General features: G+C 35.6%; 2 protein-coding genes across 2 annotated transcripts; one reads left to right on the forward strand and one right to left on the reverse strand.

Annotated features, from left to right (window-relative positions):
* Nucleotides 1-38,062: 38,062 nt before the first annotated feature.
* On the reverse strand, nt 38,063-49,089 carry LOC114390995 (condensin complex subunit 1). Its single transcript, XM_028351976.1, has 17 exons — nt 48,872-49,089; nt 48,499-48,791; nt 48,256-48,419; nt 46,989-48,168; nt 46,536-46,727; nt 45,362-46,021; nt 45,055-45,231; nt 44,610-44,677; nt 44,290-44,512; nt 44,114-44,213; nt 43,885-44,000; nt 43,745-43,802; nt 43,013-43,164; nt 42,733-42,931; nt 42,341-42,526; nt 42,198-42,267; nt 38,063-38,436 (listed from the first exon to the last, which is right to left on the reverse strand). The coding sequence occupies exons 1-17, from the start codon at nt 49,008-49,010 to the stop codon at nt 38,433-38,435; spliced, it is 3,981 nt and encodes a 1,326-aa protein (XP_028207777.1). The 5' UTR covers nt 49,011-49,089; the 3' UTR covers nt 38,063-38,432.
* Nucleotides 49,090-58,148: 9,059 nt separating this feature from the next.
* LOC114391016 lies at nt 58,149-61,387 on the forward strand. Its single transcript, XM_028352006.1, has 5 exons — nt 58,149-58,343; nt 58,416-58,968; nt 59,328-59,542; nt 60,514-60,606; nt 60,848-61,387. The coding sequence occupies exons 2-4, from the start codon at nt 58,608-58,610 to the stop codon at nt 60,514-60,516; spliced, it is 579 nt and encodes a 192-aa protein (XP_028207807.1). The 5' UTR covers nt 58,149-58,343; nt 58,416-58,607; the 3' UTR covers nt 60,517-60,606; nt 60,848-61,387.
* The last annotated feature ends 10,702 nt before the right edge of the window (nt 61,388-72,089 follow it).

A 72,089-nucleotide genomic window follows, 5' to 3' on the forward strand; every position in this document is an offset into this window, starting at 1 on the left:
TATTTGTGTAAGCTTATGATATTTGTTAATGTTTTCTTACTAATTATTGTTATTTGATTTTAGTATTAATTCTTTTTATAATGAACTCACCCTTGCAATTTTTGTATCGTGTGGTTGGTACCTGTGATGATCGCGAACCCTTGTTCGTGGAAGCAGAATGACAACAGTAGAGTACAGGAAGTGAGATTTTTTTGTGGAGCCACTGAGCCGATGTGATGATGTTGGGATTATTTTGGGAGAGAGTTGTGTTTTGTTAATCAACTCTTCCATAGCTGGTTCCATAATTCTTTTTGTTCAATTGAGGATGTAAATCACAAACTTAAGTATATGTATGAACAAATTTACTTTCCATTATGTGAATGATGTGTACTAAGTTACTATATATATATATATATATATATATATATATATATATATATGTACGGGATCAAACGGACAGATAAGAAGGAAGAATGATATAGAAGTGCATGCAATTTTAAACTGTTATCAATAAAGCTGTAATAAAAATCAAAATGCAAGAAGCATAAAAGAAACAAAAATGACGGCAGAGCCAAACAAAATCTATGAGGGGAGAAGAGAAGAAAACAGTGAATGAAATTAAAATGCAGGAAGCATAAAAGAAACAAAAACGACAGTAAAGCCAAACAGAATCTGTGAGGGGAGAGAAGAGAAGAAACCGAAGTGGCGATGGAGCCGCACAAGATCGGTCAGGAGGGAGAAGAGATGTGATGAAAAACTATTAGTTTATTAAAATCAAAAGAAAAACTTACAAAGATTTTTTTTCTCCGTAGAGCTTCTCTCTCTAACACTTTTGTTAGAGATCGCTAAACCATTTTGTTTGATGATATGGATGAAAGTCTGAAGATGTTTAAAATATTGGTCAATATTTTGAGAAAAGATTAAAACATCATCTATGTAGACAATGACAAATTTTTAATAAGGATTGAAAATATCATTCATGATTTTTTGAAATTCTGAAGGCGCATTCTTCAAACCAAATGGCATTACATTCCATTCATATAGCCTGAAAGGTACAGTTAAGGTTGTTTTGTACCTATCTGATTCTTAGATCTGGATTTGCCAAAATCCAGATTTCATATCAAATTTGGAAAATATCTTTGCAGAATTTAATCTGTTAAGCTAATCTTTTTTGTTTGGAATAGGATACTTAATCCACTGTAAGGCTTGATTTAGAGGTTTATAGTTTATGACTAAGCGAGGTGTTCCCCGCTCAAGTTCAGCCTGTTTATTGACATTAAAAGCCGAACAAGACCATGGGCTTTTGCTTTTTCAGATTAAGCCTTTATCAAGCAGATCCTTGATTTCCTTTTGACAGTATTGAAGGAGTTCTTCATTCATCTGAATTGGTCTAGCTTTTGTGGAAATTTGTTTTTCCCTGAAGTCTTTCTCATAAGGGAGATCGACAATATGTTTCTTTCTATCCCAAAATGCATGTGGCAAATTGGAACAGACAGTTTATTCAATATGACTTAACAAAGATTGGATTTTTTCTTTTATTTGGGGTTGTTCTAGTTGTAGTTGGATGTTGTTAAATGATACTTCCTCTTTTAAGAAGTTAATTTGGTTAATCTTATTTTTATAAGATTTATGTTTCTAGAAATTGGTTTAGTAGAAAAATTAAATATAATTTTTCTTCCTAAATGATTTGTAGTTATTCCTTCTTTAGATATCTGGATGGGAAACAGGGCTCTAATGAAGGGAGTTCCTAGGATTACTTCATTCTTAAGGTTTTTTACCAGAAGGAAGTTTGTATTAATCCTAAGACTTTGATTTTCAATGATTGCATTAGATAATTTGTAATTGATCTTTAATATAGATCCACTCACTATACTTAGTTTCTCTGAATTTTTTTCAAAGAATTTTATAGGAATTAATCCTTCTAAACTGTAGTTTGAATCAGCCCCTGTATCAAATAGGGCCATTGTGTCTAAGACAAAATCATTAATAATGATTCTAATGTTTATGTAAAAATTTTGGATTTTAATCTTGTTGATTAATCCCATAAACATTTCATCTTCCCGATTTTCAGTTTCATTTTCTTCCTCCTTTTCAGTATTCTCATAATCACTGCTTCTTTCAAGCTGAGAAATGATGATTTGGTGAATTTCTTGTTGCTGATGAAGTTCTTTAACTTTGTTTTTAAATTATTAATCTCTGTTTGGAAATCTTGGATTGTGGTTGGTTTTGCCGGAGCATTTTCTAACCTTTTGAATATGTTACTAACATCAAATTTATTATTTGTGAAAATCTTTTTGTCTAGGTTTGGTTTCTAAAGTTTTCTTTAATTTTTCCAGGAAAACCTTCTTTTCCTGGGGGTCAAGTATGGAATTGATGGCCTCAAACAAGAGATCTTGTTCTCTTGTTAGAGTGTTGATTTGTCTTTCATTGTCATCATCTGTAGATGATAGCTGGTCATCTTGTTGTATTATGTTGAGATTTTCATCAGAGAGTATGGAGGATGAAGTGTTTGTTTCTTCCTCTGAGGTTTCTATGAGCAAATTATTAATTTTCTCTTCAATGGCTGGTTCTAGGTTACGGTTTCTTAATTTTTTCTTTAACCTACAGTATTTGCTAATGTGACCTTGTTTTCCACAGTTGTAACATGTTATTTTGGATTTTAATTTTGGTTTAGGAGTTTCCATCTCCTTGTTGGTTGAGCATTTGTGTGAGTATCTCCTTCTTGGAAATCTCTTTTGTGGATATTTTTATTTTCATGGGATTCTTTTCTAAGATTTTGTTTTTTCTTTTGTTTTGGACAAGCTGGTAGTCCATTGTTCGCAAAAAGATCCTAGATCTCTCTTTGTTTGGGCTTTCTGTTTGGCTAATTGCCTTTGAATTTTGTCATTCTGACATATTTTTAAGGCTACTTTCTGGACATAAGAAATTAATTGACCGTAACTTAAGCTTTCATATGGAATGTCTCCATTAGCAAACTGGCTATAGATTTTGTCTCTAACCTTATCTCCTAATGATCTTGGAAGACCGGCTAGAAATTTTTCTTTCCAGAAAGGTTGTTGACTATCTTCTCTGGTGTAGACTCTAGTTAGGAAGGTATCTCTGTACCACCTAAAATCTGCTAATATTCTACACTTAAGATTGGATAGTAATTCTGCAGACCTATCTTTCCAAAGAGATGGGTCTCCAATAAAATGTTGGGTTATTGTAAATATAAATGTATTAACAGCGTCAAGAATCTCCTTATCATCGTCATTAGTGATGACTTTTCCATTGAAATTCGTCTTAACTATGTTGTAAATTTTTTATTTTTCCTCATTAGTGAGATGATTATCCCACCAACCTTTCAACTGTCCGAAAAATCCTGCTACTAGGATATCAATAATTGTTTCTTCCTGACATTCATGGGATGTTTGGTAAGCTGTGGCTACCATGGTCATATGTTGGAGTGTATTCATGATATTATACTCCGTTTGGGCATCTATATTCCACTCATAGATGTTATTTGTACTAAAAAAAATTACTTTCACCTCTTTCTTCTAGTAGAAGGTCGGGGGCAGTTGGTCTTTGATAATATAATTTGGAGGGTGTTTTCCAGTGTTTGGAATTTATTGGATTTATGTCTATTCCGGATACTGAACCTATCTCGGATGCGTTTTCTGAGTTTTGATCACTATCTTCATTAAGAACATTAATTAATTTGGAGGTATTTCTTGTTACCATTTTTTATGATGTTCCTTCGGAAGTTTGGGGAGTTTCAGGGATGACTCTAAGTAAACTATCAAGCTTGTTTAATAATTCACTATTGTTGTCACCTACTCCTTCCACAAGAGACTTGTTCTTTCTAAGTTCCCTAATTTTTTGTTTAGCTTTGTCGCTAATTTTAAAAGGTTTGAACAAAGGTTTTTCTATGGGAATTCTAGATGGAGCTTCCTCAGGAGTTTTATGTTTTGTAAATATTTTAGTTTTAATTGATTCACCTAAAACTTGTAAATATTTATTTGTGTAATTTGTCTGTTCCAATAGGCACTTGATATCTTTGGAGTTTTCTTCCTCATTGACATCTTTTGTTTTAAACGGACTGGCCATGGCAGGTTTATCATTGTCGTCTTTGACCTTTGGTAGTTGATATTGGGTTGTGGGAGGTAATTTCGATTGGATTAACTCACCATCCTTAATTTGCCAATTTGTAATCACATTTGTTGTTGGATCACCTATGATGTCTTGCTTCCATAGGTAATCTATATCCTTTTTTATGGTATAAGCATGGAATCAATCAAAGAAAAGGACATTAATTTTGACACTTTCGACAAATTCATAGAACTTGTTTTGGATTTTTTTTTCTGTTTGAACCCTTAAAATGTTGAAAAAACCATCTCCTTTGAGGTTCATTATCCGGAGAATAAAAGTCTTTCCTAAGGTTTTCCTTATCAATGCTAAAGTTGTCAGATAACATTATAAAGTTCATGCATAGAGGAATAAGTTGGAGATTGGATCAACTTTTGGTTGTCCTCTTGTTCTTAGTTGTATGTTGTTCTAGGTATGCTAGAAGTTGTATCTAAACCTTGGAGATTTATTGTAGGGAACTGGTTATGTGACTCAGATCTAGTTAAACCTACTGGAATTGAACGTGTTCTCACCGAGAAAGACCTTTTTGCTGACTCATATTCAGACCTAGAGGCTTCTATCCTAGATTGGAAAGAATTTCTCCTATTGAAGGTTATTTCTACCTTGCTGGAGTTGTCTTGTCTAATTTGTTCTATGGTTAGAGCGGGTTGGGGGACAGACGGTGTGGCCTTATCCATGACCCATTTTTTGGGAAGAGTTACCTCATCCCATTTTAAGATTCTTGGGAGAGAAATATTGGCCTTTGTCATATCAGTGATAAACAAAGTTGTCTCTCCTTTTTGAGGTTTTAATAGGACTCTCGACACACAAGTATTAATGACTTTGTACTAGATCCTATAGATTAAAGCTGCTGGGATCGATCCTTCTTTCATGTCAAGGCCATGAAAGTGGATGTTTCGGAACAGAGAGTAAGGAATGTTTCTGTCCATCAGACTCACTGTTTTGTTTGGATAACAATTGAAGTATACTGGACATTGTCCTAGGCTTGTTTCTACGGTTCCTATTAAGGAGTCTTCATATTTGTTGTGCCTAATGTCTCTAAGGCACATTAAAACTGCTGCATCTATGCCCATATCAATTTAGGGCTAGATGGCTACTTGTACACAACCTATGTGGAGATATTTGTATTTATGACTGTGTTCATAAATTGTATTTTTTGAAAGTAAATGAAATTCTTTCTCTATATCTTGTCCTAGAGGAATATTATTTTCAACTGTTTTGATTATGTAATCAAAATTATGTTTGTCTTTAATTGTCTCAGGAACATACAGAGTATCATGAAGGATTTCTGGAATGTTCCAGTCATCCATGTTTTGGTTTATCTCTTCGAATCGGACTTCCTCATCAAAGACATTGTGTTTTGGGGTGACCTCGTGGGTCTAGTTTTCTTGTTCATTGAAATAATTGGTGTTTTTGGGAGAGTTCATTGTGGATGAAGGACTATATGAGTTAGATCTGAAAGTGATACGAGAGAAAGATCAAAAAAGGCGAGACATATGTAAAACATCCTCTAGTATCTTTGCCATCATATGGTTTCATAGAAATTTCTCCGTAGGCACATATGTAACTAAATTTCTTGGATCCGAAAAATAAAAAAAATTTAACTCTTTTTTTTAATAAAAAATTTCAATATAGTTTATACATTTCTTCCATAGCCACCGGTATATTATGTCTAAATATTTTATTTGAACAATACACCTTAGTCTTACTACCCTTTCTCAACCACGGGACTTACTGCTACAGTATCATTCAACTAAAATATCAAACTGTTGTACTTCCAGAAAATATTGTTTAAACATATACTGTTCAAATTAAGAGTACTGTACATTCATGAAAATAGTTATTGTACATAAGTTCAGATCCACGAAATCAGATAACATATGTCCTTATGGACAGTATTCCTACTTCCCCATCAAGCTCTGATAAACCTGTCATGGCCAATCTGTTTAAAACAAAAGATGTCAATGAGGAAGTAAACTCCAAAGATATCAAGTGCCTAATGGAACAGGCAAATTCCCACTAAAGCTAGACCAATTCAGATGAATGAAGAACTTTTTTAATACTGTCAAAAGGAAATCAAGGATCTGCTTGATAAAGGCTTAATCCGAAAAAGCAAAAAGCCCATGGTCTTGTTCGGCTTTTTATGTCAATAAACAAGCTGAACTTGAGTGGGGAACACCTCGCTTAGTCATAAACTATAAACCTCTAAATCAAGCCTTACAGTGGATTAGGTATCCTATTCCAAACAAAAAAGATTTGTTTAACAGATTAAATTCTGCAAAGATATTTTCCAAATTTGATATGAAATCTGGATTTTGGCAAATCCAGATCCAAGAATCAGATAGGTACAAAACAGCCTTCACTGTACCTTTCGGGCAATATGAATGGAATGATATTCAGTCTGAAGAACGCCCCTTCAGAATTTCAAAAAATCATGAATGATATTTTCAATCCTTATTCAAAATTTGTCATTGTCTACAAAGATGATGTTTTAATCTTTTCTCAAAATATTGACCAACATTTTAAACATCTTCAGACTTTCATCCATATCATCAAACAAAATGGTTTAGCGGTCTCTAAACCAAAAATCAATCTCTTACAAACTCGAATTAGGTTCCTTGGTCATAACATATATCAAGGAATAATCATTCCAATAGACAGATCAATCAAATTTGCCAGCAAATTCCCCAACCAAATCTTAGACAAAACCCAGTTACAAAGATTTCTCGGTTGTCTGAATTATATAGGAGAATTTGTTCCATATTTTAACAACATTGTCAAACCACTGCATGATAGACTGAAGAAAAACCCATCTTCTTGGTCTGACCTCCATACTCAAACTGTCAAAGACATCAAACTTAAAGTTCAATCCATAAAATGTTTGTATCTCCCTATCCCACAAGCATTCAAAATTGTTGACACTGATGCATCCGACATAGGTTATGGTGGTATCCTTAAACAAAGAATCCATGACCAAGAACATGTCATTGCATATACATCAAAACATTGGAATTCTGCACAACTAAAATATTCAACTGTTAAAAAAGAAGTTTTAGCAATTGTTTTGTGCATTTCCAAATTTTAATCGAATTTCTTAAATCAAAAATTTTTAATCAGGGTTGATTGTAAATCAGCCTAAGATATTTTAGAAAAGGATGTAAAAAATCTTGCCTCAAAACAAATTTTTGCAAGATGGCAAGCAATTTTAAGTGTCTTTGATTTTCAAATAGAATATATCAAGGGCACCTCAAACTCTCTGCCTGACTACCTTACCCGTGAATTCTTACAGAAAACAGGTGATGCCTCCTAAGGTAGTAGGGACCTCCCTGAGAGGAGGTCGAAGCTTAGGAAAAGGTTTCAATCTGGCTCTACCAGAGCCAACTACCAAAAAAGCATCTTCAGTATCTTCTGGGTCACCAACCCAGGCTGGGTCATCCACCCAAAAAACCAAAATTGAAGGGTCATCGACCCAAATCATCTCAGTCAAACCTGAGTCATCCACTCAGAAATCTCCTAAATCGGCAACCGCCAAACAAACATTGTCCGACTATGCTTGCTCAATTCAAACAATTCAGGCCCTTCAAGAAATAGGTCTGACTAAATTCCCAAAAATAATTAAAAAATCTTGGGCAGAGATTACCTTAGAATCTGACGACGATTCTGAAACAAATTTACAAAACATGATCCAAGATGTTCCAATGACCAAAATATCAATTCTAAAGGGAAACAAACCCTAGCCAAAACTCAGACACCACCCACCAAACAAACTAACAATTATATTTACAAAAACAAATTTTCAACTTTTATGTAGATGGAACCTGAATTTTGGGATAAGAACCCATTTAAGGCAACAGCCAAGGCGTTCCCGACAGGATTTCACTTCAAACCAACTGCCATCAACAAGTCAAGAACCTTCTATGAACTGATACTGGTTGACTCGAATTCAGTGTCTATCAAGCATTTCAAAGACCCAAAGGATCAGACGTTGAACACTTACTCAACAATACTGATCCTAAAAGTTCTTCAACCAAGACATTTTGGTTCAGACTTAAACAAGGGGAAAAAAATTTCAGTACCATTTGATCCTGTAGGTTATACCTATTGGGATTATGTTGATGCTTGGACAAAGGTTTTTTGGCACCAAAACACCCGCTTCAAGCACTCATGGTTAATATCTTTCAAAACCAACACAATCTATAATTTCCCAAATTGGTTCTTACAATGGTGGAATTTCTTTGGCCCTATTCCGGAGATTTTCCCAGAGCAGGTTCAACAAGGATTTGCTCAATTTAGAAAACAATTTAATTCTCAGGAATCACAAATTCCGGTAGACTTATTTCTCCACTTTTGCTTTGTCATGGATTTTTTCATGGCAATATCATTACAGTAAGACTAAAAAAACTAATCAATATCCATCACTACAAAGGAATGCATTTGTAAAATGGTCGGCACAATTTGATACATCCAAAGCTGATCCAAAACATGTGAAGCTTTGGTTCCAATCACATCCAGAATTTCTCAAGGGACCTGACCCAGAAACTTCTGTATTCCTGAACCAGAAGTCTCATCTTGCTGCATTTTTAGCAGGCTCAAAATCAAAAGAAAGCCTGACTAAAAATCTTTAAAGAAGTTCTACAAATGTTGCAACAAGAAGAAGAAGGCTCTTCCACAAAGAAGGAGGAAACAAGTTCAACTGAAGAGGAAGAAGACCCTTTCTACCAAAACGAAGATGATTGTTATGGTATTTGTTTAGATAATGATTAAAATTTCAATTGTCGTTCAATATTCGGTCACATAACCGGTTGTAATTATTATAATAGTTCCGGTCAAAGAAACTAGTACTGTAGCAAACATTTCTTTTATTAGCTATAAAAGGAGACCTCAGGCATAATGTGGGGAACCCTTTAGGCTAGTCAGATAGAAGTGTTAGAGAGAGAAGCTCTGTGGAGAAAAAATCTTTGTAAGCGTTTCTTTTGAGTTTAATAAACTGAAAGTTTTTCTTCACATCTCTTCTCCCTCCTAACCATTCTGGTGCGGCTCCGCTGCCGCTTCGGTTTCTTCTCTTCTCTCCCCTCACAAATTGTGTTCGGCTTTACCGTCGTTTTTGTCTCTTTTATGCTTCCTGCATTTTAATTTCATTTACTGTTTTCTTCTCTTCTCCCCTCACAGATTCTTTCTGGCTCTGCCGTCATTTTTGTTTCTTTTATGCTTCTTGCATTTTGAATTTTATTACAACTTTATTGATAATAGTTTAACGCTGCATGCACTTCTGTATCATTCTTACTTCCTATCTATCCGTTTGATCCCGTACTTCCTGCATTTTAATTTCATTTTGTGTGTGTGTGTGTGTATGTATTCATTTAAGTAATGGTGTGTTGTTCGCGAATGTATATCGTGGTGCTGAATTAATGTCATGTTAAATTTCCTTTTGGTTTAGCTTTGATTTCATCTTTTATTTTCTTGCTTGTATTCTTTTTTTTTTTTTTTGTGTTTAAGTGTTGCCTACAATAAGGATCGGAAAAGGAAATTGGTGCATTGCTTGAAGGAAGATTTTTTAGTCTTGGAGGTTAACCATCCTAGGAGCACCATTGGGTTGGAAGCAAACAAAGCCTCACCAAATTTTGAGTGAAACACTTGAGAAAACAAACTAGCATTGAAGACAAATTTGAAGACCTTAATTGCTTTGTTAAATTTGTTGAAGACCTTAATTGCTTCGACGGGAGGGCGATGTGGGGCTCACGGGTGCGTCTTCCAAGGGAGGAAAGTGTGTGGAGTCACCACCAACGTTTATTCAAGGAACACTTCAGAAAAACCGGAACGTGTGGTCTACGAACTTTAAGTTTGAAAGGTTCGGGAGTTGTTTTTACGCACGGGGAAGGTATTAGCACCTCACACATCCGTCACAATGGACGGCAGCCTTCAATCAAGTGTGCAAATATGACTTCAAAACTACGTATTTTCCCTTTTTATGTTTTTATGTATTTTCCCTTTTTTATGTTTTTTAGATTTTTAGGGGTCTTTTGTATTTTTAATCTTTTTGTGGTCGACAAGGGTATTTCCCTCGCTCCTACGTATCCTCAATTGCGATGAGGAAATCAGACCTACGTAGTTCTTTTAGAACTAAACGTTGTTTAAGTTGTTTTTATCTTTTTTCGAAAGATATATTTTAACCGAACAAAATTCGTTTAAGGCATTAGACCTTTATACGATCTTTTGATTTTTGAAAAGGAGAGAAACATTAAGGTGTTGGACCATTAACGATTTCTTGGTTTTGAAAGGAGAGAAACGTTAAGGCATTGGACCATTAACGATCTCTTGGTTTTTTAAAGATGAGAAACGTTAAGGCATTGGACCATTAACGATCTCTTGGGATGGTCAACAAAATCAGGGCTTTTGCTCCTACTTATCCTCAATTGCGATGAGGAAATCAGACCTACGTAGTTCTTGCGAAAAGCGGTAAAGTTATGTGTTGATTTTATGCTTTTGAACGATCCATGTTAACCGATAAAAGCAAAGAGGACCGTTTAAGGCGTTGGACCTTTAAAACGGTTTTGAGTGACTTTTGCGGACAAAGCTTGATTGGTGGGTTGATTTTAGCCTTAGTTTCACTTTGCTTATTAGTCAACTCATCCAAGGAAACTTTCAAAGAAAAATCGTCCGATTGATTTTTTATTATTATTTTATTCAAAGATATTTTGATTATTTTATTATTTATTTCAAGATATTTTGATTATTTTATTATTATTTGCCTTTTTTATTTAACCGAGGTTACAACGTGGACAATTGGTTAGATTTTGCTTAAACAGTGATTAAACGACAATACAACACAAATGATCGGTTGAAATTCATTTTATCATTTATTAGGCGAGATAACTTAAACGATCGGTTAAAGCTCGTTAAAAACGGAAGAAAAGAAAATCGAAAGTGAATGAAATGAAGATGAAAGCCAACAAAACAAAATGAATTGAAAGTCTCGGATTCGAAAACTTACCAGTTGAAGAACGCACGAAGAACAGACGAACAAAGGAGAAGAACGGCGGAAAATCATCACGAAATTGCTCACAGAAACGTCTCGGAAGCATTACGGAAGCACCTCGGCTTGGATTTTCTTCACGGAAACACATTTTTTCACCCAAAACAGCTGAAATGCATAGCATAGGGGTCAGGGACCCTCTGGAACAGCCCCCCTCAACCTATTTATAGGGAAAAGGGGGTGGTGCTTGCCGCCCAGCTCGCCCCGGCGAGCATGTGGCTTCCTCAGGAAGCTTCCCGAGGCACCCCCCCCTTTTACTAAGTTTACCCCCTTTTTTTCGTAATTTATGGAAAAGTTATGGAAACCTTACAGAAGCATATCGGACTTGATTTTCATTTTTTTTTCTTCCTTCTCACTTATCTTAAGTTTAATATGCTTATTTAGGGTTTTGGGAATTTTACGGAAGCTCGTCCAGGTGAGCTAGGTTGCTTCCTCCTTAAGCAACCCATTCGAAAATTTCTATTTATACCCCTATCTTGATAAGTTCACCCCCCATTTTTGTGTTTTTTGGCTATTTCCCTTCTGAAACCTCATGGAACTTTACAAATTCCACATCGATGGGTGTTAAGCCTTCTGAAGCGATCAACAACGGTAGTCATGAGTATTGTAAAAGTTTGAGTGAAGAGTTAAGTGACTACTACGGAGGGAGGCATAGGTCTCATACTAGACCTCACACCCAAAGAAGAGAAAAGGGTAGAAGATCTTAAGAGGTTACCATTAGCCTCCCATATTTTCATGAAAAAGATAATGTTGAGGCCTACCTAGATTGGGAAATTAAGGTTGAATAACTCTTTGCTTGCCATCATATTAGTGAAGAGAGAAAAGTTCCATTGGCTACCCTTAGCTTCCAAGGGTATGCCCTCTATTGGTGGAATTCCCTTGTTAGGGAAAGAGGATTCATGGGGATCCTCCAATAGAGTATTGTAATGATCTTAAGAGTGCCCTTAGGAAAATGCATATTCCCTCCTACTATGAAAGGGTGCTTATGGACAAGCTCCAAAGGCTTAGACAAAGGAGTATGAGTGTCGAAGAATATAGACAACAAATGGAACTACTCCTTTTAAGAGCTAGACTTAGGGAGGAGGAAAGAACAAGCATAGCTAGGTTCCATGGTGGGCTTACTATGGATGTGAGGGACAAGGCTAAACTCCTTCCATATAGAGACCTAGATGAGCCTGTCCAACTTTGTATAAGAATGGAGCAACTTAAAAGAAATTCTTCTTCAAAATCTTATATGGCTTTCACTCTTATCCAAGAAAGGACCAAGCCCAAGGAATTTTGGGGGCTGCACCTTTAAAACCCAAGGAAGATAAGGGGGTAAGACCATAGAGAAACCCACCCCTAAGACTAGTTCCCAAGCAAGGTCTAGCAACACTAAATGCTTCAAATGTCTTGGGAGAGGTCACATTGCCTCTCAATGCCCCACGAAGAAAACTATGATTATGAGGGGTCTATACATTTATAGTAGTCAAGAAGAGACCACTTCATCCCCTTCCTCTAGTGGAAGTGAAGATGAAGCAAGAAGTGAAGAGTCTAGTGAGGAAGTCTACCCCCATGAAGATGGTGACCTTCTAATGGTTAAAAGGCTCCTTGGAGGCCAATCTTGTGATCTATCCTAATCCCAAAGACAAAACATCTTTCATACAAGATGCAAAATTTTAGATGAAACTTGTTCTCTCATTGTGGATAGTGGATCTTATTGCAATTGTTGTAGCACAAGATTTGTAACACCCTCAAATATTACTATTTATAAATCGATGTTTAATTATATTTATTGTGTTATTTGACTATATGGTTGACTTGAATGAGTGGAGGTATGGCTTGAATTAGTCATGTGTGAATTTCTTGATGTGGATGTTGAGTTATGTGGAGTTTTGTTGAGCTAAGTTGAAATTATGAGATTTTAAATTTTACCTAAACCTATTCCCTTAGAATCACGATCCCGGATTCTTTAACTGTTAGATCGTCTTACAATTTCTTTCTAGAGCTTCCTAAGACATTTCCCCAAAGTTTGACCGTTGGGATTTTGAAAATAACAACTTTTTATGTCTCGCTAAGCGCAATTCCGACCAAAGAGGGAATTATGCTAAGCAAGAATTGGCCCGCTGAGCGATCCATAGCGCAGAGGAAGTTGCACTGAGCGAGAATTTGCACACTAAGCGAGAAAAGTGGACTCCCGCTTAGCGAGACAAGCTCGCTAAGCAAGATTTCCAAATTATAAATACATTCCTCAGCTTGAAAAACACGATTTTTCACTCTCATATTCTCCAAAACGCCACCCAAACCCTAACACCTCCTTCTCCACCACCCCTCAGCCCTTTATGTTTTGACAGGGGTATTGGACTCCGAATATGGTTATTAACCTTGTTTTTGAAACCTATACTAAATTCCCTTCAATTTGGCATATAGAACCTTGCATTAGGACTGACAAGCGTGAACGAGAGAGACCTTTGAGCAACGCAAACAGGAACTGAAGGAGAGCTCACAATAGGTTAGGGGAGTTTATTATAGTTTGTAGATTTTAATGCCATAGTTGGGGTCAGGAAACCTAACTATGGGGATGTATGCTTATCCCTATTGCATGCTGGTTTTCAAGAAAACAATGTTTTTGACTAATGGGATGCGATATATCTATTATTGATTAATAACATTACTATTAGACTTGTGCGGTCTAAAGACCTGGGAAGTATGAATCTTAGGCATGAACTATAGATGTATGTATATGCGAAATGTGACTTACTGTTGATGTTTCTATTGATGACATTAATTGTTATGAGGTGAAGTTGATGTTTATGATGATATTGATATAAAATGATGTTGTTATTGATGATTATGTCAATATGAGTTGATGTTGTTATTGATGATTATGTTAATATGAGATGATGTTGTTGTTGTTGATAATGTCATTGAGATGAGATAATGTTGATGTTGAGAGTGATATTGAGATGAAATGTTGAAAATACATTGTGATGATGTATATTATGTATGTACATAGGGGGTGCATTGACCTTGTTGGATGTCCCTGGTGGGGGAAATAGTGGTTAAAGAGTTTTAAGCATCTCTGGAGGGGGATGGCTTAGAATCTTTAATTACCCACAGTAGTGCATTGATGGTGCCCATGTCTCATGCGATGTGTGATGTGTATGTTCATGGGGGGTGTAGTGACCTTGTTGGATGTCCCTGGTGGGGGAAATAGAGTGGGTAAAGAGTTTTAAGCATCTCTAGAGGGGGGTGGCTTAGAATCTTTAATTATCCATGGTCAGTGCATTTGATGGTGCCCATGTTTCATATGATGTGTGATGTGTATGTTCATGGGGGGTGCATTGACCTTGTTGGATGTCCCTGGTGGGGGAAATAGTGGTTAAAGAGTTTTAAGCATCTCTGGAGGGGGATGGCTTAGAATCTTTAATTATCCACGGTCAGTGCATTAATGGTGCCCATGTTTCATACATTGTGTGATGTGTATGTTCATGGGGGGTGCAATGACCTTGTTGGATGCCCCTAGTGGGGGAAATAGTGGTTAAAGAGTTTTAAGCATCTCTGGAGAGGGATGGCTTAGAATCTTTAATTACCCACAGTAGTGCATTGATGGTGCCCATGTTTCATATGATGTGTGATGTGTATGTTCATGGGGGTGTAGTGACCTTGTTGGATGTCCCTGGTGGGGCAAATAGAGTGGGTAAAGAGTTTTAAGCATCTCTGGAGGGGGATGGCTTAGAATCTTAAATTATCCACGGTCAGTGCATTTGATGGTGCCCATGTTTCATACTTCATATAACATGGAAATAGTATAAACTTTGTCAGTAAGTACTTGTAGTTTCTCGTGAGGATGAATACTTGTACTAGGAGGCATGTCACTCGGTTTGGAACTCCCTTGAGACTCAGGCTTATCACCGTGGGGGGGGGGAGTTGTCTGTGCATGACAGGATGACCTCGACACTTACTGCCTAGTTTTCCTAAATGAGAGTGTCGTGTGGACACGCTTAGGCTATTTCCTTGGGATGGTACCACATTGCATTTGAGAGTTGAGGTCAGGTGCATGCATCATACTGAGCATGATTGATTGGAACTATGGACTGATGATGACTATTTGTTGAGTGTGTGTTGGACTAGTGAATGTTTGTGTAAGCTTATGATATTTGTTAATGTTTTCTTACTAATTGTAGTTATTTTTGTATTAATTTCTTTTATAATAAACTCACCCTCAAAAATTTTATACTGGGTGGTTGGTACTTGTGATGATCGCAAACTTTTGTTCGTGGGAGTAGAATGACAGCAGTAGTGGACGAGAAGTGAGATTCTTTTGTGGAGCCGCCGAGTCGACGTGATGACGTTGGGATTATTTTTGGAGAGAGTTGTGTTTTTTTAATCAACTCCTCCATAGCTGGTTCCATAATTCTTTTTGTTGATTTGAAGATGTAAATCACAAATTTAATTATATGTATGAACAAATTTATTTTCCATTATGTGAATGATGTGTACTAGGTTACTATACCTATATATATATATATTCACTTAAGTAATGGTGCGTTGTTTGGTGAATGTATATCGAAAAAAAAATTTACTTTCATTTTTCATAAGCAAATTAACAGAGTTTTCATTTAAAAATTGATATTTCTCGCGGTTTAGAGTGGTGATATCGTAGCGACGAGGCAGGTCATTGCAAGATTAGTTTCCAAGTTGAACCTCACTATCATTCCCCACCCAAAACCTTATAAATTTCAATGTCTCAATGAGCTAGGGGAAATGATAGTTAACCAATAAGTGAAGGTACCTTTCTCCATTGGGACATATAAGGATGAAGTTATTTATGATATAGTTCCCATGGAGGCAGGGCATATTCTCTTAAGACGACCATAGCATTTTGATAGGAAGATCATTTACAAAGGCTTAACTAATGGGATTACCCTCACCCATCTTGGCACTAAATTTGTGTTGCATCTTCAAACACCTTCGCAAGTAGCTAAGGACCAACTTATAATGAAGGACAAGAGGGATGAGGAAAAGTTAGAAAAACAAAAGAAAAAAAAAAGAATAGTAAGACCTTAGCTCCAAAGGTCAATGAGAAGGAAAAAGAGGGAGGGTGTTCCTCTAAGAAACTTATAAAGAAGGAGAGTCATTTTGCAACAAAAGGAGATATTAAGAGAGCTCTTCTTCTCAAGCAATCTTTCTACCTTCTCCTCTCAAAGGAGACTTCCCTTAGCACTGCCACAATTCCCGCACTTGAGACCATTCCCCCAAAGGCCCAAGATGGATTCTACATTGCTACGGGGTATTTGTTCAAGGAGGGAAGGCTTTGTATACCCCAAGGATCCATTAGAAAGTTGTTGGTCAGGGAGAGTCATGAGGATGGGCTAATGGGGCATTTTGGAATTGATAAGACTCTTGTCTTCCTCAAGGAAAAATTCTTATGGCCCCATATGAAAAAATATGTTCATAGGTATTGCACTAGGTGTGTGGCTTGTTTACAAGCCAGGTCTAGGGTGATGCCTCATGGGCTATATACACCCTTACCCATTCCATCTACACCATGGGTAGATATTAGTATGGACTTTGTCCGTATGCTTATTAGGACCCAGAGGGGTGTAGGCTCTATCTTTGTGGTGGTGGATAGGTTTAGCAAGATGGCACATTTCATACCATGCCACAAGGTAGATGATGCTTGTCACATCTCAAGACTCTTCTTTAGAGAAGTTTTGAGGCTTCATGGTTTTCCTAAGACTATTGTGTCTAATAGAGATGCTAAGTTCCTTATCCATTTTCGGAAAACTTTATAGGCTAAGCTAGGAATTAAGCTCCTTTTCTCCACCACTTGTCACCCACAGACTAATGGGAAGACATAGGTAGTGAATAAATCTCTATCCACATTGCTAAGGGCTCTCCTAAAAGGCAATCACAAGTCTTATGATGAGTACCTTCCTCATGTATAGTTTTCCTATAACAAGGGGGTTCATTGAACTACTAGACGATCACCTTTTGAGGTTGTCTGTGGGTTCAATTCTCTCACACCTTTGGACCTAATTCCCCTTCCACTTGACACTTCTTTTATGCATAAAGAAGGGGTATCTTGGTTAAAGTTTGTGAAGAAATTACATGAGAGGGTTAAGGACCAAATAGAGAACCAAATAAAAGTGTATGCAACTAAAGGAAATAGAAAAAGGAAGGAGTTGGTGCTTAACGAAGGGGATTGGGTTTGGCTCCATCTTAGGAAGGATAGATTTCCTACTAAGAGAAAGTCCAAACTTAGCCCCAGAGGTGATACCCCTTTTCAAGTCTTGGAGAGGATCAATAACAATGCTTATAGGCTAGACCTCCAGAGGAGTATGGAGTTAGTGACACCTTTAACCTTACTAATTTGGTTCCTTTTGCAGGTGTAGCTGATTCAGGTGATGAGGGGTATGCAGATTTGAGGAAAAATATTCTTTAAGAGTGAGGGGATGACACAATCCTCCTTGGACCCATCATCAAGCCATGCCTAGCAGACTCCAGGAAGATTGGACCAAGGATGCAGGAGAAGGCTCTAGGGTTCTCATGAGCCTTAGATTAGATTTTGGGCCCATGGGCTAAGTATGAGTCCACTTATCTTTGTACATATTAGATTAGGGTTTCATTATTTTTTGGGCCTTGTATTTAGGGCTCCATAGTGTAGGGAGGGTACCCCACAAGTTTAGGGTACCCTAGTAATCTAGGATTTTTCAGCCCTTGTATTTTAGGGCACCTAGACTAATTTTTGTATTAGGGGAAGTTTTGTAATTCCATATGCATTGAGTGCATTATTTGATGTGTGTGTTGGAAAAGAAATTTAATTGAATTGGAAGAAGCCCAATCCAATTAAATTTCAAACCAACCTAAGGGGGAGGAGAGCGTTTGCTTGCTACACTTATTGTCACATCATATAGTCACACTTTGTGCATGTCCTTCATGCCTTACATGCCTCATGACACCTAAGCACACTTAGTGGAGAATCTTGGATTTGATCTTGGATTAGTGGGTTGAACCATAACTGAAATTCACTAATCATAATTAGTGAAATTTTGGCTTCACAAATTCAAATTTAAATTCAAGTTAAATTTGAAAAGAAATTCAAATCTCCTTCCAACTTTGTGTGACACATAGACTATAAATAGAGGCCTTGTTAAGACTTTTGGCAAGCGTACCAATTGTCGTTGTAGGTTTCACATTTATAAAAGAGTTTGTCTGGACAGGGACTTGAGTTACTTAATTCATTTGGATAAAGGTTATCTCAGTTTAATAGTTATGTACAAATTCAATCGAATATCATTTGGTTTTGGTTTAACTAATTGAAAGTAAAAGAATAGTAAAAATAACGTATTTATGAAAATAACGGAATTAACGAAAATACATAATTCGGTGTGCCGGAAATACGAAAATTGCGGAAACGATCTAAATTAATTCAAGAAAACATAGGATTGGATTTTATTGCTCATACCCTTAGTATCCTAACAAGATTAACATGTATAAATCATTTTTTATCATTACTGATGCACACATAATTATCCCAAGTTGATTCCTCACACTTGAAACCTAAGAATATTTACTAAATATCGATCTTTCACATATACAGTAAATATCCCAGCATTACGATTATATTCTCGTGCTTTTTGCAATCAAAAAGTTATGCTCTATTCCTAGCAACGTAACGTAAAGAGTAAAATCATTCAGTTCAAATTCTAAGATTACTTTCTAGTCTCACTTAGAATCCAATTTCATGACACTAGTGATCAAATAGAATCAAGCATTACAAGTAGAATGAAATTACCAACAATGAGTAGAAAAGATTAATACATATATAATATCAAAAGGGATACATAAGGGTACAAAGATTACATCCAATCCTTAAGAAAAACTAACCGATCATTGAGTAGAGCACAAGACTAACAAGAGAAATGATCAAGGAAGTGATCCACATCATTGTACAGCACCTCGGCTCCACTTTTCCTCTTATCCTTCTTCTTCTACGTTTTTCTACTGATTTCAGGTTGCTGGTATCCTCTTTTTTCCTCTTCCCCTGCATGGCTATTTCTAGAAAAAGCCATCTAGTGCAGGGGGAACCTGAAGGAATCAGCTCGCCCAAGCGAGTGGTTTGCTTATGGCTGAAGTTTTCTCTTTAGCCCAAGCGAGCCAAATGCTAGCTTGGGCAAATTTAGGGTCAGAAACCTTCATGAAATGACCATTTTTCCCATCTTTAAAGCTTTGTTTCGGGATCCATCAAAGAACCATCAAAAAGCTACAGAATCATGGATGAATCTTTCATGTTTAAGCAATAATATTAGGAAATATACAATATATATATATAAACAACTAGATTTAAGGGTAATTTGGAAGAAAACTATTACAATCGAAGGATAAGTGCTAACAATTTAATCCCAAAAACAACTGAAATTTGGCACTTATAAGCCTTGTGTGTGCATTTTTCAACTTTAATCATTTGATAAATTAGACTTCTAAGTTCAAACCTCTTTTTCCCTCTTCTCTCTCTCAAAATCTCGTGCCCCTCCTCTCTCTCCCTCCACTCATCTTCTCCTACCTTCAAATTCTTATCCATGGCTTCCTATGGTGGTGAGCTTGTTCTTAAATCATTTTCTCCTTAAAGTGGTGTCTCCAATCACCATTCCTCCTTCACCATTCAACTGCCCTTGATCTTCAAGAAGCAAAGGACTCCATTGATGAAGAAGTTCCAAGGCCTACAAGCTCTACATGGAGCCACATTAATATCAATAAAAGCAATGAAACCGCAACCTAGCAATGACAGAGGAACAAAACAATCTAAAAACGGTAGAAGAAAATGCAATTAACATTCATTTACCTAGCCAACGCAGGTCATTTCTGATCAGGTTGACCTTAGCGAAAGCCGAATCCAAACCCCGCTTCTCTTGCACCCTTCCATGCATTGTTCCAATCATAAACCTATTTGGTTCCTGTCGCAACCTACCCTTCGGCGGGAGGGCGACGCGAGGGCTCACGGGTGCGTCTTCCATGGGAGGAAGATGCGCGGAGTCGCCACCAACGTTTATTTGAGGAAAACGTCGGAAAAACCGAAAAGGTGTGGTCCATGAACTTTAAGTGTGAAAGGTTCGGGAGTTGTATTTACGCATGGGGAAGTTATTAGCACCCCACGCGTCCGTCACAAAGGACGGCAGACTTTAATCGAGTGTGCAAAGATGTCTTCAAATTGTTTTATTTTCCTTTTTTTACGTTTTTATGTCTTTTTATGCCTTTTTGTATTTTTTATCTTTTTGTAATCGATAAGGGTGTTTTCCTTGCCCCTACGTATTCCTCAATTGTGAAAAGGAAATCAGACCTACGTAGTTCTTTCAAAAGGGGCGAATCAAGTGATTCTTTTTACTTGGAAGGGGGTCATTTAAGGCGTTGAACCTTAAAATGATCCATTTTACTTAGTGAGAAAGCTAAGGCGTTGGACCTCTAACCATCTCACGAGGTCGACAAAAGCAGGGTTTTTGCTCCTACGTATCCTTCATCGAAGAAGAAATCAAACCTACGTAGTTCTCGCAAAAGCGGTAAAGTTACATGTTGATTTTATGCTTTTGAACGGTCCATGTTAACCGATAAAAGCAAAGAGGATCGTTTAAGGCGTTGGACCTTAAAACGGTTTTTAGTGATTTTTTGCGGACGAAGCTTGATTTGTGAGTTGATTTTTGCCTTAGTTTCACTTTGGTTATTAGTCAATTGATCCAAGGAAACTTCCAAAGAAAAACGTCCGATTGATTTTTTTGATTATTTTATTCAAAGATATTTTGATTATTTTATTATTATTTTGCCTTTTTTGGTTTAACCGAGATTACAACGTGAATGATCGGATAGATTTTGTTTTAACAGTGATTAAACGAGATTACAACGCAAATGATCGGTTGAAATTCATTTTATCATTTATTAGGTGAGAAAACGGCTTAAAGAAACGGTTAAAGCACGTTAAAAACGGAAGAAAAGAAAACTGAAAGTAAGCGAAATTAAAGTGAAAATACACAAAACATGTAGGCACCACTAAGGGTGCATAAAATGAATTGAAAGATTCGATTTCGGGAACTTACGGTTGAAGACCGAAGAACGACAAAGAACGAACGAAGAACGGTGAAGAACGATGAAGAACGATGAAGAATTTCCACAAAATCGCTTACGAAAACATTACGGAAGCACTTCGACTCAATTTTTTCTTCACGAAAACGTGTTTTTTGCCCAAAATAGCCGAAATGCATAGCTAAGGGGTGATGAGTATTTTTGAAACAACCCCCCTCCCCTATTTATAGAGAAAAGGAGAGGTGCTTGCCGCCCAGAGACTTAATGAAGAAGATGTCTAAGCGCACCTGAATTACTAAGTTCACCCCCCTTTTCGTATTTTACGAAAAAGTTACGGAAGCCTTACGAAAGTGTTTCAGATTTGATTGTCATTTTTTTCTCTTCCCTTTCACCAATGTTAAGTGAAATATGCTTACCCAAGGTTTTCGGAAATTTTACGGAAGCCACGGAAGCCCCGGAAACCATTTTTCAAAAACGTGGAGGAGCTTGCCACCCAGTTGCTTCCTCCTTAAGCAACCCAACTTCCAAAATGTTTCGGAATGGCCTAGACTCAAATTACTATTTACACCCTATCTTGATAAGTTCACCCCCCCCCTTTTTGTGTTTTTGGCTATTTTCTTTCCGAAATCTCACGAAACTTTACGGATTCCGTAACGACATCCATTTTCTTTCCGGAATGTTGCGAAACTTTACGGATTACGCAACAATGCTCTTTTTGACTTCTGAAATGTTGCGGAACTTTACGGATTGCGCAACAATGTTTCTTTTTTACTTCCGGAATGTTGCGGAACTTTACAGATTACCTAACGATGGGGATTAAGTACCTCAAGGCGGTCAAGCGAAGGTTGCATGCCACCAAACAATGGTCCCCGGACGAAATTAGGGTATGATAGTTCCCAAGAAAGCTAAAGAAGAAGAAAAGAAAAAAATGAGTGTGTCACGCCAATGGTGTTATGCATCAAGACCTTAAGCCTGATAATTTTCTCTTTGCAAATAAGAAGGAGAATTCTATTCTCAAGGCTATTGACTTTGGACTCTGTGTTTTCCAAGCCAAGTATGTGAGTGAGGGAGTGAGTTTCTTTGTTTCTTATTTAGTTTTTTCTTTTTATGTTTAAATCTATAGAAGTTAATCCTTTTATTCATGTCATGGTTTTAAATTGCGGTTGTGGTGAGTCGGAAAACTTTTATATTACCAAAAAATATGGTCACGGTTGCATTGCAGGGTGTCAAAAGACCTTTAATGTGTCAGAAAACTATTATCATATAATTTTTTTATAAAAAATATTTTATTTATATAATAAGAGTAGTTTTACCTACACCAAGTGGTTGTAGGTATAAGTTCTTCGAGATTTAACCTACACTCACCATTTGTATTTTATTGAGTTTTTCCTACACCAAAAAATTATAGGTACAAGTCTTTGATTTTACGTACGATAAATATTTGTAGGTAAAAGTTTTTCCTAGGTTTTACCTACACTAGATTAAACATGTAGGCAAAAGTGTCTATAGGCATAGGTCATTTTTCTTGTAGTGTAAATCTCATATGTTGATATTAGTTTCTAAATTTAGAGTATCAACTTGATTAAATTATGATAATTATATTATATTTTAAAAAAATTGCTAATATATATCAAGTCAAACCGATTTGAATACTGATCCACTGATATAATTATATCGGTAATTCATTAATCCAACATCTCGATCAATTTGATGACTGGTTTGATTCTTAAAACATTTGTCTGAATGACACTAATATCCTTGCAAGAGATAATTGAGAAGCCTTCCATCCTTAAAGCTTGGTGGCCACTTTGTCTATCAAATAATTGAAGTCTCCTTTCTTAGGGGATTTTCCAAAGAGAGGGACCCCCAAGTGGGGGTGGGTATATGGGTTCAGGTCCACGGACCTATCAATTAAGCCTGCCAACTGTGCAAGTAACGAGCCTTCTTTTTAAAAGCTTGCATAACTATAGGTGAATTTCCATCTAGTCCATGAAACTCGAGGACTTTGCGGGCTTAATCTACGAGCTCATAGACTAGCCCGCTAAACACATGATGTTGTGCTTTTTGTAAGGGTAGCACGACTAGGAGAGAGAAGACTAACTCAAAATTTTAGAACTTACAACTCAAACCTTTATTCCTCATGCCGCACCTCCCGGCCTTCTTTGCCCTGCACTGGTTGTGCCACCTCGGCATTTTTTGGTCGTCGTGCAGTTGTGCTCATACATTATTTGCTCCCTGGTAGCACTCGCACCAATGCACCACCTACGCGGCTACACCCTTACACATCGTGGTTGCAGTCAACCTCGAACTCGTGCCACAGCTCCATATCTAGTCCTGCCATCGTGACTTTCTCTTTCCACCATCGTGCTCGTGCATAGTCATCTCCCTAGTCACACTCGCACCACCTCCATGCTCACACATCATTTTTTTCATTCATTCTCGCATATCAGGGATTTTATTCTCTCTCACAGATCGTTGAATCATCCTTGATCAAACCACCTCCGGGCCCTTTCTCCTACCATTGTCGTACCTTTGTCACTCTGATTTAAACCTTGTGGGTGTAAACCCTTCTTTTTGTTTTGTGATTGGCTTTTTTTTGTGAATCTTGTCTATTTGTGGTTAAATGTGAGTGTTCTATTTATGTGATTAAATCTCTGTATATCACACCCTATACTTGGATTTCTTGTGGTTGAAATGTGATTTGTCACTCCGGTTTTAGCTTCTACTATTTACTAAAGTTTCTTAACCTATGCAACTTAATTTCTTATTTCTTTGTATAAGTTCCTCATTACATATTTTGTTGCCATGTACATGAATGAATTTGTTTCCTCTCTTATGTAGATTCATAATTATTAGTCATTAGTCAAAGGAATATGTATCTTTTTTCTTAAAAAATTGCATAGTTGAAATTTATTATATACGTTCTTATTAAAATTTATGCCAAGATATGGATGTTGCAAAGCCAGCCCCCATTCACGTGTCTAGCAGTTTTTTATTTAATATAATACTTTAAAATAAATAATATTATGTTCATAATATTTATTAAATGATTTTTATATTTTGTGATTGCTTATTATTTCAGCTTTAATTATTAAATCATGGAATTCTTTGAAGCTATGTTCAATAAAAATGTTGGGGTTGGTGTTGAAGTAAATGAAAAAAATATTTCATCTAAGGATGTTGAAGAAGATGAACTTGATGATGAACCTGAAAGGCCAAATAAAATAGCTAGGAATCTATCTTCTACTTTGTGGGTTTTTTTTTAAAAAACCTATTAAACATCTTGATTGGAAATTAAGGGCCCAAAGCAAATATTGTAAGAAAAAACTTATAAGTGGTGTAACACCCTAAAATTTCAATAACTGAAAATAGATGTTTGATGTATTTCTTGTGTTATTTGATTATTTTGATTAATTAGGATTAGTTGAAGTGTTGTGTGAATTATCCTTGTGCAATTGCTTGGGTATGGATGTTAGGTTATGTGGAGTTTGATTGACCTGTGTTGGAATTTTGTGATTTTGAGATTGACTCAAACCATATTTTGGTAAAACCATAATCTCAAACTCGTTAACCGTTAGATCGCCTTCAAATTTGGGTTGTAGGTTTGTAATCCTCATCTTCATGTTTTGACTATTGGGATTTGCAAAATAATACCTTTGGACATCTCGCTTAGCGAGACAAGCGTGCTAAGTGCAATTCCACACAGAAGATAATTCACTCAGTGAGATCAACCCACTAAGTGAGATCTGCAGATTATAAATATGTTCTTCAGTGTGAAAAACACGATTTTCATCTCTCTCTATCTCTCTCTCTCTAAACCATCACCCAAACCCTAGAAACCCCTCATCCACGACCCATGACCATTAATGACTACCACAAGCCTCCATTGCTTGCCGTCGGACCACCACACGGAGAAGAACACTTTAATCGGAGCAAAATCTTCAAAACTCAACTTGAGGATTTGATAGAGAACGTAGCCTCCAATCCTCCCTTCATAGTTTCTTTGAGGTAACCGTGATTTCTATGCCTTCTCCTAGTTAGTTTGAACCCCTCTTTGTATCTCTTGTGATTTGGATATCGTTATTGGATATTTTTACACTTCGTTTGAAAAACCCTTGAAAATGAGACATCGTAAAAGTTACCTTTTTATAAATTAGACTTCATTTTTGTAACCTTAGCTTAACCCCGGTCATAGTGGCATGATCAAAATCTTAAAATGACGTCTCTTTGATATGGATCTCAAAACACCCATTTATGCCCTTTTTAAATTGAATGGGTATTTAAACCCAAAAGTTGATATCAACCTTGTCTTTGAAATCTATACTGAATTGTCTTCGATTTGGTATACAGAGCTCTGCATTTGGACGAACAGACGTGAAACTAAGAGATCTCAGAACAACGCCACAAGGAACTAATGAAGAGAAATACATAGGTGAGGGGATTTTATTGTTTGTTTACAACTTTTGATACCATAGTTGGGGTCAGGGGACCCAATTATAGGGATGTATGTTTGTCCCTGTGAATGCTGGTTTTCAAGAAATATCTTGTTTTTAACTAATGGGATGTGATATATTTGTTATTGATGATTGAAATTGTGAATGATGTTGTTGTTGTAATGATTGGAATTTTTGGGAAAAGTCTTAATTACAGAGGAGACTCTGCCCAAAATTTTATATTTGTTCTTCTATTTATTTCTTTATTAAATTTTAAATGAGCATAAGAGTTTGCTTTGTATACCATAGTTCTCCTCTTTAACTTATAATTTTCTCTAAAATATCAGTCTCGTAGTATTATGGATTGTTGTTGTATGAGATTTTTGTTGTCTAAAGACCTGAGGAATGTGAATTTATATGTATGCATGTGAAATGTGATTGTTTGTGATGTTGATGAAATTGAGATGAGATGATGTTGATGTTGATGTTGATGTTGATGTTGATGTTGATGATAATATTGATATGAGATGATATTGATGTTGATAATGATATTAATATGAGATGATGTTGATGTTGACGATGATATTGATATGAGATGATGTTGATGTTGATGATGATATTGAGATAAGATGATATTGATGTTGATGATAATATTGATATGAGATGATGTTGATGTTGATGATGTCATTGAGATGAGATGATGTTGATGTTGATGTTGATAATGTCATTGTGATGGATGTATGTTGTGTGTGTACATGGGGGGTGCAATGACCTATTGGATATCCCAAGAGAGGGAAAGGGATTGGTTTAAAAATTTCAAGCGTCCTTGGAGAGGGAAGGGGATTGCTTAAAAAATTTAACTATCTACAGTCAGTGTTTCATACTTCATAATTGCATGGATATAGTATAAACTTTATCAGTAAGTACATGTAGTTTTTCATGAGGAAAAATACAAGTACTTGGGGGCATGTCACTCGATTTAAAACTTCCTTGAGACTCAGGCTGATCACCATGGGGGGGGGGATGGCTTGTGCACGACAAGTGATGTAAACCCATTTGCATAAGGGTTGAGGAAGGATCTTCAAAGGTATTTTTTTGTACTTGTATGAAAATTCAGAAAATGGACTGGATAAGGAGAGAGAAAGTAGCGAGTTTAAGGAGGGCTGAATGGTAGGGATTTGGTTCAAAGTCTGAATGTGTTTGGATGGAGAATGAGGGTTTAGAATGATGAAGAAGGAGAATGAAGAAGGTGGTTGGAAGAATCACTCCTCTGGAATTGGTGTCATACGCAAGGTGGTGTTCCTTGATAAACCAATTTCTTGAATCACTCAAGTAACTAAGGAGATTCACTCTCACACTTTAGAAGGTGATTAAAACTCAATTCAAGGTTTGTCCTTTATTAGAAAATGCACAGCCCAGAAGTAGGAATGGCATCAAGTTGGTTACAAAAGTGAAAAGATTAAATGATCACCAATAACAACAATTGATGGTGTCATTATACCTAATTAAAACTAGAATTAAGACAAATGATCACCAATAACAACAATTGATGGTGTCATTATATCTAATTAAAACTATAATTAAGACACAAAACATGTGGAAAAATGCGCAACTCTTGGTCAGCCATGAGGCAGCCACAAGCCTAGAGTTTCCACCTTATTAAACCTTAATTTCTTCAAATTAAAACAAGCCCATTGGTGGTGCAAATCCAAAATTGACAGCCACTTTAACACAAGTTTGGGCCTTTATTTCAACTAACAAAATGCTAATAAAATCACTCAACAAAGGTGGCACCCTCTACTCTTCTTGGAACATGATGCAATTGACAATCCAAAGCTTCTCCACTTGTAACTTGGGCCTAAATCCAAATAGCATGGTTAACACTTGTTGAAGAGCTTCCTTGGCCTTCTTTGTTCTAGCCCTTGTCATAGGTCCTCCAAGTCCTTCTAAAGGTTCCTTGCCCTTAGTCCTTGCCATGTCCTCATCACTCTCTCCCTCTTCAAAAGGATTTTTCCTCAAATCGGCTTCTCCATCTGCATCAAAAAGAGTTAAGTCAGACACATTAAATGTAGTACTCACATTATACTCACCGGGCAATTCAATCTTGTATGCATTTTCACACACAAGCATGTTTCTAGTAGAACACTTGGGCACACATAATTTATTTTCTTTGAAAAGGTAGCCCTCATATCTATAAAAACCATATTTAGAAAACTTTTCACAATTTCTGAAGATTTCACCAAAGTTGTCATCTCCTTCATACAATTATTTCAAGCAATCAAATCCAATCATTTTTGTTTCAAGCATAGAAAGCAAAAAGTGCCTCCTTGACAAGGCATCCGCAACAATATTTCCTTTTCCCATTTTATGTTTAATAACATAAGGGAATTGCTCAAGAAATTCCACCCATTTGGCATGCCTTTTGTTTAGTTTTCCTTGTCCCTTTAAGTATTTTAGGGACTCATGGTCACTATGGATCACAAACTCCTTGGGATAAAGATAGTGTTGCCATGTTTTCAACGCTCTCACTAAGGCATACAACTCCTTATCATGAGTAGAATAGTTAAGGGTAGGGCCACTTAATTTTTCATTGAAATAAGCAATTGGATGGCCTTCTTGTAACAATACAGCCCCAATCCCAACATTTGAAGCATTACATTCAATTTCAAAAGATTTTGAAAAATTTGGTAAAGCAAGTATGGGGGCATTGGTTAACTTTTGCTTAAGAGCATTGAAAGCTTCTTCTTGTTTCTCCCCCCATTTGAAAACAACATTTTTTTAATTACCTCATTCAAAGGTGCTGCCAAGGTACTAAAATCCTTCACAAATCGCCTATAAAAACTTGTTAGGCCATGAAAACTTCTCACCTCGGTCACACTTTTAGGTGTAGGCCACTCTTAGATAGTCTTGACCTTTTCTTCATCAACTTAAACCCCTTTGGAACTCACTACAAAACCAAGAAACACAACATGGTCTTTGAAAAAAAATGCATTTTTCAAGGTTAGCATACAATTGTTCCTTCCTAAGCACACACAACACTGATTTTAAGTGTGCAACATGCAAATCAAGGGTTGTTCTATAAACAAGGATATCATCAAAGTACACCACCATAAATTTACCAATGAATTCTCTCAAAACATGGTTCATTAATCTCATAAAAGTGTTTGGTGCATTAGTTAAACCAAAAGGCATAACCAACCATTCATATAATCCATATTTAGTTTTGAAAGCGGTTTTCCATTCATCTCCTTCTTTAATCCTTATTTGATTGTAACCACTTTTCAAATCAATTTTGGAAAAGAAACAAGCACTATGCAATTCATCAAGCAAATCATTAAGTCTAGGTATTGGATACCTATATTTAATGGTAATATTGTTTAAAGCTCTACAATCGGAGCACATCCTCCAAGAACCATCTTTTTTTTTTGAACCAAAATTATCGGGACAGCACATGGACTCATGCTATCTCTTACCCATCCCTTACCAATGAGTTCTTCCACTTGTCTTTGGATCCCCTTGGTCTCTTGAGGGTTGCTCCTATAAGCTGGCCTATTAGGCAAAGAAGCTCCCAGCATGAGATCAATTTGATTCTCAATTCCCCTCAATGGTGGCAACCTACTTGGAACACTTGATGGAAACACATCCTCAAATTCTTGCAAAAGAGTTTTCACACTAGAAGCCAATTCAACATTGTCAAAAGTGTTAGTGGTCAAAACATAATTTTTTTCAAATCAACAAGTATAGGGGTTGTTTTGAATGAAACAACCCTTTGACCTCTCCTTTTGTTGCTAGAAAATTCTCCCTCACTTCAAGTGTTTCACTCATCTTTTTCCTCTCTTGTGTTTCCCTCTTTTTTTCCTCACTTTTTGAACTCTCAAGTGTTTCGCTCTCTTTTTCTTTTTCTCTCTTTTCTTGAAGAATTTTCTCTCTCATTTTTCTTTGATCCTCACACACTTCTTGTGGACTCAATGGTTTGAGCACTATCTTTTTTCCTTGATGTGTGAAAGAGATCTTATTGGTGAAACCATCATGATTAGCCCTCTTATCAAATTGCCATGATCTCCCCAAGAGTAAGTGGCTGGCCTCCATAGGAACAACATCACAAAGCACCTTATCATTGTACTTTCCAATGGAAATATCCAACTCCACTTGCTTCCTTACTTGCACCTCTCCATCCTCACTAGGCCATTGAAGCTTATACGGCCTAGGATGTGGTTTTGTGACTAAATTCAATTTAGACACAAGTCTTGCACTTGTCACATTGGTACAACTCCCTCCATCAATGATCACCATGCAAAACTTTGCCATTGATCAAACATCTAGTGTGGAAAATGTTTTCTCTTTGACTTTCCTCCATAAACTTCAATTGATGGCCAAGTAACCGCCTAATCATCAACAATTCTCCATCCGGTGTTTTCTCCACTTCCTCCTCATCATCCTCACTTTCTTCTCCCTTTTCAACTTCGGACTCACTAATGTACTCTCCATCTCTAAGAATCATGGCTTTCTTGTTAGGGCACTCATATGCATAATGTCCCAAGCCTTGGCATCGAAAACCTCTCATATCCCAGCTCTTTTTTGAGGATTGTTCTTGGAATTTTGGAGGAGTTTTTTGATGGTATAGGTGCTGCATTAGAGGTGGCAGCCCCTTTACTCTTGTCCTTCCAACTAGAAGAACCATAATTAGTGGAACTACTTTTGGCCACACTTTTCCTCTTCAATTGTTGCTCTACTCGGATTGTTTTGTGAAGCAAATCCTCCTTTTCAACAAATTCCTATAGCTCAACAACATCAAGGATATCATTATTTATACCACTAAGAAATGTAGCCATAGTTACCTCTTCATCCTCTTCTATCTTGGTTTGAATCATAAGCACCTCCATTTCTTTATAGTATTCCTCAATGCCTTTGCTACCTTGGGACAACTTTTGAAGTTTGAATTTTAAGTCCCTAGTATAGCTTGCCGGCACATACCGCTTCCTCATGATCCTTTTCATCTCAACCCAAGTTTCAACCAAAGGCTCCTCATTTCTAGCTCTCTCCCTTTGTAGTTTGTTCCACCACACGAGAAAAATCCGAGAATTCCATGGCTGCTAGCTTCAATTTTTGGGCCTCCTCATAGGTGTTACATGAGGAGATATGCTCTCTCTTGAGCTCTCACTCCAAATATGCCTCTGGATCACTTTTGCCTTTAAAGGGAGGAATGTTGAGCTTGACTCCTTCAACTCAGTTTTGCCTTGGACCACCACCATTTCCTCATCTCCTTTCTTCCTAATGACCTTCACGATTCTCTAATCTCTCAATTCTTTCATACAACTCCTCATTGTTCTCTCTCAATAGTCTTTGCATTTGAGCATTGAGAGCATCCAACAAGAATCTTTGTGCCCTATCCAATTGATGTTCACCACCACCTGACATATTCAAAATGAAAATAATAAAAGTTATATTGAAAATAGAACCTCACCACACTCAAGTGTGTCTCTCAAATATAGCTTTTTTTAATGTTGTGCACTCTTGCCTTTTTCCACTCTAGAATTCTCCTTGAGTTCTAAAGCAACTCAAGAGAAAGTTTACACAATGTTCAACCACCAATTTGTGACAAGGAAAAGACTTAGGGTTAGGCTAACAAAGGCTTTTAGAACAAGGACAAAAATTCCAGCAACTACACCATGGGATTGTTTTTTTTTTATGAAGGAATTAAACTTCAAAATTTGGCAATTCAAACCTTCTAACAACCAATTATATTACCTTCAAGAATTTTTGAAAGCTATTATAGCATGAACCATTCAGTCAAAATAAATTTTATTTTTTTAAAATAAGTTTCTGCCTTTTTTTAAACAAGAAATTAAAGGCCTAATTTTTGCAATGGTTCAGCCTCAATAAAAAAAAATAGCATGAACAAGGTAATATAAAATGGCAAAGAAGAAATTAGAAGGATGTTACCAAGAAATTTCAGCCCAAGCAATTTTGAAAAACCCTTGAACCTGGCTCTGATACCAAAATGATGTAAACCCATTTGCACAAGGGTTGAGGATGGATCTTCAAAAGTTTTTTTTTGTACTTGTATGAAAATTTAGAAAATGGACTAGATAAGGAGAGAGAAAGTAGCGAGTTTAAGGAGGGCTGAATGGTAGGGATTTGGTTCAAAGTCTGAATGTGTTTGGATGGAGAATGATGGTTTAGAATGATGAAGAAGGAGAATGAAGAAGGTGGTTGGAAGAATCACTCCTTCGGAATTGGTGTCACACACAAGATGGTGTTCCTTGATAAACCAATTTCTTAAATCACTCAATTAACTAAGGAGATTCACTCTCACACTTTAAAAGGTGATTAAAACTCAACTCAAGGTCTGTCCTTTATTAGAAAATGTGCAGTCCATAAGTAGGAATGGCATCAAGTTGGTTACAAAAGTGAAAAGATGAAATGATCACCAATAACAACAAGTGATGGTGTCATTATACCTAATTAAAACTAGAATTAAGACAAATGATCACCAATAACAACAATTGATGGTGTCATTATACCTAATTAAAACAAGAATTAAGAAACAAAACATGTGGGAAAATGGGCAACTCATGGTCAGCCATGAGGCAGCCACAAGCCTAGAGTTTTCACCTTATTAAACCTTAATTTCTTCAAATTAAAACAAGCCCATAGGTGGTGCAAATCCAAAGAGAATTGACAGCCACTTTAACACAAGTTTGGGCCTTTATTTCAACTAACAAAATGCTAATAAAATCACTCAACAAAGGTGGCACCCTCTACTCTTCTTGGAACATGGTGCAATTGACAATCTGAAGCTTCTCCACTTGTAACTTGGGCCTAAATTCAAATAGCATGGTTAACACTTGTTGAAGAGCTTCCTTGGCCTTCTTTGTTCTAGCCCTTGTCATAGGTCCTCCAAGTCCTTCTAAAGGTTCCTTTCCCTTAGTCCTTTCCATGTCCTCATCAACAAGGTGATCTCGACACTTGTTGCCTAGTTTTCCTAAGTGAAAGTGTCATGTGGACACGTTTAGGCTATTCTGACGAATGGTACCGCATTGCATTTGAGAGTTAGTCAGGTGCATACATCATTTTGAGCATAATTGATTTGAATTATGGAAAACGTTGGTGACTAGTTTGTTAAGTGCATGTTGAACTGATGGATTATTAAGAATGATTGTGGTTACTGTTATTATTTTCTTGCTAATCATTTTCATCTGGTGTTTGTTGTTTGTTGATCTTTTATAATAAACTCACCCTTGCAATTTTGTACCGTGTGGTTGGTACCTGTGATGATCGTGAACCTTCATTTGTGGGAGCAATTGAGTAGCAGTAGGTGATGTTGGAGAGAGATTCTTTTGTTGGAGCCGCCAAGCCAACATGATAACGTTGGAATTTATTTTGGAAGAGAGTTGTGTTTTGTTATCAACTCTTCCGAAGTTCCTTGATTCTTTTTTATTGGACATGTAAATTCTAGATTTAGATACATGTAAACAATGAATTATGTTCTGACATATGAATGATGTGTAGTGGTAGATGTATGTATATATATATATATAGATATATATATATATATATATATATATATATATATATATAGATAGATAGATATTTATATATTTGTGTGTTATTTGGTAGATGTATATCGCGAAAAATTCACCATCATTTTCATAATCAAATTAATAGAGCTTTCACTTAAAATTGAAATGTCGCATTTAGAGTTAGTGAGATCGTGGTGACGAGGTGGTTTGTTACAAGTGGTGGGAGTGAAAGTAACAGGTCATGCTATTCGTAAAATTAGGGAGAGTATCAAGTATGTTAAAGGGTTAGAGGAAAGAATAAGGGTTTTCAGAGCTTGTATTGCTAAAGTTGGTGGTATTACTACCAAGATGGGTTTGTGTTTGGAAGTTGTTACTAGGTGGAATTCCACCTTTCTTATGCTTGAGAGTTCACTTTTGTATCGTTGTGCTTATAGTAGTCTTGAATTTGAAGATAAAAGCTATACGAATTGTCCTACTAATGAAGAGTGGGATAGAGGTGAAAAAATGTGTGAATTTTTGCATCCATTTTATCAAATTAATGAGTTGATTTTTGGTTCCTCTTATCCTACATCTAATATGCATTTCATGCAAGTCAGGAAGATTTTATGTTTGTTGATTCAAAATGTGAATAATGAGGATGAGACCATTAGAAACATGACAATTGATATGAAAAAGAAAATTGATAAATATTAGGGTGAGTATAGCATTATTGCTTTGCTTTGGATGCATTCTAGACCCCCAATTCAAGTTTAATTTTTTTAGATTTTGTTATGCAAAGCTTGGAATTGATCAAATGGTTATCCAAGTGATGGAGGCTTGCTTGAGAAGCTTCTATGGAGGCTGGATCTTTGAGCTTCAATAAGGTCCTTCAATGGTGATTTTCAACCATGGAGTTGCAGCGGAAGATAAAGGAAAAGAGGTGGGAGGAGGCGCCATCCACTAGGGAATAAGCCATGGAAGGAGGAGCTTCACCACCAAGAGAGTGTCTTGGATAATAAGCTTAGAGAGGAAGCTTCAATGGAGGAAGAGAATGAGAGAGAGAGGGCCCCGAAATTGAAGGAGCAAAAGAGGGAGAGAAGTTGAACTTTGAAGTGTGTTTCACAAGTTTCACATTCATCAAAGTTGTGACAAGTGTTACACATGTTTCTATTTATATCCTAGGTCACTGACTATGTGAATTTCATTTTCATTTCATGTGAATCTAAGAGAAATATTCCAAGGATATGTCAAAGGCATCTTAGCATATTCCTTTAGATGCCATAAGAATGGAAGGTGTGACTCTAGCACATTGGAAAGGAATATGCCGCAAGAATATTTCAAAAGAATATTCCAAGAATATGCCAAAGGCATCTTAGTATATTCCTTGAGAAGCTAGAGAGGGGAAACTACACACCCCTTGATGCAATGCTACCCCCCAAGGGCATTGGATAGAAGACTCCAAGAATATTAGGCCAGAGATGCAAGAGAAGACCCTAGGATTCTCATGAGCCTTAGGGTAGATTTTGAGCCCATGGACTAAGTATGAGCCCACTTATCTTTGTACATATTAGACTAAGGTTTCATTATTTTTGGGTCTTGTATTTAGAGCTCCATAATGCAGGTAGGGTACCCAAGAAATGTAGGATTTTTCAGCCCTTGTATTTTAGGGCACCTATACTAGTTTTTGTATTAGGGGTAGTTTTGTAATTTCACATGCATTAAGTGAAAATTTGATGTGTGTGTTGGGAAATAAATTTAATTGAATTGGGAGAATCCCAATCCAATTAAATTTTAGAGGGGGAGGTGCGCATTTGCTTGCTACACCCCATTGTCACATCATATAGTCACACTTTGTGCATGTCCTTCATGCTTTACATGCCTCATGACACCTAAGCACACTTAGTGGAGAATGTTGGACTTGATCTTAGATTAGTGGGCTGAACCATAGATAAAATTCACTAATCATAATTAGTGATTTGGCTCCACAAATTCAATTTCAAATTCAAGTGAAATTTGAATAGAAATTCAAATTTCCCTCCAATTTTGTGTGACACTTAGGCTATAAATAAAGGCCATGTGTGTGCATTTTTGAACTTTGATCATTTGATAATTACACTTCAAAGTTCAGACCTCTTTTGAGGCATAAAATTTCGTGCTCCTTCTCTCCCTCTCTCTCCACTCATCTTCTCCTACCTTCAAGCTCTTGTCCATGGCTTCCTATGGTGGTGAGCTTCTTCTTGACTCATTTTCTCCTTGAATTGGCGTCTCCAATCATCTTTCTTCCTTCTTCATTCCAATGCCATTAAACTTCAAGAAGCAAAGGACTCCATTGATGAATAAGATCCAAGGCCTACAAGCTCCACATGGAGCTACGTCACCTCTCCAATAGCTAAGCTCACCCTCATGCCAAAATAGATGAAAATACAAAAAAGTCCCTACTACAAAGACTACTCAAAATGCCCTAAAATACAAGGCTAAAACCTTATACTACTAAGGTACCCTTAACTCGTAGGGTAGGGTGTTCTTAATTTGTAGGGTACCTTACAAACCTAAAATGGACAAAATACAAGGCCCAAAAGAAGAAAAACTTATTCTAATATTTACAAAGAAAAGTGGGTTCATACTTAGTCCATGGGTCCAAAATCTACCTTAAGGCTCTTGAGAACCCTAGGGTCATCTCTTGTATCTCTGGCCCAATCTTCTTAGAGTCTTCTATCCAATGCTCTTGGGGGGTAGGATTTGATGCAATCCTATCCCGCAAGGGCATTGGGTAGAAGAATCCAAATAGATTGGGCTAAAGATCCAAGGGTAGGCCCTAGGGTTTCCATGAGCCTTAGGGTAGATTTTGAGCCCATGGGCTAAGTATGAGCCCGCTTATCTTTGTAAATATTAGAATAGGTTTTTCCTTCGTTTGGACCTTGTATTTTGGCCATTCAAGGAAGCTACCTAGTCTATAAATAGAAGCATGTGTAACACTTGTTGTAACTTTGATAAATGAAAGTCTTATGAGACACACTTCAAAGTTCCACTTCTCTCCCTCTTTTATTCCTTCAATTTCGTGCTCCCCCCTCTCTCTTTCTTTTCCTCCATTGAAGCATCCTCTCCAAGCTTCTCATCCAAGGCTCATCTTGGTGGTGAAGCTCCTTCTTCTATGGCTTATTCCCTAGTGGATGGCGCCTCCTCTCACCTCTTCTCCTTTGTCTTCCGCTGCATCTCCATGGTGGAAAATCACCATTAAAGGACCTCATTGAAGCTCAAAGATCCAGCCTCCATAGAAGCCCCACAAGCAAGCTTCCATCAGGATTGCATCACCAAACAAAGTTAAAAGTTGTGAAGCACAAGTTGTATACTCTATATAATGAGTATGTTAAGTTGTTTTTGAAAGAAGTTGTAACGACCCGCCTCGCCGCTATGATATCACCACTCTAAACCATGAAATTTTTAATTTTTAATTTTTAATTGAAAACTCCATTAATTTGCTTATGAAAAATGAAAGTAAATTTTTCACGATATACATTCACCAAACTACGCACCATTACTTAAATGAATACATACATATATATATATATATATATATATATATATATATATATATATATATATATATATGTATAGTAACTCAGTACACATCATTCACATAATGGAAAGTAAATTAATTCATACATATAATTAAATCTGTGATTTACATCCTTAATTCAAAAAAAGAATTATGCAACCAACTACGGAGGATTTGATTAACAAAACACAACTCTCTCCCAAAATAATCCTAACGTCATCACGTCGGCTTGGCGGCTCCACAAAAGAATTTCGCTTCACGTACTCTACTGTTGTCATTTTGCTCCCACGAACAAAGGTTCACGATTATCACAGGTACCAACCATATGGTACAAAAATTGTGAGGTTCCCTGACCCCAACAATGGTATCAAAAGTCATAAATTATAATAAACTCCCCTCACCTATCGTGAGCTTTACGTCAATTCCTCTTTGTGTTGCTTAGAGACCTCTCTCGTTCACGTTCGTCAGTACAAACGCAAGGTTCTATATACCAAATTGAAGGAAATTTAGTATAGATTTCAGAAATAAGGTTAATGACAACATTCGGGGTTAATTACCATTGTCAAAACATAAAGGACTAAAGGGGTGTTTCGGATTCTACTAAAAGGAGACGTCATTTTGAAATTGCGATCATGTCAATGTGACTAGGGTTCAGTGAAGATCACAAAAATAACATCAATTTTATAAAAAAATAATTTTTACAATGTCTCATTTTCAAGGATTTTTCAAAGGAAGTGTAAAAATACCTTATTACAGTACCCAAAACACAAGTGGCACTAAGATAAATTCAAACTAACTAAGATAAACTCAAGCTACATCAAACATTTTATCAAATGTTTAGTTGCTTGAATGTACATTTATTTAGTTGTGTATTTGAACTTTTACACTATCAAGACTCACTTAAGACAGTTTGACACTTTTAGTTTTAGTATTGAAATTATTTTTGTTTTGTTGGTATATTTGAGTGTTATAGATAGATTTGATTTTAAAATAATGAAGGAAAAAAATTATAATTTTATAAAAATAATTTTCCAAAAACATTTTTTTAAAAAAATTATTAATTGAACCCAAGGACCAATCCATTTATCTACAAACTTGACATACCAAATACAGACAAAAAAAAAGACATTTATTATGCAAAACAAATTTATTTGACCCACTTAAAACACAAGTTTCACGAGCTAGATGGGCCTATATGTCCACCCCTACACCAAAGTACCGGCTTAAAGAAGATTCTTCCCTAAACCCCAAATGATTTAGTAAGAGGTTCTTCATAGGCGCATCGACATTGTAGAAGATGCTTGTCTTTTCTCTAAACCAGACATTCTATAAAAAAAGATCCAATTTGAAGAACCGCTAGGACAATGACTTCAATTGCTTGACCAAATAGCAACAAATCATCTGCAAACATTAAATTACTACTTGGGATAAGTTGGCCCTGCAATTTTACAAATCATATTTTCCTCAAATGAGATATATTTTAGGAATCAAATCCTAGAATTATCTGTGATACACACTTTAAATTGATATTGTAAAACAGTATACATAATTTATGCCAATTTAAATATTAAAGCATTGCAACCGTAGTTGCCTCTACTAGAATCTGTTAAGCATTATGTATCCAAACTTGAATATGCAGTCATATATTTGCATCTGTTCAGTAGATCTTCCAGATTCCATTTGCTATATAACCACATCCCACATCAAACTGAAAAAGTATATCTTCTCATCAAAAGGCGCCTCAGTATCTACCTGCATTAAGGGACAAGGTAAATGGATTACAAAGGATTCGAGTCTTATGTTATTCGTCTGAATACGGTTAGAGCAAACAATGAATTCGATGTGATATTTCCTTATGAATACGAATCATATAAAGCTGCAATTGCAAAATCATTCTTTCATTATGTATCCTTGCCTACCAATATAAAAGTTTAATTTATATCGAATAGCAAAGTTGTTTTTCCCCAAAATATAGTATAAACTAGATGTAGTACACAGTTGAGAACAAAAAGTTAGATTATATTTACTTAAGAGTATATTCTAAATTTACATATTATAAAAAATTAAATAAATGACTATATTTGCAATATTTATGTACTAAAGCTATTCACATACACTCATTCTACAGTCACATGCCTGCACCTTCGTCTCAGAGGACTCTTTGACCGTCTCAGGGCAGCCTTATCTTCGTCTCAAGTTTGTCACATTGTCTTTTGTTTCCTTCACTTAAGTAGAGAGGGTGCAACATAGTATATATTTTGTACATTGATGGTTATGTTTTCTATGAATCTAATTAACGAGTTATTATTAGTTTTTTTTTTGTATGTTGTAATAGTCCTTTTTGTTTTTGGAGGGGTTGTTCTTGGATATGAAGTTCGGCGAGTTTTGATGAGACACTAGCATAGGATCCCTTCTTTTTTTGGGACATGAATATTATTAAATATGAAATCATGAATAAAGAACCTGTGAATTGCGTGAATATCCAGTGGTTTTAGTTCGTGTTCGTGAGACAGAGCTCAACTATCAATTTCCTCCTTACCACCTACTATGATCCGTTTAGGAAAGGCGTGGAGAGTCCAATGTTGCAAATGAAATAAATATCAATGGTTTTTTTCAATTTTGCTGTTTTTTTTTTCGTTTTCTTATATTCTTACAATAATTTTTTTCTCTTTATAATTCTTTAACCAGCTACACTGTTGGTAAAGAATCATTAATAAATCAATTGTATAACTACTAAAATAAAATCAGGTGATCCTTGAAGCTATCCAATTCTAAACAAAGTTATATCCAACCCGAAAAGATACATTTCTAAACAAAGTTTGACCTATAGATGTAATAAGCCAATAGGAAATTATAAGAAGTGACAGGTTAATATTAGCTTTTAACTATCAATGGAGAATTGGAAAAAGAAATGGCTGGCACTGACCACCAGTTATTTCTCAATAAGAAAAGAAAGCTTGGGCCCAATTAAAGGATCTTTTAGATTTGGGACTTTTTTATCTTTGCCCCCAATTCTCCAAATTAAGTTCCTGTCCCGTTTTCAAATAAAATACATAGACACCCCTTTTTTTCTTTGGTGTGAATTTGGGTCCTTGTCCACTCAGTTCACAACTTATTTTCGAAAAAATATTGCGAACTCACCTTAGGAATTTGATTTTCTGTAAACTAAATTCTTAACATTTTTTATTGAAAGTTATTATGTATCCTTAAATCCTAAAAGACATAATAAACTTCAAAGCTAAAATGAATTTTGTTTTCCTTTTTTTTATTATAAGTCTTGTTCTAGTAGTGCATTATTTAAATTGCAATAATTGCTTACACAATCAATTCATTAATTCAGCTTTAAGGATAATTTTCACTTTGTACATGTATGATACGATTCATTTTATTTTAATTAATTGAAATGTAGAAGTTTTAAGTATAGATATTGTTTGTCTGGAAAGTTGTAATGGTACTGGCCGACTTGTCGTCGTCTAGCAATTTGTCTTGTGTTTGTGTATGTGCAATTGAAGTACCTTTTACTCAAACTAAAACTTCCATAAAACATAACTGAAATAATCCATTGAACGTAAAATTTAGAAAAAAAAAGTCGAACACCCATACATAACCGTTATGAAGTTTTGTACAAATACTATCATCATTCTATCATTAGTCTAGATACACTCATGCACCACAGAAACATATGCATAGATACAGGGTATGGGGGATCCAGAGCTCTTTCTCTCTTTGTCTATACAGGGTACTGACATTGTAATTGTAATTTGTAGACACTTTTGGTTTTCTTGTTTGCATTGTCATCACGATGTTCATTGTTGAACATTGTTAGTGATCAAATTGACAGGTACAAATGTCTTTAATACTCTTTTGAAGCTTTTTTTGTTATGAATATTTTTATAACTTGTTTTTTATGATTAATGACTATTGTTTTATATACAAATTATGTTCATTAGTGAACCTTAGTTTCCTATTTGAGATTCAATACAATGATTTTATCAGTAGAAAGAGTCATTTTTTATACTAATTAACTTATGTTTCATTATATCATGCAGTATTTTACTAATCCAAGACCATTAAAATCAAAGAGATTAAAGGAAATTCACATTCAGTGAGCAAGATTTTATCTCAGTTAAAAATGAAACACTAGGTGTTTAAAAAATTTTACAATTGTATATAGTTATGCTTAATTAGATTCAGTTATAGTATATGATTTAATGTATTGATGTTATTATTTTCTTTAACTATTTCTTATAATTAATAGTAATTATTCAATAATAATATAAAATTTTGTATTGTAAAACTGCCTAAATTGATCTGTTTTTAAATTTGCAAGTTTAGGTAATATTAAAAAAACAGACAAGATATTAAAAAAATTGCAAAAAACATCGATTTTTCTAAAAATTTATGTAGTGCAAAAAACATTGATTTTTAGAAAATTGATGTTGTTTTGGCATATTTTACATTTTTTTGGTTAATTTGCTGATTATACGACATCAATGTTCTTAAAAACCGATGTTATGTAGAGTATGTTAACATCGATTTTACGAAAACCGATGTTAACATTGATGATGTTAACGTCGGTAGTTTCAACATCGATTTTTTGAAAGTAAAAAAAGACCAATTTTAAAAGTCTATTTTCTAATAATGTTGATAATTTTAAAGATTTAATTGTGTCAAATCTAGTAGATGAATGTAATTTGTCCAAATTCGTAGGATCAAGTTTAGGGGAAATAAATCTGAACCAAATCAGATTAGATATATTTTAGGAAGTTTTTATCTTGATTATTGTATTTTCTCTCTATTTATGTGGAGATTTGTTTCCTAATTATAGGAGATTTATTTTTCTTATTTGTAGCGTGAATAAATACCAATTGTACCATTATTTTGAATTCATTGAGAAATAGAATATTTACTATAAACCTAAAAATTGTATATTTATTTTGTCAGTCTTTTGGAGATTCCACTTTAAACTAATAATATGACTAAAATTAAAGTATATAAATGAAAGGTGACCCTCAATGTATTTGTGGGGTTGAATTAAACTCAAATCCAAATTCTAATATAGTCTATCCTAATGATTATTATTGAGTCTATCGAGTCACTACAATTGGGTTCTTATCAGACCACCCATAAATGTTCAATCCTGCAAACTTCATGCTCAAGATGTCTAGTCCACGACGTGAGAGGTATAATGGAGATCTCATATCAACTAGTAATATGACCAAATTAAAGAATATAAGTGGATACAACCCTCACTTTACAAATCAATTTTTTAGAATTGAATTTTGTCTAAACCTAAATTCTAAGATATAAATGTGATGTAGGCATGTAACTATATTATTAATTCACCCAAAATTATGTGAATTTAGATAATATTACTAACATATTGGTACTTTCAAAATCATATGCGTATTGGAAAAACTTGTGAAATAAGGTTATATGACGTGGATAACGTGCAAGATCAGAATGTTAGCATCTTATCACGCAAATGCAAGCTAAAGATGCATAAGGCATACCTCTTTGACCGAATAGTTCTTTTGGTTCCACCTTTAACATTGCTTTTATTAGTTCTGGACCGTTGAACTCCTGTAATCAGCAGCCTCTTGTTTATTATAACAATAAAATCAAGCTTCCTAGCAAAAGCTGTGTTTAAACTAACCTTTTGTCTTAACCTGGGGTGATTGGATTTCAATATCCCGGGTTTCAATATCCCCTTGATCCGACTCTGTCAACTCACTTGAAGCACCAGAATGTGATTCTGACACAAGTTTAGATTCTGATCTCTCATTTAAAGGCATAGTTGCCTCTTCAGTGTAAGCATCAATTACTTCACCTTCTGTTTCATCTGGCAGAAAATTCATAATTAAAAAAAAATCCTGCTCATCGGACTTCGTTCGAAGCAGACAATTGTTTATCCAGTAAAATCATATAGTGTATTAGTGCTTCGAGTAGTTGATTACTATCACTCAATGTACTGCTATAAATTTATAAGATCATTAGGAAAACAGAAGAAAGTAGAAAACCAGGACATTTTAAAGTTTAAAAGTTAACCTGAAGAAGAATTAGATGACAAGTGATCTTCAGAATTTATAGTCACGGTAAAACCTTCCCTGCTGCCAATCTTCTGTTGATGGATTTGAGCATTTCGAGCAGTAACTTCCTGTTCCTTTTTATCTGTGTGAAACTTATTCAGCTTATCCTCAAACTCTTCAATGCAAGCTTTAAGTTCAAGTTTTGCAAACTTCTTTCCCTGCTTTCAATTTAAATTATACAAGAAAAAGAGTCAGTCATTTTTACAAAAAGTATGCATGAGCAACAAAAACATAATTACCTTGTTCAGTATGTTCCTGAAATGGTCCATAACAGAATCCTCTGACAAGACATGTTCATAGGACTTAAATAACTCTATTAGTTTTTTCATCCCTTTTTCAGTAAACGATAACTGAGAGAGACAATAAGATATATATTCCCATTGTCTAACATCTGCAGAGAAATAAAATCATGATCACTATTAGCAATAAACTACAAACTTCTCTTGGTTTTGTAATTGATTTCAAAGCCCTTCAGAATTACAAGAATATAACTCATGCTTTAACTCATTGGCTGATCGAATGTGAAATCAGGAACTGTTGTTTAGCATATTCTATATACTTTAAATTGGAAAACATTTTACCAGAATAGTCTAAATCTTCTTAATCTTTATATAAGATATGCCCAATCTTAGTGAGTGTTTGATATCTCATTTGCTGCTTCTGCATATTTGGTTCATTTGTATGACTTTTATTATTAACGCACGTACAGAACATAAAAGCAAACATGCAGTCACGGTTAATTGTGTACGACCACAGACAAACTTCTGGGAGATCAGAATTTCATGCAGACCTAAGGAAGTGATTCTTGATGCGAAAAATTTTCTATTAATTAAAATAATATACCCTCAAGGATGCTATATAAAACACTAGTTTAGACAATTTTAGGCATAAAATTGTGAAACTTTTTATTAATTTGGCTGAACTGGCTTTAATTAGTATTTAAAAAAATTTAAAGGATAAAGAAGATATACCTGTAACACCACTAAACCGATGACATAGCTTTTCCACGAGAGCTTCCATTTGTCTATCCTGGAGTACTTAATGAAACTAATGTGAGGATGGCAATCAGAATAAATATAGAACAATTTCAGCATTGTCAGGTAATCAATACCTTCTTGATGGAAGCAATTAAAAATTGCATGATGTTGCAGAAAGAATCTTTGCTCAGATTTTGCTGGGATAATTTGCTTAGAATATCCGGAAGTAAGTTATATATTGGATTGTTTCCTGTTATAATCCATAAAACTATATCAAACAACTTTCTGCCTTTAAAAATGCAATATCGAGAATAATAGCAGATACTTATCTACAAAAGAGAAAATCATAATACAAGTAAAAACCTTTCTTGGAAAGTTCAAGAAAAAATAGCTTAGCTAGATTTGAAATTCTCTCATCTTCGTCTTCTAATCTTACAGCCATTTCATTAATGTATCCTTTTACCTGATCAAGAAATGATTGCATCAGTGTCTAAATCACTGCACAAATTGAAAAAAGAAATAACTTAAGTAACCACTACCTTCATCATGTCATTTAGTATGAGATGTGAAAGCACCAACACAGCATTCTTCCTAACAGATGCACAGGGATCTTTTAGGCGCGCATACATGTTTTCTGTCCATGGTTCTAAGAGGTTGGGAAACCGTACTGCTAAATCTCCCAATGCAATTGTGCAATTAGAACGAACAATTTCAGAATGTGCACCTTCCACAACCGTGAAAAGGAGTTGGAGATTTGCATCACTGAAAAAATTCACTTTATTTTCACTCCATAACAAGGCATAAATAAGTACCAGCAAAAAATAAGTGGAAGGAAGTGCAGATTTAACATGGAACTCACCAAAAATCTGCATCGATAATCATCAATCGACACAGAGCAAGCATTGCAGATGCCTGTAATTCTGGATACTGGATAAATGGAAGAAGTTACATCAGCAACAAATTTGTTTTATAATGTTTAAAATTTTATTCAAAACTTGAGATTAATTAACTTTTGAAATCATATCCTATTTTCACATTTCGTAAAAGAAAAATTGATTGGCAAATGTTAATTGTTTGTTTTGTTAGTTTTTGTTAGTGGGAGGGATTTGAACCCACAACCTCTCCCGAGACCTCCCCCCTTCTTCCTTCAACCATCAAGTCAACCTTATAATTCCATTTCACATTTTGACAATAACTGTTGGCTTCAATATATGGCCATTAACTTAGAATACAAAAAAGCTACCAAATAATGAATAGAAAAATGCAAGACAGCTAAGTTTCTTGAAGGAAATTGAGGAAATCACCTTCTGCATTAGTCCTAAATTTTTACAAAGCTTTGACAAAAAGGTTGCACAGATACCAATCAAATTCTTTTCATTTGAACCACCAGATACTATTTCTTTTTCTGCCTTTTCAAACAAAGCATCAAGCGCTGCATCCTCAGAGGCAGCAAATCCTAACTCTGCATTTATATCATTATCCTGCAATGGATTAACAAGTCAAACTTAATAGATTTTGACATCAAAAGATCAAGATGTATTGCTGTCACTGACAACTGATAGTTGAAGCTATCAGGATGACATGACCATAAGAAAGAAACATTGATTGCACCTTCTGTGTACCAGTTGATACGGTGCCATTGCTGTCTAGGTTCTGATTCTCATTGTCCTTTTTCTCTTTTGTAAGTTTCTGCTTCTGAATTTTACGGGCACAGGATTCAATATATACCAGTTGATTCATGGCAACATGACTTATTATAAATAAACATCTGCCAAGCTTTGCTACTTGAACTGTGAGAGGCATACTGCCACTACTTGTGTCAATGTCACTCTGCACATTAACACCGCCATCATTACAGACAGAACTGAGAGATTTCTTTATCATATCAGCTGCTATGGTTTCTGGGGTAGGGTGAATGGCATAGATTGCAGCTATGGCTTTGTCAGCAGCAGCAAACCAAATATTTGCGGGAAGCCAAAAACCAGTGATTAAACTTTCTAGAAAACCAAATATTCGAGCACTACTACTAGCCAGCAGTTTTTTCTTGTCATCTTCGGACAGTCTCTGGATAGCAAGACAAGCTGTCCTAGCAAGCAAAGGATCAACTTTGGACCAACGACCAAACCCAATATCAATGATGTCCTGAAAATGTGAGCCAAGCACACCAGAGGACGTCTTTGCAACCATGCAAAGGACTGATAAAGCACCACGGCTTTGCTCTGCAGTGGTTCCACCAACATTAAAGCAAAAGAAATCCCATAATGCTGATATCTGCAGTAGCAATGATGAGATGAGGAAACCAAATAGTGAGAACCAAATTAGAAACACTGGCAGGAAGAATTTCTTTCAATGGGAGAAATAAAAGGAAACTACAATACTGATTCAAGTAAGAGATCATAACTCAAGTCAGCCTCAACAATAAGAACCCTACTTACCACTGTAAAGCATATTTATATATTTATATTTATTTATTCTTTTATTATACATATTTATTAATTTATTTATTGTTTAAGACCAGTGTTTATCATCAAATGATATGTAAACATGAAAATTAAGCCAATCTCAATCTCATATTTAAATTTGTGAACACGGATATATAAACTGAAAAATAAAACATAAGGGCTTCATTCCATAAAACATTTAGAAAGAGTCAAACTTGGTAGGGTACATTTCTTGGTCAAGTTTTCTATTTCTAGGGAATAAAGCATCATTCTGCAGTCCTATCTAGAGGCATTCAACTAATTCATACAGCACACATACTACTCAAGGTGGTACATGAAAATACCGTGCTGGAAGATATTTCACCCTTAGAGACCAGGGCACCAACTATAAACTCAAGAGCTGCTAGATCTCCTATATTGGAATCAGTGGCAAGACTCAAAAGATTATTGGCAGTTTCAATTGGACTTTTCCTGATATATATTGTATGGAAAGCGCTCTCCACTGCTTCATAGATGGATTTATCCTGAGAAAATACCTACAAATGAGAGATGACAGAAAGAAAGAATTAATTTTAGAAAAATCAAGGATTACATACATACAAAGAGTGCATAGCCTCTAACACATTAAAAAACAATCAAATAAACCTTGAATATCCTTGTTTCACAGCAAGGTTTTAAATTGCAATCTGCAACCACAGTTGCAATCACATTTGCCTATCATTTCCCCCTATTTAGATAACCACAATACGACTGTGTTTGCAACATAACGTTTCACTATAAAAAGAACAACGGCTTACCAATGGTAACATCTTTCGAAGACATTCCTCAGAGTCATCAATCTGAAACTGTTTGCATCTCATCAATAAGAGAATTGTGTTCTCTACATCAGTAGCAGAAGATGAAGCCATCAATTGGACAAGTGTTGGCATTGTGGCTCCAATGCATTTAGAGAACCGCAATCCAGCCTCAAGAGATGCAACCAATGCCCTAGTCTGTTCCAAGTTCCCAACATCTGGCACACTACTGTTCTGCAGAGGGATCGCTTCTTCTGATTGGGACAGGCAACTATCAGTTAAACTGTCTAGTTGCTGCCCCTTCACAACATTTTCACAATTTAAATCATCCACTTCTCCATCCCCATTGTAAATATCAGTATCAGAGGAGGGTTCTGCTCCTTCTGAAGGCTCAAGCTCTTTCAACTTCTTTTTGTACTGATCTAAGGTTGCTTCGAATGAAGCAATTCGAAGCTGTGGACCAAAAGGGTTGTGCTGCAGCATCATGATCAACAGATTCAAAGCAGATTTTCTGACAATTGCACTCTTGTCCTCCAACCTTCCAGCAGCAACTTCTGCAACCTCATTCCACAGGCCAATTGAAATAGAGTGCTCCTCACATAACTCTGCCCACACCTGAAGAACTCGACTTCTGGTGTAGGCAGAAACATCTCTACAACGCTCAAGCAAGATTTCCAACATAGCTTGCTTGGTACGCAAACGAATGGACTTGGAAGTCACTTCACCACCATCAACATCTTTAAATGCCTTGGCTATTAACTTCCCCAGCACCGCAACAAGTGCATTTCGAATCTTATAGGACTCTCCACCAAAGTGAGGGACAAGAATGCCAATGTTAGTCGAAATCAGTTTTGGTATGCGGTCAGCAAGCTCAACCAGGAAACGACCCACATTTTCAGCCCCAACAGTGTCTTTCACGTAATCTTTGGGATTAGTCCTTCCAATCTCCCTAACAAGTGACATGGCAAGGCTTCCATCTGCATACTTCTTCTCAGCACCAGCAACTGCATCCGCCATGTGCGTGACCACAAAATCATACTTGTGAATCAGGTGCATGATGGATGCACACGACTGTGCGGTGTAATGGTACTTGGTAGAGCAGGCTCCAATTATACGGCACAGGGCATCTTTCAAATCAGAATCTTTTAAGAGAGTTGCATCCTCAAACATAAAGAATGCATTTCTGCAACAAGTGAGGGCCAACTCAGAAAGTTCTTCTAAGAATAAAGTCAGATTGAATACTTGTTCTAAAAATACACAAAGCACTCACTTTGTAATGAAAGACAAATAGTTTTCGTCCAGGTCCGGCGAGCCAAAAAGCAGTTCAAGGTTTATCTCCAAAGAATTGGCAATGAGATTGAGGATCCGAGCTCTCTGTGCCTCCCAATTCCATGAATTGACAGCGGGTTTCTTCCTAGCACTTGGGGCCACCACCTGAAAGCGGAAACTATCAGGAATTTCTTTGAATTTAAGGAATAACAATTGGAGTATGTATTGTAGAGAAGGAAGGAACCTTGGAGGCGTTGTTGTTGTTGCTGAGAAGAAAAATGTTGAGGAGGAAGAAGGTGTATATTTTGAAAGCATTGCGGTGAGAGGCGAGGGGAACGTGGTGGTCATGGGAGGCCCTGGAGAGGGAATCGAAGTTGGGGAGAAGGACGGCGAGGTTGGAACGAAGAGTTTCGAGGAGGTTTAATTTGGAGGAGGGGGAGAGAAGGGCGAAGCCGCGAACCAAGGAGTACACGCGGTCGAACACATCCTGCTCCTCAACGCACAGGATTTCCTTGTCCGAAAGATCAAACGACACACCTGTTTGTTTGTTCACAAACGAAAATGTTGGTTTCAATTTGAGATTCATTTTTCGATTGAGAAGAGTGAGATTGTTTTACCTTTGACGAACTCTTCGAGTTGAGAGGAGACAAGGGAAGCGATGTTGACAGGGTTCTGGACGTAGAGCCTGTCGTCGTCTTCGCGTCCTTCGTGTTCCAGGTCTTCCAGTGTGCGAGGGAAGACGAAGAGGGGAGCCATAGAAGAGAGAAAGAGAAAAGCGGAAGCGATTTGTTTTTCTGATTTCTGCGCTCCCCAATTTCAAATGAAACTGAAAGTTGTTAAAGGCGGCAAGGACCATCCCGTCCAAACTTCATACGATACGACTGTGTTTAATTTAAAGCTAAATTACAATTCTAGTCTCCCTTTAAGGCCAATTTGCAATTTTTGTCTTTTTTTTCTCATTTTGGTATATGTTTAAAAAGGATTTTTTAAATGTAATTTTAGTTTTTTATTTTATTAAATTCACAATTTTAGTCTCTCATTTTAAAATAAAAATATTTAGTCATTTTATTTTAAAATATCTATAATTTTAGTTTCGTATTTTAAAATAGAGATATTTGATCATCTTATTTTATAAAATTTTCAGATTTAGTCAAATTCTTAATTTCACCTACATTTTATTTCTTTTATTTTGATCCAGTTAAATCATAGACCTAACATATTCATTTAAGACATCATTAAAAAATAATTTAATTAATTATAATGTAAGAAATAAAATGTAGATAAAATTGCAGATTGAACTAGAATTTCTTTTTTTTAATATATGATCAAAATTGTGATTTTTTTAAATAAAATTTAAAAAATAAATGTCTCTATTTTGAAATAGGAAACTAAAATTATAAATTTTTAAAACAAAGAATTAAATATCTATATTTTAAAATGGAAAGACCAAAACTAAAAATTAAATAAAATAAAGAGACGAAAATTACATTTAAGTCTTTTAAAAAATCTAAAATTTTCATTTAATCTTCAATTTTGCATATGTTATATTTCTTTTTTATATTTTAATTACTTAATTTACTTTTTATAGTACCTTAAGTAAATATATCAGGTAGAGGGTTCAATTAGATTAAAAAAAAAACAAAACATATACAAAATTTAATATTGGATCAAAATTACATATTTTCAAAATTAAGAATCAAATGATAAAGTATTAAAGAAAAATGAAAATTATAATTTAACATTTAATTAGTATAGAAACCATCTTATGGGATATATTAATATTATTGACATTCAATAATTTTAAGATAAATTATTATATAAAAATATGAACGATGTCCATATTTTCAAATTTATATTATGTCTTATGGGACAAAAAATTGGCACATATATCTTATATTGAATAGTATCTATTTATTTTTAAATTGCCTTGTCAAGTAGCTAGGTAAAAGTAATGATTTGGCATACTAATGGGAATAAATAGTAATTTCATGCAATATTTATATTTAAATTATAAACATTATATTAGAACCACGTTAGGTTTTTGGGGCGATTCATTGATAAATAAATTCCACATGAATTTACATTTAATTTAATAATACTATAATATTTTATTAAGATTGAATAAATAGTCAAGGACCTACATAATAATTCGATTGAAGAAGAAGACTTATATAAACCTACAAGGTTTAGTATAGTGTTGGACAAGTGGTCTCAATAACTTAAGAGGGGGTGAATTAAGTTTCAAAATTTTCACTAATAAACTTTTAACTCCCTTCTAAATGATAGACTCAAAATGCAGAAGAAAAAACATTATTCAATTTAATAATGTTTTTTAAACATGCAAGACAAAATTGATTGCAATAACATAAATGAGATAAGGGAAGAGAGAAATGCAAACTCGATTTATACTGGTTCAGCCACTTCTCGTGCCTACGTCCAGTCCTCAAGCAACCCATTTGAGATTTTCACTAACTTTGTAAAAAAAACCTTTTTACAACTCCTGAACACCCAAGGAATCTCTTTCCCTTGTGTTCAAGAAACTCACAATTCAAGAGACAATCAGTCTCTTGATTACAACTTACTTGTTGAGATGAACAAAAAGATTTCTCTTTTTTAAAGTGGATAATACAATTTGATGTTTCTGGATGAACTCTCAATAGATTTGCTAGTGTTTTCTCAAGAGTTGTTGAGAGAGCATTTGACAATGAAGTTCTCTTAGAATATCTCTCTCTTGCTTTTTGAAGTCAAACACACATATATAGGCCCTTCGTGCCTTTTCAAAATGGTTTGAAGAGATGTGTCTTTTCAAAAAGCTTTTTCTGAAATTTTTCACTGGTAATCGATTATAGGTTTCTGGTAATCGATTACACATTTATATTTTGAAGGGTCGTGACTTTTGAATTTGAATTTCAAGAGTTCCGTTGCGGGTATTCGATTAAAAACATTTGGTACTTGATTACAGGTTCAAAATTCAAATTCAAAATCTTTTTTAACAACTATTTTTCAAAATTGTCTACTGGTAATTGATTACACTGCCTGGTAATCGATTACCAGAGCAGAGCCTTGAATGTCTTGGAAACACTTTGTTTTGAGGCAAGGCTTGATCTTTAGTTAATCTTAAAGCAAGGCTTTTTTTGTTGAAGCAACCTTGTATTAATCTTGAAATAATGTTTCTCCTTTGAAGCAACCTTGTTTGATTCTACTTTGACATCATCAAAATCATGTATTCATGCATTCACTTTCTCCCCCTTTTTTATGATGACAATCATTATCAAGTGAATTCTTTTCGATATCATCAAAACCTGCATGATTCACATTCTCCCCCTTTTTGATGATAACACTCATTATCAAGCAAATTGTCTTTGACATCATCAAAACCTACATGATTTATATTCTCCCCCTTTTTTATGATGACAACCATATGTAGGTTAGGAGCAACAACAATAAAAAAATATTTATCTGTATAGTTTACTCCCCCTTAATTTTGCAATGATTGCTTATATGAGACGGTTGAAGATTTTATATATAAAAAATTGTCTCATAAAGAATAGATAATTTCTCTTACTATTTTATCTTTTATCTATCTTTCCTTCTTTGTCAACATCAAAAACAAATCATGAGCAGAGAGGAGAAAATCATTCAACAATTTATAATGAATTAAAAGAGTAGAGAATGTCATATCATACAAGTATCATTTCATGGCCTAAAAGAAAATGTTACCGCTTGTTGCAATATATGAGAGTCAAGTGATATCAAAAGGCATTAAAACAAACTATTTTGTACCCACAAAAATACATATCCAGTATAAAACAATCAAAATATATAATAATCAAAAAACAATCATCAAAAGTTATCAATAATCAACATAACCTTCAAACACAATCATCAAAATCAATCATCAAAGACAATCATAACTCTCAAACACAATCATCATAGACAATCAAAAACTCAATAAAAAAAAACTCAATCAAAAGCAATCATCAAAAGCAATCAATCATAATCATCAAGGACAATCAAAACTCAAGCAGAAAACAAACATCAAAACTCAATCAAAAGTTAACAATCATAAGCAAAAATAATCAAAAATAGACAAACATTAAAATCCTCACCATTGAAAATAACAGGCCTATTAATAGAATTTCCCTCAAGAAATGGAAAGTTAGATGAGGTTATAATTATTCTTGAAGTTTTTAAACTTTAGACAAGAATCCTGCTCTGATACCACTTGTTGGAGAAGTGGCCTTAATAACTTAAGAGGAGGGTGAATTAAGTTTCAAAATTCTCACTAATAAACTTTTAACCCCCTTCTAAATGATAGACTCAAAATGCAGAAGAAGAAACATCATTCAATTTAATAATGTTCTTTAAACATGCAAGACAAAATTGATTGCAATAACATAAATGAGATAAGGGAAGAGATAAATGCAAACTCGATTTATACTGGTTCGGCCACTTCTCGTGCCTACGTCCAGTCCTCAAACAACCCACTTGAGATTTTCACTAACTTTGTAAAAAAAACCTTTTTACAACTTCTGAACACCCAAGGAATCTCTTTCCCTTGTGTTCAAGAAACTCACAATTCAAGAGACAATCAGTCTCTTGATTACAACTTACTTGTTAAGATGAATAGAAAGATTTCTCTCTTTTAGAGTGGATAATACAATTTGATGTTCCTGGATGAACTCTCAATAGATTTGCAAGTGTTTACCCAAGAGTTGTTGAGAGAGTATTTGATAATGAAGTTATCTTAGAATATCTTTCTCTTGCTTTTTGAAGTCAAACACACATATATATAGGCCCTTCGTGCCTTTCCAAAATGGTTTGAAGAGATGTGTCTTTTCAAAAAGCTTTTTCTAAAAATTTTCACTGGTAATCGATTACAGGTTTCTGGTAATCGATTACACAGTTATATTTTTTGAAGGGTCATGACTTTTGAATTTGAATTTCAAGAGTTCTGTTGCAGGTAATCGATTACAAACATCTGGTAATCGATTATAGGTTCAAAATTCAAATTCAAAATCCTTTTTAACAGTTATTTTTCAAAATTGTCTTCTGGTAATCGATTATACTGCCTGATAATCGATTACCAGAGCCTTGGATGTCTTGGAAACACTTTGTTTTGAGGCAAGACTTGATCTTTAGTTAATCTTGAAGCAAGACTTTGTTTGTTGAAGCAACCTTGTATTAATCTTGAAGTAATGTTTCTCCTTTGAAGCAACCTTGTTTGATTCTACTTTGGCATCATCAAAATCATGTATTCATATATTCATATTCTTTTCGACATCATCAAAACCTGCATGATTCACATTCTCCCCCTTTTTTATGATAACACTCATTATCAAGCAAATTCTTTTTGACATCATCAAAACCTACATGATTTGCATATAGTTGGTAAACGATTAAGTTTTTTAAGTATGTTATTAAGGATTTGATTTATGTATATGAAAAATATTTTATTAGAAGAGACAAAACTCTTTGTTACCTTGCTTACAGGAAAAAAAAAACTCATATAACTTACATGAACTTATAAATTTAAATGTTATCGTTAGTGATTACTATTGAACTAATAAAGCAATATTACTTTTTTTAGAGCAACACCATTATTAAAATGTAGTATAATGAGCGCAACATTTGAAGTTCATGATCAACAAAGTTAATTATCACAATATAACATAGTAAATCCATGACATTAATACAAACTCTTTGGGTTTGTTCATTTGCAGAGAATTTTTTTAAAAAAAATAGTAAAATAAATAGTAAAAATGATATAGGATTCATACTTTTATATTTTACTTTAATTCAAAATTTTATTTCAATTTACTTTTTTCATTTCATTCTATTATGCCAAAAGAATCCTTTATGCACTTTATGTTTTATTATCTAACTGTCTTTTTTTTTATTGTTGTGATGTATAGATTTCAAGAGTTGTTTTTTGTTTTAAAAAATTGTATCCTTGTAGACATGCATCGATAAATATCATTTTCCCTTTAAAAACAATCATTTTCTCTGCTTTATCGAGTACTTATTCTTTTAAATTCGAAAACCTTCTATTATACTTTCTCTTTTTCTATGGATATACTATTATTTAATATTTTATTTTGTAAAATATTATTACATTGCTAATTATTTTCAAATTTTATATTATTTTTTCTTCAAAATCAATTTTAATTATCTATATAAATTTCTCTTTATGTTCAAAATTTATTTTTCTCTTAAATCTCAATTAATTATAATATTAAACTAATTTTTAAAATATTTTAAATTTACTATATTTTCACTAAATCTAAACAATTCAATTTTATATAGGTTTAATTGTATATTTTATCATCCAATCATCGTCATTTTGTGAATTTTACTATCCAATTTTTTTCCATACATTTTATCATCATGTTTTAAATTTTCATGCATTTTACCACCCAATTTTTTTGTGTATTTTATCATCATGTTTTTTCAATTTTCATGCATTTTATCATCATGTCTATAACAAAATGAGGTTGTTTAACAAAATTTGGTGACAAAATAAGATTGTTTTTAGAGACACATCAACATCTCATTACATATGCAGAAATTGAAAACATGATGGTAAAAGGCGTGGAAAAAAACTTGAGTGATAAAATTTGCAAACTAATGATAATAATTGGCTAGTAAATTATGCAATTAAGTCTTTTATATATATTTACTTGAATTTATTATATATATTTTTCTTATAGTTTCAAAATATTTTTATTTATATTTTCTAAATTTGACTTCAATTTAAAAATACCACACATTGGAACAACCACTACTAAAATTTATAGATTTAACATCGCAAGGTTAACATCGATTTTCGATAAAAAAACCGATGTTAATAAAAACACGATGGCATTGTCGTAAATAACATGACTTTATTAATATCGGTTTTTATAAAATTGATGTTAACAATCTCATGTTAACATCGGTTTTACCAAAAACCGATGTTAACATTAGTTAATTAACATCAGTTTCTAAAAAACCGATGTTAAGTGGAGATAGTTAACATCCGTTTTTGAAAAACTGATGTTAACATGAGCTAGTTAACATCGGTTTTTTAAAAAAACCGATGTTGTATTTTTACTTAAATTAAAAACCCCAAACCCTTTTCTCCTCGCGCTCAGTCTCGAAAACCCTTTTCTCTCCTCACGACTTTCTCTCCCTCGCGCTCGTTACCTCACGACCACTGACGATTGTCATCATCGTGTCCGCCATCGCCATCATTGTTCGTGGCACAATGCAACTCTAAGAAATTTACATCTAAGGTAATGAAAGGAGATCGATGATAATGGTTAGATAACATTTTCAATACTTCACTACTATTAATATTTCTAGTGGGTTCGTGAGTTCGTTATCCTATAAGATTTCCTTAATCATTGTTGTTTCCTAGGTTTTAGAGGCACTCTTGGCTCCTAGTTCGTGGGTTCATGAACATAAAACTTGTCCATAGGGAGGGTAATGTTGTGATTAGGCGACACCAGGAGGGTCTTCCGTTGGACACTTTTGATTCTGTAAGTTACAATCTTTTTCTCTTCAAATTATAACTTGGTGTACCATTTTTGTTCATTGGTTATTTTTTTGAATTCTTTGTATTGGGCAAAGCTTCCCGCGTTGATTGTAATAATAAGAAATAGCAATGCTAATAAGATGAACGCCACATGGATTGCTAGTAGCAACACCCAGTAATAATTCCCCCAGTTGTATGACCTGCATATACGTGTACTCTTAAAGCATGAAATAAGTTTGCACATGAATTTAGTCTTTTTATTTTATCGGCAAATGTTAGTTTTTGTTAGCCAGTGAATTCAAACCCACATGAATTTAGTCTTAAATAATTAGTTTTGGAATCCTATAAATATAGGTGACTGAAATAGACAGTGTTGTAGTTAGATGCTTACCTTTTAATACAAATATTGATGACTAAGAAAGACAAGGTAGCATGAGGATCAGAAGAAAGAGCTCAAACCTTTTAATACAAATATTGTGCCTTAGTGCTATCCACTTTAACATTAACCAAAAGAAAAAAGCAAGCATAAAAATAGTACACATCCATGTTTTATACTAAAAATTAATCAAGAGAAAACAAATATGATGAACATCTAGATAGCTATGCAAACTTAGATTTAAAGAAAACAAAGGAGATAAGAATTACTCATTAATTAGCTATACCAACTTTTAGGGATTATACAACAAGCAAAGAAAATCCAGTAATTAAAAAATAAACATAAGCATCAACAAAATCTTATATACATAGTAGACATATATATGGGTCTCTCACTACTAGAAATAAGTGTTTTTACAACAGCCATTCTAGGACGATTCTTTTAGAACTGCCTTAGAAAATGAACTGGTGTCATTTTTGTAATTATCTTATTGAAAAAAGCCTTGTACGACACACATTCTAAGATGGTTATTGAAAACCACCTTACAATGTTCGCTGGTCATAAAAGTTACGACGGATTTTATTAAAACACCATCGTTATCTCACTGGTCTTATCCACTCTTGGTCATAAAGGTTGTGGTGTCCCTTGGCATTCAAAAGTGCTGAAAGAAAGAAACCTAACAATGCCATATCATTCTCTAACCCATCGTGTGAGGTCCCTCGACCTCCGCACAACCCCAACACCCAGGGATTGTGCCTGTCGCCGTCTTCCATACCCATGACGAAACTCGACACCCATGCGTCGCCGCCTCCATTCCTGCTCCAACGCCCGCCGCTCTTCAAGCAACGGTCATGGTCGCCGGACGCCTTCCGTGATGAGGCATGGCTTCGCCGCAAGGGGAACATTTAAATTTTGTTTCTGAGTTATTTAATTTATGTGTTAATTATTATTAAATTGGATTAAGATCTCATTTATTTTTGTTGTTGTTGATTTGATTGGTTTGTTGGTGTGAACTATTATGAAGGTGATAACCCTCAAACGGTGAAGACGAGGCTGAGGCCATGGGCTCAGGTAGTTGCTTGTGCAGTGCGTCAAAGTTTAGATGTGTGATGACTAAGCCAAGGTAGTTGCTTGTGCGACATCGCCTTGTTTTGTACTGTACTTGTCCAATATGTGATGACTAAGCCAAGGTAGATCTATTATAGTATTATCTATGTCATATGATATATGCTAGACGTATGTACAAATTAGTTTTGTTTTTGTTTTTGTGCTGGGTGTGTGACAGGAAAAAAAAGTCAAAAGGTGTTCTACTGCATTTGAATCCAGTGCTGGTTGTGCTGCTTCTTTTCTCTTTCCTCTTGGTCTTGCTTGGTTGCTAGTACTTTATTGAAAAGCAAGGAACATGAGAGAAGTGAAGTGAAGAATATAACATTCTTGTAACTCTGACAAAGAGATTTAACTTGCACGAGGAATACAGCTTGCTTTCTAGCTAACATGGGCTGGCTGGGTGAATATATTTTAGGAGGGAGCAGGGGAAGTTAAATATAGTTTTAAACTGAACTTCGTATCTCTAATAGAATTTATTTATAATTTCTACATTCTATGGAAGTTGTAGCTTTCAAATATTTATTTTCCAAGGATTGAATTAAATAACAATGGTAACAAGACTTGTACATGACAATATGACATTCATAATTTTATAGCATAAAATAAATCTTGTGTAAGCTTAAGACAAGTGGTTTGTTTGACTCTCTTTTCTACTTTGCTTTCCAAACTTCTGTTGGTTGATTACAATGGCAACAAACGGAGAAGAATTCTACACCTTATGATTTGATTGAGTGTTTATGAGTTAATATTTTCTAGTCAAAATTTATGTAACATAAATGAAGTACAAAGTATGAAACCAAGTTGGATGTCATGAATGCTTAGCATAGTCATCTAATGCAAAGTATTTGTTATGGGCTCATTTTATTATAAGTTATTGCTACTCTGTTAATTATTACTTTGATTGTTTACTCTTTTAAGTGGGTATGTGGCTGGAGTACTGGACTGAAGATTTGTTTTATATGATCTAGGTGGAAAAACATATTCAAAAACCATTTGAGGGCGGTGATGAAAGAGGGCTGAAGTTAGTTCAATCAATTTTGAAGCCAATCATGTTGAGGAGAACCAAACATAGCACAGATCGAGAGGGCAAGTCAATAATCTGGTTAAAGACCTTTGCTATTTTAACATATAGTTCATTCTATTGACTTATCATTTGTTGCAGGCCAATCCTAGTTCTCCCTCCAGCTGATACGCAGGTAATTTACTGTGAAACCCACAGAAGCTAAAAAGGACTTCTATGGAGCCCTATTCAAAAGATCTAAGGTATTCTGAGTTTCTAATCTAAATTTAATATTTTTCAGTTTTCCACCTTATTTTTTGGCACTGAAACAAACCACATTGATCCAACTCGTTGATGAAAACTAAGGCTAGGTTTGGGCTAATGGGGGCCTCAAGCTCCAAAATGGATGATGATGATAAGGCACTCCAACTGTGTTGTGAAAGGAAGAAATTTGTTAAGCAAGCACTTGATAGGCGTTGCTCTTTTGCAGCTTCTCATGTTTCATATGTCCATTCACTGAAAAATACAGGAACAACTTTGAGGAAATTCTTAGAACCTGAAGCCCCAATTGAGTCTTCCTTAGACACTTCCACCAATGCCACACCAGAGCAGCCACTTGACAAAACCCTGTCCCAGTTCTCACTATCTTCATCTGTGTCTCGATGCAATGATGCAACCGAAACATTTTCTCCAACTCCCTCTCCTCCTAGCTCTAGTAAGTTCCAAGCACATCATATTAAATTTTAGCAGTTTTTAGGAGGATTTGTATCTCTCTCATGGGCTATTAACTTGACAAGATCATGTGGATAGAAATAGTGACAAGGATTCTGGACATGTGACAAAATTGACATTATTGGTAATTTGTATTGAATTTCAATTGCAGTAGGTCTAGTCCGCTTAAATTGTTAATATTTTTAATATTCCTAACCTTTTTTGTGGTTATTGTCTATAATGACTCTCCAAAGTGCTGTGAGATTATAAGCTTTTAAAATTGTCTCTATCTATAGTGCTTGGTTTTGTTGAAAGTTGTTTCTAGGATCTTATATCTGATTTTTTTTCACTATACCTTTTTAGATCCTACTCAAAACTATGTTAAGTACTTAACTTGGCGTAGGACAATGTCATCTCAATCCTATTCATCTACAAACCCTCCGGGAGCAAACTCAAAAGCTGATGTAGATGATGTTACAAATAATCTCTTTGGTAATTTCTGCATGATCCCTGGAAGTCATGCATCAACCTTGGATAGATTATATGCATGGGAAAGAAAGCTCTATGACAAAGTGAAGGTACTGTATACTATGTATTTCTTAGTAACCTTTAGATATTTCTTTATGCCGGCTATGTTATGTTTTGATATTAGGATGTTGCAGAAGTCTTGGTTTGGATATCAGACTAAGCTCTGAAGTTATTTTGTTAGCAATTTATTTTAAGCAATAAGGTGCATGCCATGGTAGAATAAAGGATATCAACCGTTTCTTGGTGAAATAGTTCATTGGTTTGATACAACTCCTTTTAATTTTACATTCAAGGTACATGCAATTATTGTCATGATTGGTAGCATTTCATTCTTTATTCAAGGTACATGCAATTATTATCATGATTGGTAGCATTTCATTCTTTATGGCCTATTTGATACCGTAGATAGTAGATACAATTGTTTGGCACAATAGACCTTATATGCTATCCTATATAGCTTTATACAACATTGGTGCACACATCACGTTATAAAACCTTATCCAAATAGTAACTTTTGTTGAGCATTTTCCATATATATAAGGCTCAATAAGAAAACTAGTATAATTTAACCTTAATTTTAAAAAATTAGAAACCAATAATATAATTAACCTTAATTTAAACGTGTCACACACAATTTTTTTTTATAATTTATAAAATAATATTTATTTATTTATTATGTATATTTTTTTGTATCCTGATATATAGTTGTAAATATGTGTATATAAAAAATATATGTGAACCTTTTCCTCTATATTGTGGAACCTTTTCATGCCAATGTCACCAAAATTCCCTATTCCTGGACTCACTACAGGTTTTGCTCCAAATTTATCCCGTTTTCTATTATGCTCTCTATTTTTCTATTTTTTTTTAAATAAAAATTCTAATTATGAAATTTATATATGTATTCAATTAACTTCAGTTTTAGGTAAACATAATATATTGGAAAATATCATTAAATCAACCTTAATTTGTGCTATATTTATTATTGATGTTGTCTGTCTGATCTTGTGCTTGTCCTTAGTGATGCTATCACATTTTGGAATGACGCACCACAGTCCATGCTTCCTATCATCAAGAAGCTTATTGCTGGTGGTATTTGCATTTGGGTTTATAGGTACACATACACTAATACATACATTACTGCAACATATTTGTTAGTCCCTTTTGAAAAGTAGAGAAAACTAATTGATTTTAACTAGCTAATTAAACTCGCGGAACTCGAAAGTTCAAATTTAAGTCGTGGTGGTTAGTTATATGCTCAGTATTGTAAAAGAAGTACTATTCTTTGTTTCTGTTTTATAATTATCTATTTAATTCTTCATATACTAATTTACTTTATTCCTTTCTTTGTAAAGTGGAGATACCGATGGAAGAATTCTCGTGACTTCAACAAGATACACTCTTAGAAAGTTGGGGCTTGGGATTGTTGAAGATTGGACTCCTTGGTTGATACACCCAATAGTGAAAATAGCAGGAGAGAGTTGCAATCAGCAAAGCCCAAAAGGCAAATTAACATCCCCACACGACTGAGGGAGTACGTGTTGCAGACCTAGGGCCATGCATGAAGCTTCAATGAACAACTACCTAGCAGAAGCTTCAACGAAGTACCACCTAGCAGTTAGGATACCGTTAGGGTAGTTACACACAATGCCAATTGTAACCAACTATAAAGGATGTAATTCACGTTGATGGACATAAGCAATAACAAACACTCTTCTCATCCCTTCTCTCTCTCTCACTGGGTCTCGAAGACCAGCACTAACACTGATGCTTTCATTATTGTGTCTATGGCAGAAGGAACTCGTTCGAAAACAAGCACGGAGCGATAGGAGGATGCTTTCGCAAAGCTTTCGACATCGATATCTTCCAGATTTGATGAGCTTCTCCAAAGAATGACCCAGCTAGAAACTTCTCAGACACCTCAGGGACCCTCACAGGCGTTCACGACGACGCCAACAACTAGCATGGGTTCGGTGCATCGTTTAAAGCTAGAGGTTCCACGCTTTGACGGGATGGATCCAACGGGGTGGATATTCAAAATTTCACAATTTTTTGAATACCACGCGACACCGGAGCATGAACGTCTCACGATTGCTTCGTTCTACATGGAAGGGAAGGCGTTAGCATGGTTTCAATGGATGTACCGGAATGGACAGCTGACGTCATGGCCGGCGTTCCTCCACGCCTTACACACGCGATTCTCCTCTTCCACGTACAAAGACCCCACTGGCATGTTGTGCAAGCTAACGCAACAGTCATCGACAGCGGAGTATCTCGCTGAGTTTGAATCCTTGGCCAACTGTGTCATCGGGCTTCCGACACTGTTTGTACTCAGCTGTTTTGTTTCAGGGCTCAGTCCAACCTCAGTCATTGACGCAAGCGGTCTCTTTTGCAAGGTTGCATGAGGAGAAACTCATGGATGGACGTCGCCAGAACACGCGAATCGCGAAACTTCCTTCCCCGCAACCCTCGTCACCCGCCATGTCGCTAGAACCTTCACTGCCTCAGGGAACTATTAAACCCTCATCTTCTGCGATTCCTTTTAAGCGATTGTCGCCGTCAGAATTAGCCCTCCGCCGTGAGAAAGGATTGTGCTTTAATTGTGATGAAAAGTTCTCACGGGGACACAAGTGTACCCCTTCGTTATTTTTGTTTGTTACAAATGACAATGAAGGAAGTCAGGAACCAGTATCAGCAGTTTCCGGTGCCGAGGAACCACCAGCTCAGATTAGTCTTCTTGCTCTTTCCGATCATGGGGCTCCTGAAACACTACGTGTCATCGGAGTCATTGGAAATCATAAGGTTCGCATATTAATTGATGGAGGAAGTACACATAACTTCCTCCAACTAGCCTTGCTTACCACTTTAGGGTTGTCTCCTCAGAATACTTCTCCTCTCAAGGTGACTGTGGGAAACGGAGAAGAACTGCAGTGTCACCAGCTTTGCCCAGATGTTCTGGTAAACATCCAAGACCATGAATTCACAGTAGATTTTCACGTCCTCCCATTCTGTGGTGCGAACGTGGTCCTTGGAGTGCAGTGGCTCAAGTCGTTAGGGCCCGTGCTTACTGATTATACGTCCCTCACGATGAAATTCATCTATGCTGGAAAACTGATCGAGCTCACCGGAGAACGCGATAAGAACATGGAGCAGATCTCCGCTTCCCAGTTGTGTCATCTTGTACATACAGGTAACACTAGCTCCTATTTCCATATCCGATTAGAACCCAACATCACTACAACCCTACCTTCACCTTGCCAAATCCTAGAAATTAAGCAACTCCTCACCAAATATGCTCCACTCTTCAAACCTTCCAACACGTTACCCCCATCGAGACCCACTGACCATACAATCAACCTATTACCCAATTCAACACCTGTCAGCACGCGTCCTTACCATTACCCCTACTCACAGAAACAAGAAATTGAGAATCAGGTAGCAACCATGTTAAGCCAGGGACATATCCAACATAGCTCGAGCCCTTTCTCTTCTCCAGTTTTACTCGTTAAGAAGCGCGATGGTACATGACAATTTTGCATAGATTACAAAGCTCTTAATGCCATCACAATTCAAGACCGCTTCCCCATTCCGATGGTGGACGAATTGTTAGATGAATTGGGAGGAGCAACTTGGTTTTCTAAACTAGACTTGATGCAGGGTTATCATCAAATCTTGATGAAGGAAATGGATATCGCGAAAATTGCATTCAGAACACATAATGGCCATTACGAGTTTCGTGTGATGCCATTTGGGCTTTGCAACGCCCCTTCATCCTTTCAAGCCACAATGAATCATTTATTCCAGCCATACTTACGCAAGTATATTGTCATCTTCTTCGATGACATTCTAATATACAGTCAATCAGTGCGTGAGCATGTGCTTCATCTGGAAACAGCTTTTCGGGTGTTAATGGAGGGTAAGTTCACACTAAAGCTATCCAAATGCTCATTCGCGCAATGCCAAATAGAGTACTTGGGTCACATTGTATCTGGGAAGGGTGTTCAACCAGTACCAGACAAGATCCAAGCAGTTCAACAATGGCCGCCACCGTGCACTGCTCGCAGCCTCCGGGGATTCCTGGGACTTACAGGCTTCTATCGTAGATTCATCAAGGGATATGCTACTATGGCAGCTCCTCTCTCGAGGCTTCTAACAAAGGAAGGATTTACGTGGTCACCTGAAGCATCAGAAGCCTTCCAGGACTTGAAAAACGCAGTCATAAATGCTCCGGTCTTGGCGTTACCGGACTTTTCAAAACCGTTCGTCGTCGGGATGCATCAGGCTCCGGCATGGGGGCAATATTATCGCAGGGGGGGCACCCAATAGCTTTTTTTAGTAAACAATTATGTCCGAAGCTTACACGATCGTCGACATACGTACGCGAGCTTGCCGCAATCACGAATGCCGTCAAGAAGTGGCGACAGTACCTCTTAGGTCACCATTTCGAAATCCTCACAGATCACCAAAGCTTGAAGGAATTGATGACCCAAGTAGTTCAAACACCTGAGCAGCATCGCTACTTGTCAAGATTGCTAGGGTACGACTACTCAATATGATATCGTTCAGGACGAACTAATGTAGTTGCAGATGCCCTATCAAGAGTTGCAGAACCTCATACTGCCTCCATCTTCATTCTATCAACACCCCACTTCTTGTTTTTAGAAGATTTATATAAGGAACTTCAGTCACATGAGCAATTCATCTCCCTTCGAGAGCAGATACGATCATCACCATTAGACTTCCCTGAGCACACGACAACGTCCCACTTCATCCTTCACCGTGGCCGCATATGGTTACCTGAAAACTGTTCCTTCATCAAAGCCTTGATGACGGAGTTTCACCAGACACCCACAGGAGGCCACATGGGCTTCAAGAAGACTCTGAACCGCTTATCGGAGAACTTCACATGGAAAAACATGGCCGCGGACACACGCAAATTCGTTGCTGAATGCACAGATTGTCAACTTGTCAAATATGAAACTGCAAAGCCAAGAGGGTTGCTATGCCCTTTGCCGGTTCCGTCGCAGCCATGGGAAGGCCTATCAATGGATTTCATTGTAGGACTGTTGGCGTACAAGGGACACACCTACATCTTCATAGTAGTAGATCAATTCTCGAAAGGGATTCACCTTGGCATGTTGCCAACGCAACACACAGCACAAGGAGTTGCCCAGCTCTTCATGGAGATGGTGGGAAAGATCCATGGATTGCCCAGAAGCATCATGTCGGATAGGGATTCACTCTTCACCAGCAAATTCTGGCAAACGTTATTTTCCTTGAGCGGCACCAAGCTCAGGATGAGCTCCACCTACCATCCTCAGACGGATGGCCAGACGGAGGTAGCCAATCGAGTGGTGGAGCAATATCTACGCGCCTTCGTCCATCGCAAACCCTCGACGTGGGGACGCTTCCTGCTGTGGGCAGAGTGGTCGTACAACACCTCCGTTCACTCAACCACTGGGTTAACTCCATTCGAAGTCACCTTTGGACGGAAACCTCCCAATTATCCTCGCTATGTAGAAGGTTCTGCACAGATAGAAGCTGTAGACGAATGGCTCAGTCAAAGAGAAGAAGTCATCGCGTTACTTAAACAAAAATTGCTGAAGGCTCAAGCACGCATGAAGAATATAGCATATGAACATCGCCGAGATCATAGCTTCAATATCGGAGACTGGGTCTTAGTTAAACTACGACCATATAAGCAAACAATGATGAAGGGTTCCACTGACTCGAAGCTCGCCAAACGCTTTTTCGGACCATTTCGAATAATAGAAAGGTTGAGTCCAGTTGCGTACAAACTCGCGTTACCGGAAGATTCACGCATACACCCAATCTTTCATTGTTCCCTTTTAAAACCCTTCATAGGATCTCCAGCTTCAACGCAAGCTACACCCTTGCCACCCTCGACCGTGGATAACCAACCAGTCCTCGTTCCACTAGCCATTTTGGGCCACAAGACAGTCCTGACAGAAGCAGGCCCAAAGGAGCTGGTGTTGGTGCAATGGAAGGACCTACACCCCGATGAAGCTTCATGGGAAGAATGGAAGGTCCTTAAGAGCCTTCATCACCTTGAGGACAAGGTGCTCTTCGAAGGCAGCGGGAATGATACACCCAATAGTGAAGATAGCAGGAGAGAGTTGCAATCAACAAAGCCCAAAAGGCAAATTAACATCCCCACACGACTGAGGGAGTACGTGTTGAAAACCTAGGGCCATGCATGAAGCTTCAATGAACAACTACCTAGCATAAGCTTCAACGAACTACCACCTAGCAGTTAGGATACCGTTAGGGTAGTTACACACAATGCCAATTGTAACCAATTATAAAGGATGTAATTCACGTTGATGGACATAAGAAATAACAAACACTCTTCTCATCCTTTCTATCTATCTATCTCTCTCTCTCTCTCTTCGTCTCAAACTATCCCTCGCGGAGACTCATTGGGTCTCGAAGACCAGCACTAACACTGGTATACCAGCAAGCAGGTAAAAATCACATTTGAGATTTGTTCATTTTATTTTTCATTAATCCAAATATAATATAGGCTGAATTTGTCTTATTAAAATATGTATTCCAAATTTAGTTTAAACTTATGAATGAAGAAACATTTTTTGATAGGTGGGAGGATGGACCATTGCTTACGATGGACTTACTTTTGTTACCATAAGAGGTGCTGGTCATCAAGTTCCTAGTTTCACACCCAAGTAAGCTCTGTAGTTGGTTCGAAACTTCCTAGCAAATAAGAAATTACCATCTCAACCAATTTAATCATTTTTTTAATTTATCATTTTGAAGATTGTTTCACAATAAGAATGGGTATTTCTTGTTTCTGGGTTTCAAAAAGCTCACTTGTTCTATTTTCTTATATTTTTTAAGAGGGGTTCTATTTTCTTATTATCTATATTATTCTAAAAACTGTCTGGCCACCAATCACATTTACACATGTTGTTATTTTGTGAAATATAGGTCGAGTGTAAGAAGATAAAGCAAATTAAAATTATGAACCTTTTCCTCCTTCATATTGTGGAACCTTCACTGATGCATGATTTGTTACTATTCCTTTTATACATCATGATTTTTATCCTTTGTGCATCTGTTATTAATAGTTTAGGACTTTAGGCTACAAGAATCAGAATTAGAATCAGAATCAGAATCATGTGAAGTCTTATGAAAGATTTGTCTATATCAAAATTAATTCTGATTTCTTTTATATTGTTCTTAATCAGTTTTAATAAATTCTCAACCTATTTTTGCTAATTGCAGGCTAGTGATTTGATCAAAAAGGAATATGACATGAAGTGCAAATTCTTACGGAATCTGGAATCAAAAGGAGAAAAGACTTCTAGAATTGATAAAACACGTGTTGTAGTCAAGGGTCTGCATTCAAGAATTAGAATTGCAATTCTTAGGATAGACTCTATATATCTAAAAGGATTAAGGAATTGCGGGACAAAGAGCTTACTCCTCAACTTGAGGAGTTGATTGACGAGTATGATTCTATAGATTCATCTTGTTTTACTAAGGTTATTTTTCATGCTATCATTTTTTTGCTTTATATTACATTATATTTTGAAGTTGGGGTGAAAGGAGCACCATCTATGAAAGCAATTCACAGTGTAAACAAAAACATTTTGAAGAAAAAGTTATTACAGATCGAGTTTTTATTTATTGTGACTAACATTCTAAGACAGTTTTTTAGAATCCAATTTTTTTTTTTAAAAAAATATGATATTCTAAGACGGTTCTTAAAAATCCGTCTTAGAAAAACTGCACATTCTAAGATGATTCTTAGGAAAATAACCATCTTAGAATGTGTAGCTTTTTTAAGACGATTTTTCAAGAACATCATAGAAAGTTTGACTTTCTACGATGTTGGTTACAAAGACGGTTCAAAACCGTCGTTAAAAGTGCCTTAAAACCGATGTAGAATCATCTTTTTGTAGTAGTGTTAAGCAGATTAATCAAGATTCGGTTCTAGATCATGTGTAAATAAAATACTTTGTGGGAGAGGTAAAGCCCATAATGTTTGTCTTTATATTGTGAATGGAATTTGTTTTTAACTGTCAACTGAAAATATCTTGATACATATAAAAAATACAAATAAATACATAAATTAACACTACTAGAGAGGATTAAGATTTTTTTTCATGCAGCCAACAACTAGGTGAAAGCTACCACATGATCTTATCTTTTCCTAATAAATGAGAAAAGTTTGATTACGTTGACAACTTGAACTAGTAGTGGTCAATGATAACCAAAGAGTATGATCGAACTAGTGCAAACAATATTATGGGGCAGAGAAGTGAAGAAGTTTAATTGATATATAGTTTGGATGGATGAAAGGAGACTAGTAGTGACCACTATTATATACAACAACTCTTTGAAAATTGGAGGTGCTTTTCTTACTTTTCCTTTAGTATATATGTTACTTTGGAATATTAGGAGACTTCACTTATATTGCTTTGTTACAATTATATTTCATGTTATGCCTAATTGTACTTGAGATCAATTTATTGATGAATGAGAGTTACTTGAAGTCCTATGACATGTAGTGCACTTACAATTTTTTTTAGTGGGTTGATATACAAAAATGAGGAGAACTAGGAAACTGTGTTTGACAAATGCTAAGTTTTTGAAAAGCAGCACTCAAACTGCTGGAATTGTCTGTAGGTTGGATTTACTATTGAATCTTTCTCAAGATTTATTGATCTATTTTTAACAATTCAAATAAGATGTTCTTGCATTTTGATTAGGGACTTCATCTGAAGCTTTCTGTGACTTGATTTTACTGCCTCTCTTTAAATTGTTTGTTTATAAATGTTTGGAAGGATTTATAGATACGGATTCAATTATAAAAGCTTTAATTATAGAGACAACTTTTATGTCCTAAACATGTAGATTTATATATTTTTTTCCCTCTTGATTTAGTTGCATGTCTTGGTTTTCATTTTGTTTCTACTTTTTAAAGTATTAAAGAGCTCAAGTTTTGTCTTTGTAAGTTGTTGTTGCTTGTTTTACCTAGATTATCATATCCATGGCTTGCCTCTAAAATGATTCTTTTTCCCTAGGAAAAAGATAGTTGATGTTGTATTAGATACCATATCTGATCTTGACAAATTTGAGCAGGGAATCAGGGATTGCCTTGTAACCTAACTCTATAGGATAACCTCACCTACTTTTTTATGTGGAAAGTTGGTCATTAAAAATCATTCAAGTATGTGCTCCTGTTTATATCCTTTGAATTCAACATTCCATTTCATTATGCCTATTGCCTACTTTCCTTTGATTTTTTTATTTTTTAGTTACTGTCAATTACCATAACGTGAAAGGTTGACAGTGTCTACAGTCTTAAACTTCAATAACAGATTACACTTTCAAAAATCAAACAATTTTAGTGTTTAATTTCATTAACTAATACACCTAAATCTTGCTTTCACTTTAAACTGTTAGCATCCTTACTGTCTGAACCGGGCTTGGGTGTTGTCACTTTGCTAATACTTTCACATGTTTCTTAGGGAATCTATTGGTTTAATCACCAATTTTCTGTTATCACTGTGTGTTGTCTGTCGAGAATATCAAAATGCTTTTGCCTTACTTAAATTACTTCTTATTAGTTCTCTCAATCTAGAATCTATGAGTACTCTATCAATACATATCTAATACTCTTTTTCAATGCATTCAATCCTCTAAATCATTTCATATACCTTTTTAACCAATCATAATCATGTTGTGGACATAAGTTTATAAAATAAGTATAATAAAATTTAATACGTTTATTAATAAAATATTACCTCAATCAAATATTTTACTCTTATCAACTATCAAGGGAATAATTGTCCACCCTCGTGTAGCATGCAATTCATATATTATTATTTCCAACCCACTCTATATATTAAATGCTTGTCTATTTGGTAGTATATAGGAGCTTGGACTAAATTATTGAAATATCCTTATCCTATGGCCCTTCCTTCGATCAACACAAAATCCTTATCCTATGTCCACACAAAAAAATGTATAACATAGGCATGGTATAAAGTAGATCCAGTGGGTAACATGGACATGGTAATTTTGTAGGCACTTATAATTTTGTTGTTTGCATCGTCATTCACGATATTCATTGTTGGAGACTGTTAGTGAGCATTATCACAGGTATGAATGCAAAACATACTTTTCTTGGGTTGTTTTTTGTTATGAGTCCTTTTTTACGTTGTTTTATGTGATTAATGACTATTGTTTTGTATATAATTAATATTCATCATGAGTGAACCTTAGATTTCCATTTGAGATTGAATACAATGATTCTTGCAGACAATTTTCATTAATCATTGTATTGAATCTTAAATTGTCCATTTGGACAGTTTGGGAAAAGTCATATTTTTATGGTAGATTCATGCATTAAGGTTAAGATTATTTTGTTGAATTTGATGAAATTTCGGTACAATGCATTTCTAGTTGTTCTCTGAGTGCATACTTGATTGTCGGGGAATTACTCTCACCGCTTTCATGTCGTGTACTTGGAGATCAATGTGAAATGCTGTGGAAATTTCATCAAATTTAACAAAAGAGACTTAACCTTGACGTATGAATCTACCATAAAAAAATGTCTTCCTAAATGGGATAGGGCCACACCTTCAATGAAAAAGTGAGATTTTCATGCATCGAATAACTTTGTGAGTATCACAAGGTTATTATTTAGATGGATCAAAGTTGGATGAATGAAAGTCGCATAAGCCCTGCGTATGAGGAAGGTGTGGAACAAGTTTTATAATTTTCTTTCGAAAGAAGTCGATTGAATGGGGATGTAAAATTTTTTTGTCCTTGTATAAATTGTTTGAACGGGAGATGGCAAAAACTTGATGACATACGAGAGCATCTATTGTGTGATGGGATTAAGAAGAATTATACAATGTGGATATGGCATGGTGAATTGACAGACATGCAGAGGGGGTCCCAATCTGAACCGTTTGATGTAGAAATGGGAGATCACTTAGAGGATATGATTCGTGATCTTGGACAAGAGTCTTTTCAGTAAGCATTTGCCCATATGTATGATACATTGCAAACTAATTCAAAGAAGCCTTTGTATCCGAGGTGAAACAATTCCTTAACATTATTGTCAATGGTGTTAAGTCTGGTTGATGTGAAGGTTTAGTTCACTGCTTCGAGTAGTGCATGATATGCTTCTAGAGGAAAACACGTTGCCAAAAAGTTACTATCAGGTCAAGAAGATATTACGTCCAATGAGTATGGAGTATCAGAAGATTCATACTTGCCCTAATGATTACATAGTGTACAAACATGAGTTTGAAGAAATACACAAATACCCTAGGTGTAGGGTATCACGGTACAAAGTAAAGGATGATGACGAGTGTAGTTGTGACAAAAACTCAAAGAAAGGCCCCCTAGTGAAGATGTTGTGGTATCTTTTGATCATTCCAAGGTTTAAGCATATGTTTACTAATGCAGACGATGCAAAAGATCTTACATGACATGCAAATGGGAGAAACTGTGATGGAATGCTTTGTCATCCGGCTGATTCCTCCCAGTGGAAGAAGATTGATTATTTGTATTCGGATTTCGGCAAAGGCAAGAAATCTTAGGCTTGGACTTGTCACTGATGGAATGAATCCATACGACAATTTAAGCACTCAACACAGTTCGTGGCCAGTTATGCTAGTAATTTACAACTTGCCTCCTTGGTTGTGCATGAATCGAAAATACATGATGTTGTCTATGATGATATCGAGCCTAAGACAGCCAGGAAATGACATTGATGTTTATCTCAGTCCCTTGATTGAAGACTTGACAAATTTGTGGGACGAAGGGGTTTCAATGTTTGATGGGTTTCGAAATGAGACTTTTGATTTGCACACAATGCTTTTTTGTACCATTAATGACTTTCTAGCATATGGGAATTTGAGCGGGTATAGTGTTAAGGGCCATCGTGCATGCCGCATCTATGAAGAAGACATAAGCTACATACAACTGAAACATGGTAGAAAAATAGTATACACTAGCCATCGACATTTCTGAAACCTTATCACTCTTACAGGTGATTGAAAAAAACGTTTAATGGAAGTCAAGAGCATAAAAGTGCGTCGATACCGTTAACTGGTCACTAGGTCTTTCAGCGGGTTCAACACTTGAATACTATACTTGGAAAGACCCAAAAGAAGTAAAGAAAAAAAAGTAAGACTTGCATATGGAAGAAAAGGTCGATTTTGTTTGATCTTTCGTACTAGCCTGATCTAGATGTTAGACATTGTATTGATGTTATGCATGTAGAAAAAAAATGTCTATGATAGTGTCATTGGGACGCTCTTTAACATTCAAGGCAAGATGAAAAATGGTTTGAATATTCGTCAAGATCTAGTTGAGATGGGTATACAAGCCCAGTTACATCCAAGGACTGATGGTAAAAAAATATACTTGCCTCCAACTTGTCATACTTTGTCCAGAAAGGAGAAGATGAGTTTTTGTCAGTGTCTGCGTCGTGTCAAAGTTCCACAAGGACACTCTTCAAATATTAAGAGCCTTGTGTAGTTGAAAGATCTAAAGTTGGTAGGCTTAAAGTCTCACGATTGCCACATCTTGATG

This window comes from Glycine soja, chromosome 2 (genome assembly GCF_004193775.1).
Source record: "Glycine soja cultivar W05 chromosome 2, ASM419377v2, whole genome shotgun sequence".
In the NCBI taxonomy this organism is placed as follows: Eukaryota; Viridiplantae; Streptophyta; class Magnoliopsida; order Fabales; family Fabaceae; genus Glycine; species Glycine soja.

Excerpts from the sequence above, each read along its gene's own strand:
- LOC114390995 (XM_028351976.1), bottom strand. The coding sequence starts at position 49,010 with ATGGCTCCCCTCTTCGTCTTCCCTCGCACACTGGAAGACCTGGAACAC. Across the intron at positions 46,728-46,988 it reads TTCGAAAGATGTTACCATTG|GTATTTTCTCAGGATAAATC; the intron begins GTAAGCCGTTGT and ends TCTCATTTGTAG. Across the intron at positions 45,232-45,361 it reads TATCAACTGGTACACAGAAG|GATAATGATATAAATGCAGA; the intron begins GTGCAATCAATG and ends AATCCATTGCAG.
- LOC114391016 (XM_028352006.1), top strand. The coding sequence starts at position 58,608 with ATGAAAACTAAGGCTAGGTTTGGGCTAATGGGGGCCTCAAGCTCCAAA. Across the intron at positions 58,969-59,327 it reads TCCCTCTCCTCCTAGCTCTA|ATCCTACTCAAAACTATGTT; the intron begins GTAAGTTCCAAG and ends ATACCTTTTTAG.